The sequence below is a fragment of the Rhinolophus hipposideros genome (genome assembly GCF_964194185.1).
Source record: "Rhinolophus hipposideros genome assembly, chromosome: 3".
In the NCBI taxonomy this organism is placed as follows: Eukaryota; Metazoa; Chordata; class Mammalia; order Chiroptera; family Rhinolophidae; genus Rhinolophus; species Rhinolophus hipposideros.
In genome coordinates this window covers 21268955-21341043 of record NC_138049.1, presented here as the reverse complement: position 1 = coordinate 21341043, position 72089 = coordinate 21268955, and the positions used below count along the sequence as shown (strand labels likewise).

At 34.8% G+C, this 72089-nt stretch overlaps 1 protein-coding gene across 1 annotated transcript; it reads right to left on the bottom strand.

Annotated features, from left to right (window-relative positions):
- Positions 1-61032: 61032 nt before the first annotated feature.
- Positions 61033-70795, bottom strand: NMBR (neuromedin B receptor; the record flags this gene model as incomplete). Its single annotated transcript, XM_081039282.1, has 3 exons — positions 61033-61498; positions 61851-62199; positions 70374-70795. 3 exons carry the CDS (start codon positions 70793-70795, stop codon positions 61097-61099), a joined length of 1173 nt encoding a protein of 390 aa, XP_080895408.1. The 3' UTR covers positions 61033-61096.
- Between the last annotated feature and the right edge of the window lie 1294 nt (positions 70796-72089).

Sequence of the window (72089 nt, the reverse complement as noted above, 5' to 3'; positions counted from 1 at the left end):
TAAAAATTTCATTGGTAAACCAATTAGAATTATATTACAGTGCAAATGATTCCCATAAAATCTGATATAATTTAATATGAGATTTCAGTTTTCTATTTTCCCAAGTAAATGACAGGACTCAGCCAAGTATACTTAAAATTCCTGCCATTTATCAAGTGTCTGATAACCTAAAATAAATCAATCTCTGAAATGGTGATGTGATATAGTTATTTAATAAGATTCTGTTAATTTGAGTAAATCTCTGTGCCCTTTATTCATTTTTTATCTAGTAACTAAAATTAACAGAAAGCTATCTTTTGTACTTATAATGCTAATCCTCATTTGTTCTGTCATTGCAACTCTTTGATAATCACTTGAGCTCTGTAAAATGGAAGCAGAAGCCAAATGAAGCTTCTATTGCTTATCTGACTGATATCAACTATAAAATATTCTAAGAAACGAGAGCTGTCTATAAAATCTGCCCTTAGGTAGGCTACCAACCAAGAAAATGCCTTCTCTTCAGTATCAGCAGCTTTCTGTCATTTACCTGCGATTAGAGGGGCAATTGTTTCTTTTAAGTACTTGACTATAGTGTTATTGTATGCCTTACCACACATTGATATTTTTGCAAGCAACCCGATAACAGTGCTCTTTCTATAATTAATTAATTTACTTCATCAAAGTAAAGCTATTCAATATAACAATGAGAAAACAATGATGAGCTTTTAAAAAATCAATTGACTTCATTTTTAGGGCAGTTTTATATTTACGAAAACACTGAACAAAGTACAGTTACCGTATATTCCCTTTTCTCTCCCCCTCCACAGACTCCCCTATTATTGATATCTTGCATTAGTGTGGCACATTGTTACCACTGATGAACCAATATTTATACATTGTTACTTCCTAAGTCCATAGCTTATGTTAGGTTTCACTCTGGGTTGTAAAGCTCTAGGGTTTTTAACACATGCACAATGTCATCTATTCATCATTAAAAGTATTATACAGAATAGTTTTACTGCCCTGAAAATCACCGGGACGTCACCTATTTATTCATCTCCCGAACCTTTGGCCACCAGTGATCTTTTCATTCTCGCTATAATTTTGCTTTTTCCATAAAGTCATATCGTTGGAATGTATTATATTGATTTTTCTGACTGACTTCTTTCACTCAGAAATATGCATTTGAAGTTCATCCATGTTTCACAGCTCATTTTTTTATCACTGAAAAATATTCCATTATATTCATGTATCACAGTTTATCCATTCACCTACTGAAGGATATCTTGTTTGCTTCCAAGTTTTGGTAATGATGACTTAAGCACCACAAACTTTGTATGCAAGTTTCTGTGTGGACATACGTTTTCAACTCATTTGCATAAATACCAAGGAGCATAATTACTGAATCGTACAGTGAGATTACGTTCGGTTTTGTAAGAAACTTCCAAACTGTCTTCCAAAGTGGTTGTACCATTGTGTATTCCCACCAAAAACGATGAGAGTTCTTGTACTCGACATCTTCACAAGCATTTAGTACCATTATTGTTTTGAATTTTTGCCATTTTAATCAGTACAATGGTATCATATATATATATATATATATATATATATATATATATATGTACATATATATATATATTTTATGCAACTGTCTAATGACATAAGATGTTAAGCAGCTCTTCATATACTTATTTGCACCAGGCCCAGATGGGGTCACTGGTGAGCTCCAACAAACCTTTAAGGTAGAAATGCTACCAATTCTCCACAATTTGTTTCAGAAAATAGAAGCGGAGAGAATATTCCCTAATTCTTTCTATGAAGTCAGTCAGCGCTATCTTCAAACCAGAACAAACAAAAAAATGAGGAGAAACTTCTATACTGTAAAAGGTAATACCCATAAAGCTGAAAAATAAAGCTAACCAATGATCCTCATCTATAGCTACATATCAGAATCATCTTGGAAGCTTTGAAAAATTATCAATGCCCAGGTTCCACCCTCGGCCAATTAATCCAGCATGTTTAGGGATGAACTGACCTCTCCTGTATAAAAAGAAACACATAAAAAATTCAATGAGTAAACAAGCCCAATGTAACAACATAATAATGAGGATAATATACAAACTAGCAATTCACGGAAAAAGAAATAAAAGTATTTTTAATCTTACTAAAAATCAAAGAACTGGAAATTAAACAAGGTATAATTTTTATTCATCACATGGAGGAGATTAACAAGATTGATGATATCTAGTAGTATTTATAAATCTGTGGGAAATGGAAAACTCACATACTTTTGCAGGAGTCACAAATAGTTTGGAGAAAAAAATAGTGATATCTATAAATATCTGAATTCAATTTTTTGTCATACAGAAGAAGCATGTGAAAAGGTACAGTGGAAGCTCTCCTAACTGACCTCTATCTACTTAGCTACTATTCCTGGCACTCTTTTTCATTTGTAAACCACTGGAACAGATGCCCATGGCTTGTCACATTCTGACAGCCGGCTAGCTACTTTGTAGTACACTCAGACACTGCTGCTCACACCGAAGCATTTAATGCTCACCAAGTCAATTGTGTTTATGCCATTGAATTTGTAATTGTAATTATATAATTTTGTTAACTATTATGCACACCAGAAATAACATACACCAGAAAAAAAGAGAGACAGTTATTATTCCTGTTAAAAACAATTTTTGAAAATTTGGGGAAGACCTGCAGAAAAAATGAAGGCACTAAGACATGCTCATCAATTACATGCAAAAGATAATAAGAATGAAACATACAAAATTATTCTGAAGTTAAATATTTTTAATTCTGTTTAAATTCTCACAGAACATTTTACAAAACTAAAGCTGGATACAATAACAGTGGATGGAAAAAAAAAGATGGCATGGGAATATAATTAGTGTTGCCCTCATATAGAGAGTGGAAAAAAGTTGTACATTCATATGTATTGACATTTAAAAGTTAATATTTCTATATACCATTTCTTATTCTTCTTTAATTATCTTTCCAACCATAAGTTCCTATTTTACTGAATGAGTACTTCAATTATGTGCACTAGTATTTATTGTACCCTTGTTATAACAAGAAGCTAGAACCAAAATTAATGAAACAAATTGTAACATTATAAAGAATCAGAGTGATATGAAGTACCAAGAAATGATAGAAAAAATCAATTGCTAATTAGAATCCCCCCAAAAATTGTAGAATATTAGACAGAATATGTCCCCCATTTTTTGTTTTGAGGTATTGATTTCACAATACAGATAGAATAATTCCAAGGTAACTAAACAGAATAAAAGGCTGAAAAAAATTTTATCTAACGATTATACAAGTAATGGTTTCTGTTGCTCTTAATTTTCTTTTTTTTTTTGATGCACTTTATTATTTAAATATACAATTTGTGAAAAAAATCAGTATTTTCAAATAATTGACAACAGTTTAAAATCAAAGTGCCCATTTTTGTTTTTCTAAAAATGCTTTATCAACAGATATTGTATTTGTGTAAAATTGATAAAATGTATTTTACATAAGTGACATTTACTTTCTCTACCACCTTTTGCTTTTGAAGACTAATGCTTGAATATACAAAGTTGTGTGGTAGAGCTTTAGACTTTAAGCAAAATGTCAATCACTTAAATTGCTGATTAATTTTGGCTTGGCACCACTTACCATTTTAGATTAAGTGCTTGATGAAATAATCAGTCATCTGTGCCTGCTTTGAAAAATTAGCATGCGTGTTTATTTGTCAAAATGTCAGAGTGAGCCTTTAATCCATAACTACTGTCCTGGGTAGCATATGTCAACATTTCTGAACATTAAGAGAGTAATACTCTCAAAGCAAGAACAACCAAGACTCTTCTAGCAAGATCTTCTTTGTAAAACTTCCTCTTGTACTTCTCATTAGAAATTAGGCAGAGCTAGAGCTTCAGATTGAGGTGATGAGTTCCACAAACCTGTCATCAGAAACTATAGTAAAAGTTAAACCTGTGTTTTTATTTTTTTAAAAAAGTGCATTGACATTATTTTATTTAATATAGTTATTAAATGTAAAACAAAGTGCTATTCTAGGTGTTGGGGGAACGAGCCATGAATTATCCCTATCACTGGGGGGTAAGGAGCGCTGAACATAGGATGAGAACTTTGAACTCAAGCCAAATCAGTAAATATGTTATTATTTATGGAGATCATTATATGTGTGAAACTATATCTCTAAAATTACAAAGAAAGTCAATGATACAAGTATACAGAATTGGCAGGCAGAAATTACAATCAATCAATGTCGAATTTCAAGATACTGTGACTTGAAAAAGGAATGATGTCACTAACTCACAAATAGTAGGATCTAGGGTTTTAAATACTCTTCCAATAGTAGATTGCATTTATGCTGATACAAGGTACTCTTCTTTGCAAGAATAATTCTATCATTAAAACTGACATCTTTATTTAGTAGTCTGTTTGTGGTAAACTAGTGAAAATTTCACCCTTCTCTAAATTACAATACCTGTGTCTTGAATATCCTTCTCATGCAATGTATATAGGTAAAATGAAAATGAAGCTAAACAGGAATTTGTATTAATAATTATTTGAAAGTAGATTAATATACTTGCATAGAGAAAAAAAGTAAATATACTTGAAAAGAAATCACTCCTTTCATCACTGGAAAATATAATGTAAATCCCAGCTGTGTTGCAGTTGCCAACTTGTACACATTTTATAAATGAGATAAACAAGATAAATGAATAGGAGAGAGTATAGAGTTAGAAAATGTGGGAAAGAAGTTATACATAAGAACGTTGATTCCATAAATAAATATTTATTAAGTATTTATTACGTTCCACAGACCTGGATGTTCAGTAAACAATAGTTACTTTCAGAGGGTTTACTAATGTAAGTATTAAAAATTACAAATATACTTCTATGTGCTGCTTTAGCTTACCCCACAATTAGTTGTATCTTCTTTTACATGTAGTTCAAATAATTTTTAATTTTCCATGTAACTTATTCTTTTACCCATAGGTTATTCAGAAATTTTCTGTTTAATTTCCAAATATTTGGAATTTCTCTAAATACCTTACTGTAATTTGATTATCAATCAAATGTAATTGATTTCTAATTTCGTTTCATAATGGTCAGAAAAGATACCTTGCATGACCTCAGTCCTTTTAAATTTGTGGAGATTTATTTTATGGCTCATCATGTAGTCTATATATATTTATAAATGAACACATGCCTTTGAACTGCAGCTGTGGATAACAGGATTTGGTCGTTAACTGGTTGATGAGTATGAGAATAAAATAAAGTGGAAAAAATGATACCACATTTCTTTCTCTGACTGGTAGTGTCTCTCACTGAAATAAAAGAGAAACAGAAGTTAATAGGTATTAGAGGTGTGGGGTGTGAGTATTAGTGAATTTGTATGGCGCATGCACAGGTGTGCTGCAGAAAAAAAATGGTGGACACAGAACATGCATATCTTGGACGTGCTGAATTTTAGCCAGTGAGAAACCCAAGTACAGATTTCCAGTGACAGTTGCTATACAGATGTATAACTCAGATGAGAGGTTTAGGACAGAGCTATTACGAAAAGAAAAGTGAAGCAGATCCAAGTGAGACTATGTATGTTGAAAAATCAGAAAAAATAAAGCAAAGGACAAGGTTTCCTGGCTCAAATATTGAACTTTCATTTTAATAAATTTATTATTATTTAATAACTAATATGCATGATACTGAGCCATTCTGGCCTTTTTTTTTTTTTTTTGTATATAGTAGTAAACAATTCAGGGAAAAGAGTTGATAGGCCAAGAGAACTCTAAAAAAATCACTATTGGGACAATCCCTGACTTTTAAAATGTCTGCATACATACACACAGACACACAGACACACAAAAGGATAGTTAAATATCTCTTGTAGAATTTTGTCATTATTTTGATCAGAATGTAGAGCTTCTTGTCTCCTGATAAGAAAAATTGTTAGCCAGTTACAACTTTGACAATGCTTTTTTAATTATTTCATGTAAAAAAATATATAATGGCATTTTCAAGGCATAGTGTAAGAAAAAAATAGCAAATCTGTTTAGACAGAGTGCCATATTTCCAAAGACTTCCCTTCCTAGAGGTATCAAAAAGCTGGAGCCCTCTACTAGGGAAGGTCTTCCTTTCTAGGAGAAACAAATATGGGACTCAGTAAAGAAATGACAGCTTAGCCATCCAGATCAGTCAATCAACACAGTGATGATTGAAGCTTGGAGGCCACACAGGCACCGCTTCAGGTCTTTTAAACATAGGTTACAGAAACTTTATCTTTTTATTTAAATCATGACTATGAATAGTTTTTCCAGGAAAATAAAAAGCATTAGTCATAGACTCCTTAGGCAAATGTGCTTAAAGTCCTTGAAATCACAAGGCAATTACTCTAAGTTTGGAAGTAGTGACATCTAATTAGAATGTTAAATTAAGTTCAGTAGTGATACTGCACTTGTTTACACATTCAAACTAATTTCAGTAAAGTAAATTTAGCCAACAGAGATTATTTACTCTGTCACCACCCATTATAGTGAAATAATGAAGGAGATGTAGAGCTTAGATAATGACTAGCCAACTCTTCTAACTTCTCATTGATAGATTCATTGAGAAGAAGGAGTAGGAGGGACAGAAGAAGAGAAAGAAAGAAGAGAGGAAGGAGAAGAGAAAGAAAAATATACCAGAAAATCAAATGTTTTGACTTCCTTGGAAACCAGCAATATTAATCAATGCTTTGTCAAGTCTCAAAAAATTTCCACTACTCAAAGCATAATTGAATTTCTGAAAACAAACTGGCCTAGCCTTACACGTATTCCTACTACAGCAACAGAGTACATTCACAGGCCAGTAAGTCCCAGTAGGCAACCTTCATGCAGTTCACACCCTTTTTCAAAGATTTCCTTTGTTTCTCACCTTTATAGTGAGAAATCCATGTATGCACCATCTCGAATGTATTAATTAGCAGTTACTTTGCGCTTTTACAAAATGAATCAGGCCTCTCACTTTGATCTTTTAGAAGGAAATGACCCATATGAGAATCAAAGAAAAAAGAAATTAAAAACAAAACAGAACGAAGTAGATTTTAATCTGGAGATTAAGTGATTTAGTAGGAGTATGAAATGTAATAGACATCTGGGAGCTTTGAGCTTGACATATTACATAGGCAGAAGTCAGGAGAGTCAACTTGGGTGTCTCCAGCATAGAAACAACCAAACCCAGGGAGGGACTTTGTACCAAATTCTCCTTAGCCAGTAGCTATCAGTTCAGGCAAATATCACTGCTGATCCTTAAAGAAAATCAGAGAGCCCTAAGACCGTAGTTGTAAAATCAATTCCATTCAGAGAATTTAGATGAGGATTCTAAGACTCTGATGCAAAAGAGAAAATATGTAGCCAGTTGTCTGCAATGAACTGCTGTGTTGAGTGGAATCATATACTTTCAAGGTTGTAGACTTCCTGAGATTTCTCCATCCATTGCTCTAGAGTCTTTACTTCTAGGAACACTACTAACCCAGAATGCCTTTTACCACTATGCATCTTACCACACTATCCCTTCCTACAAGTATGGTTTCCTAGATGTAACAGGTGGACTCAGAGCAATTTTAGTCTTCTTCAATACTGAAATTTGGAATAATCCCCTTTTCCCTCTAAGCAAAAGAAAAATAATTTAAGACATTTGGTCAAGACAGTTTTACTTTGCCTGCTATATTTCATTATGATTCTCTAATTGGATGGTGGAAAAAAGGTAGCTCTGTATTCCTAGTTGAATATTCTGAATATTCCTAGTTCTTCAAACATAAATGCATACTCAGTGAAAGATGACTTCTGCATCTCTAGATATCACTGCCCTACATAATCAGCATTACTCTGTCCCAGGACTGGGGAACTTGTTTAAGTTCACAAAGTTTGTGAGCAGCAGAGCTGGTATACAAACTCTGAATCAAAAGCCCAGATCTTCAACTACAACTTCAATCTCCCCTACCATAAGATGTGGAATTAGAAATAATTTCAATATATTTGTGCATTTCAAATACTTCTAGAGGTATTACAAATTTTGCAACTTTTCTTATTAATGTTTTCCTTAAGAAAAAGAATGATAAGATCTCTTTTGATATGTCCACGTTCTCTACTGTCATCTTAAAAATCCCCACATAGAATATTAAGACTGAGAGGGCTTTTGACTGATTCCGTTTGCAATTATATCTAAAAAATAAAAATATGTTCTATTTTCAAAGAGATTCAGATACATACTGAATCTTTTCCTGTTCAACAGACAGTCCTATTTTCATTGTGAAAGTAATATATATTTGTATATTCCATTTTATGCCAATATCAATGCAAAATACTCGGTCAATGTCATCTAAACAATATTATAATCTTAAGGAGGGGTAACCTTAAAAATTTGTGAAGTTTGGTTTAGGGTACCAATTTCCTTAATTTTACCCAGCTGTCATAAATTTTGCTCACAAATTTCAGCATTTCCCTCTCATCCCCCTGAAATCTACTTTCTCAGGCCATCCTGAACTTCTAGTTTTAGAACAGTCAATTGCCAAGCCTGAAATGACTTCACGATAAAGTAATAAATATATACCATGCCTTGTTATATGTAATTTTACAGACTCATCCTAAGGGATGATATTAGGTGGACACAATGGGTGTTACCACCATGGGACACAGGGAATGTTTAGGAGGCACAGTGAAATGTAGAGTGAGTAAATGTCAACAGATGGACAATGAAGGCAATCCAAAAAGTAAATTACTATCTAGAAGTGTAAGCCTTAGTGGGGAAAGGGGCACAGGTCTTAAAGACAGAGCTTGGGAAAATCCAAAGAAGCAGCAAAGAAAGCAATATATCATGGGAAAGAAGTTCAGGAAGGTAAATACTTCTATTATAAATATGCTCAAATTGTGATACAGGGTAAACACGTGGGCCACCAGTCTTTAGATGTCTTACTGTTACTTGGCAAAGCAACTCATTCTCATTTTCCTACTTTGCTGAGTCTGTTCCCACCCTCACTAACTATCCTGTTCTGAAATGCACCCATTGCATGTGATCATTTCTGACCACTGGTTTGATTGCAGAAAAAGTGTTATAGTTTTACTTTCTTCTTTCTCCTAAATAGTTATCAATTTCATTGTTGTCTGGCAACCATTTATGTACCCCAAGGTACAATTATGTCCCCCAAGGTCTGACAATTAAGTTCACGAGCTCATCCTAGAAAAAGTGCTCCATACCTCATTGCTAAATATCACTATGGTCAACTTCGAAGTACTCCCCTAGGGAAGTTATGCAACAACACCAGCGCCTAGTCCACCCTTCAAAGCAATTTTGGAACTCTTTTTCTGGAATGACCATCAGAGCTGTCCTCATATTACCCTTGATATCCTGAATGTCATCAAAATGTCTTCCTTCCAATATTTCCTTTATCTTTGGGTAACGAAAGAATTCATTGGGGGCCAGATCAGGTGAGTAGGGAGTGTGTTCCAATAGAGTTATTTGTTTCCTGGCTAAAAATCCCCTCACAGACTGCGCCGTGTGAGCTGGTGCATTGTCGTGATTCAAGAGCCATGAATTATTAGCAAAACATTCAGGTCATCTAACTTTTCACGCAGCCTTTTCAGCGCTTCCAAATGGTAAACTTGGTTAACTGTCCAGTTGATACAAATTCATAATGAATCAAAAAAGGTTAGTAACATTGTTGCAACAAGTTCACAAATGTAATATCAAAAAAGGTTAGTAACATTGTTGCAACAAGTTCACAAATGTAATTATCAGTCCTCAGTATATTCTAAGCTCCCTGAGCGTCAGCAGAGTATAGGAGCCTCCTGCTTCTGGGTTTGTTTGTCTGTGTTTTCTTTTGTTTTGTTTTTTCCTCAATCTGTTTTGACCTTCTGTTCTCCTGGTATAAATCAGTTCATTCTGTCTGTCTCTGTTCTGTCCTTCCATATCCAAACCTTAAATAGTTTTCCCAGCACAAAGATTATGTTCCAAGTAAGTGATATGCCTGCACATTTTGAAAGATTATAAAATCTCAGCTATTAAATTGAAATTGTACTTTAAACCGAAGGAAAGGTTAAAAAAAGATATAGATATGAAACACCTGTGGAAAAGAAAGAAAAATTTGGTGAATTAAAAGAAAAAAAAAAGAGTGGGGAGTTCTATAGAAGCCATCCACACACCTCCCTAATTGATTTGGGGAGGACAATGTGACAAAACATAATTATCCCTTTAGGTTTAAGAATGTAGCAGTAACCTGTTTCTTGCCTATGATTTTAGAATCATTTTATCAATTCCTGTTGTAATTTTTATTAGAATCTCCATGGAATGTATTCCATTGCTCTAAGCCACTTGAGTGAAATCTTTAGTTCTCAACGTAAAGTAATGCATTTCATTGTTTTAGGCCACTTGAGAGAAATCTTTAGTTCACTGCAGCTCAATGAACAAACCAAAACACTCCATTTTAAAATATATATCAGGTTTTTCTCTCACCATTACTTAGCAGAAGCAAAACCTACACACAAGAGTCAGTGGGTCTCTAGCTAAATCATTAGAACTTCATCCTTTCCTGCTTTCTCCCTCATGCTGAAGACAGGAAGGACTGCTGATGTGTCTCTTTACTGATGTCTGCCTTAGTTTTAATCATTCTTCTGACTCCAAGGCCTCCATAGAGAGAGACAGAAATTGACCTACTCTGTGCCCAAACATGAGCTATTGTGAAATGTTCCTCTGTCATCTCCTTGGCACATGATGCTCACTTTTATGCTGTTGACAATTTCTCTTAAGCATTTGCATGATAAAATATCCTCCAGTAAACTAGTTCTAGTAACCTTCCTATGCCCATACTCAACTGTCTTTAATCCCTTAAATGCAGCACTTTGCAGTCTCCAAACTCTCTCCATTCTGGGGGTCCTCCTGACTCATATTTGGGGATAATTTGTTCTTTGTACTTTCACGTGAATTTTGTTTTTTCATCCCAAACCTCTTGAATCACTTCTCTAAATGGGTCAAAGTCAATCCCAAACCAGTGCTAGGAACAAAGTCCTTTCATTTTCCCTTCAGGAGTGTTGGCTTCCTTTGTTCTTTTTACTTGATTACTTTTCCTATTGCTCCTATCCATCCACTTTATCTTATTAAGTTTTTGCTCTTATCATCACCATTATTGCTATTTCCATCCCCACAGCAGTTTGAAAGTTTAAATATATACCATCCCCATTCTTTACTTTAAGGCATGTAATCTTCTGTGGTAACTTTATTAATGACCATCTAGAACAGGGATGTCCAAACTGTGGCCCGCAGGCCAACTGCAGCCCATGATCCACTGTTAATTGGCCCGCAGAAAATTCCAAAAATATATTTAGTTTACTTAAATAAACCAGGTGAGGCAATATGTACTTCACCTCGCGTGAGTGGCCCGGCTGTTTGTGTATTTTACTGCATATGGCCTGTGGTGAAAAACATTGAAAAAAGTTGGGACACCCCTGATCTAGAATGTTAAAATGAGAAGCCAGCTTAATCTCTCAGCCAGTCTCTGTGTTAGACACTGTGCTAAAAAGCACAAAATGTTGAAAATACCATTGTCTTTATTTATGCAAAAATTATCTACTTTCATGTTAATTTTGTGGGATGATGGAGCTTTAAGTATGTGTTATTACCTACATAAGATTTGTCAAAAATGGTTAAAATGTGCAGGTATATCACTTGCTTGGGACAGTCATATATCACTTTCTCCAATTTGAGATATTTTAGTCAATAATTGATATATTGTTCACATTCACAGATCATTTAGAGCAGGGGTGTCCAAACTTTTTTCAACGTTTTTCACCAAGGGCCATATGCGGAAAAATACACAAACAGCCAGGCCACTCACTCGAGGTGAAGTATGTATTGCATCTCCTGGTTTATTTAAGTAAACTAAATATATTTTTGGAATTTGCTGTGGGCCAATAAAAAATGGATTGCGGGCCGCAGTTGGCTCGCGGGCCGCAGTTTGGACACCCCTGATTTAGAGTCAATATGTTCTTTTTCTAGGAAAATAGAAGACTTTATCAGTTAATTTAAATATATATGTGTGTATATATATGTATATGTACATATATATATATATATACACACATACACACACATATATATCTTAAAAGGAAGCAAATACTAATTCTAAAGTAAGCTAAGCTATAGTTTCAAATATACTCACAAGGATTATATTACCATCGCCATTATTGGAAATTTTTTCCCTTTAAAATTACAGATTAGATATTTGCTCTCTGGTCTTTGAAATTTCTGGTATCATAGAAAATAACAAAGCATCATTTTATCTCTGAAAATTAGTATCCCTTACTTTTCTGTGCAGAGATGAGGGGAAGATAAACCATGACAGTGATCAACATTTAAAAGTGAAAAAGAAAATGTCCTATAGCATTGTCCCTTCCTTTCCAACCAATCTTTTAATCTGAATTCCTATGTTCCAGTTTTGAAAAACATTTTCTTGTTCTCTTTTAAAGGTCAGTCACAGAAGCCACCCTACACCATCTCTCACTCTTTCATTAAACTACATTGTAAGCCATACATACATTTAAAGTAAAATTCAAAGAATTAAAAGAGAATAGTTTTTATTTTTGATTATCCACCACTAACCATTTAATAGCTCCTAGTTGAAAGGCATTGCATATGATTTTGTAGATAGATAATTACAAAAATTATCACTCTGCCTCTTCTTAGAGCTGCCTGATACTTGCATACACAGTGAAGTGTAAATTTTGTAATTGTCACTATTTTATAAGGTGATAATTTAAGTAGTTACCCAGAGGGATTATGTGGCCCCATCAATTGTCAAGATGTGATGCCAGTGCACACCTGAGAATGAATACAGAGGTTGTCATGGCAACGCTGAAATTTGGCAAAACGGCTCACAAATGCAGAAGTGTTCCTGGGTATCTCAGGAATGCGTGACTAATGGTTTCTCCTTGCAGGAATTACTGATCACTTGGTCGGAGTATTGCAACAAAGATGCACTAAACTTCTTGGCTGTACACACGTCTATAGGCTTATGATTCTCAGAGAAGCTCTGCTCCTTTTGACCTTTGCTTCATTCACTTCATCACTATCACTGAGTATTTGGAGAATACATAGTATCCAGCTGATAACAAGATGGATTTTTTACTTAGTTTATAGCAGTGGGTTTATATATATTTGAAATATATATATAACTTAACGTTAACTAAAAGTGACATCGGGGAATATATTGGAAACAGGAAGTTATTCCAAAGGTTATTGTAATTGAAAATAGTTTGTTGGGATTCGTTTGTTTATTTGTTTTTTGGGGAATGGAGAAATACAAATGAGACAAATTATCTGTAGACTCAAAACATTTTAGAGATGTGACCAAAAAGATATTAGTTGTTGATCTTACATCTAAGTGAATGCATACTTATAAATGAATGTGAAAGGCCTTGAAAAGCAAAAAATCTAAATTTCTTTCCTCTAAAACAGAAGAATAAAATGTTTTGTAAAAATTCAATTAGCATACCAACACAGTTTATGCACTTTATTCAATAATTTCTAGCTTTTTCTAGAGTAAAATTTAGAGTACTTTTTAGAACTTTTGAGATGTAGATCATATTGTACTTTCTCATCAAATTATTTTTCAGTATATCTCTAAGTCGCCAAGACCTGAGTGTTTACTATAAACTTGGTACCACTTGATCTGTCTTCTTTGAAGACATAAAAATCAAACAGGATAGTCAGAAACATTCACTCCAACAACTCTTACAGTGTACAAGGTACTATACTAAACTAAACTATAAAGCATTTTACTGCACTGTAGTTGATGAATCTTCAGAAAACGAAGGAGACAAGATGCAAGCAAAGAGAAAAATGTGAACATAGAAGCAAAACTGAGGAAGTACAGGGGCAATGGTCACAATACAGTCTTTAAGTTGTAAAGAGCAGTTGAAGGTTAAGACCTGAAAGGGTCTGGAAGGGTAGTTTTAGGAAATGAGTTTAGTGAAATAGATTTGAACCATGTTCTGAAAAGCATTAAATGTTTCAAGAAGCAGTGTGATATAACTATATTTGTAACTCTAGTATTAGTGTGGAAGTGGATTGAAATAGAGAAGACCAGAGCTGGGAGACCAAGCCAAGAAAAGTGAATAAGGACAGAACCAACAGGAATAAAGAGAAGGGACTTTGACTATAACAATGGCAACAAACACTAATATTTTCCAAAGGTTTACCAAACACATTTTCAAGAAAACTGCTTTTCAAAACAGTCTCATTTCATCTGCCCCAGACTCTCCTCAAGTACTATTATAATCCCTTATTCATTGGTGGTAAACTGAGGCACTGAAAGGTTAAAGAACTTCTTCTAAGGTCACACAACAGATAAAGACACTTGGAATCAAATCTGTCTGATTCCATTGAGTAACTACAAAAAAGGAAAAGACGAAAATGGGTTAATGTTGTTTTTTTTTTAACATTTTAACATTTTAACATTCCTCTCCATCTCTGCTTTCTATAAACAATACTCCTTTCATTAAACATCTTTATTATGTAGAAAAAGTAATAAATCCTGGGCAATGTTTTTAATTAATGTCAGTGGATAATACAGAAATTGTGGTGCAGTTTAATAGAGATTCATTAGCAAATATTATGATATTATACCATTTTGAGGCTGAAAAAGATTCATACAGTATAATGGTGTCCTTTTTTCCCCTAATTTTATCTTCTCCTCTCCAGTATCCATCTAGCACAGTAGATGAGGCAGACACATAATATATTATTCAACAGAGAGAGGTTTGGATGTCAACTTGACCAATCTCCTTGCTTTACAAATGAAGAAACTGAGATTCAGCTCCATCCCGTGACTTGACAAAGCAAGGCATAAAACTCACATCTTCTAACTTCAGTGAGTCCAGGATAATTTTTATAAAGAGTTAATTTATTTTAATAGAATACTTAGAGGAATAACACAGAGAACCAACATCACAAATATGTGCTTGCATGTGTAAGAACCCAACTAGAAAAGCATAGTCAATAGATGGAATCTACTACATAATAAAAGTCTACAACCATTTAGTTTTTACCAACAAGAAATTTCTTGGTTTTAAAAAGCTGGCATTGGCAGAACAATTTAACGAGTTTATTTATACTTGTTATAATGTGGAATTTCTGAAACTTGTTTACTTAAACATTTTGACTTGTCTTAGTTCTTTATGTCCATATATTTATATTAAAATTCACACACAAGTGAAATGTGAAAAATAAAATCAGTTGCCAATATCTGATTCTGCTGCCTGTGCTTTCATGATCATATACTAAGGTAATTTCTGGCCCCATTGGGCCACATTGGAAACTGCTAATAAGAGGAAGAAGAACTTTGTGGTTTAGTTAAAAATAAAACGTTTCCTCTCATAGAGGATTTCAGCATGTTGTTCACATACGCAGTAAGCCAGAAAGACACATTTTGGCATAATTGCTGTACATTTGCTATAGGTACCATAGGTTGGTGTCTTTAAATGGACCACCAGATAAGCCTCGCTTTGCTCCTGTGAAACTCCCACAGCAGTAAGTGAAGATCTAATCCCCAACCAAGGTTTTTGCATCAGGACCCAAAAGTGAAGTCTATCAATCAGTAGACTTGTGATATTATCAGATTTCACAGAGGTCAAATTACCCAAGTAATAATGACGTTTATTCTTCCAGCAGAGGGCGCGCTCTTGTAAGCAGCTTTTGTAGCTAGCTGCTTTCAGGATGTTTTACCACCAGCTGCTTTATGGGCAAAAAAATCATTGTAGCAATGCTATCAAAGTGAGGACCCCCAACTGGCTGCTGACTACAAACTATTAACAAATTGATATTAGATAAGTTGCAGGACACAGAATATAAATCAACTATGTCACTAAGTGCACTGTTTAGGTCAGCCCGCAATGTATGTGTTAGGAAGGAGCAAGACTTGATCACTGAGGGAAGCACTGCTTTCATTTTCATTATGGAGCAAGCCATTTCACCTTGACCAGATTTTGGAGAACTCTTTACGTCGCTCCTCCTCTCCTTCTGTTGGATGTCTGCAAGCTAGAGGCGGTCCTAATGCTAGAGAGCAAAATACAAACCCTAGGAGAATGAAATGATTCATTTTCTTGGCTAAATTGTACATGATATTATAGTTAGACTAGCATAAGAAAGCCTTGCATATTATAATCTTGGGAATAATAAATACATAATTTCAGTTTTGAGTTTTTCTTTTTGACGATGACATTTGACGCTTTAAAATCTAAGTTGCTTTCTATTAGCGTTTTAGGATTTATTATTTCATCAATATTCATATTAAGAATTGAAAATTAAAGATATTTCACAGCTCCTAGAAGTTGCTATTAGGTGTGCATACTAAGATGTTTGGAGGGGTTGATTATTATTGACTGCATATTCATGATTTCTGAGCTTAGAATCAACCTTTGTGTAAGGGAAAGGACATTTTGTTTTCAGATTTTCCATGAATTTTTCCCTTGATGCAAACCATGTTTTTCTTTCTTAATCTGGCGGGGGGAAGGGGTATTGTATTTATTAAGTATTCAAAATGTTCCACAATGTTCTAGATTGTCACCCTACTGCTAGCTAGTTAAAATACAACAGAGATGTAAGGCTTTAATGATCCTTTTACAAAATAAATTAGATGTACTTGGCCACTTCTTGAATTTGAAACATATTTGTTTCTATTTTCATTTGTCTTTCAAAAAGCAATTTAAAAAGTGGAGTCAACGTAGTATAAATATTTTGCTTTCACATCAATTTCTAAGATAAAAGGGATAGCTTAATGGAGCGTGAGAAACAGCATCAGTTTTATAGACTTATTTTCAGTGTGGAAGCTTTTAAGGACATACCCTTTTAAAAAGAAAGCACTATAAGAAAAAAATTTGGACTATAGCTTTTCTTTTGTTTCAAGATTATTGCGCTGTCGTGTTTTGCACACTATTCTAGATTAATTAGCCATCTTATAGGGTTATAAAGCTGAATCAGAACACCACCACCATTTCAAAATGAAGCCAAAGCATTATGGAATACTAACATAATACACTTTGTGGTTATATAGGTAAAACTAGATTCACCTAAAAGACATGGAATTACAAATTTATAAGAGGGTTTTTTTGTAGGCTTTCTCATTCTTTTAATCAAATATCAAATGGCTGGAAAGTCTAAGTACTGTAAATTGGAGAGTTATGTTTTATAGGCCAATTCCTAAAAATACAACCTTACTTGAAATAGTAGTTCTTATGGTTGGTTGCAGACTTTTCCGAAAATGAATCACAGAGTCTAGCAGATTCTTAAAATCAGCTAAAATAATCAAATACACATTTGAGCACATTTTATACAAAGACTAGTCATACCGCTGTAGACATCATTAGCTAGAGCATCTGTTAATGATGGAAAATTAGCAATCTTATCTGTCTACAGACAATAAAGTTTGTGAAAAATTCCACCAATTAACAGCTGTTGCACATTATTTTATCTTTTACATGTGGAACTGTTTTGAAATATTTTTTAAAAATCTTTAAGATGAGCTTTTAATTGGGCAAAATAATAGTTTTAATAACTTCACATAATTTTATTCCTACTTACAAAAAAAAGGAATGATCAGCATTCCAAGAGGCAAGATTTTCACTATTTTATTTTGATGAAATATTATTTATCTTTTTTCCCCTTTTATGTCCTGTGCTTTTATTTTATTTTATTTTATTTTATTTTATTTTATTTTATTTTATTTTATTTTATTTTATTTTATTTTTACTCAAGGCTAAGAATACTGCCTAGCCCTGTTCTGGCTATTTTGATTTTTTTTTCCTAAAAATTGTATAGTCTTACATTTTACATGTAAGTATAGAATGCATTCTGACTTACTTTTTGTATAAGGTGTGAGATTTTAAGGCAATGTTTGCCTTTTTTTTAGTCTATGGATATCCAATTGCTCCAGCACTATTTCTTCAACAGGCTGTCTTTCTGCCATTGAATTGCTTTTGCACCTTTATCAAAACTTAATATTTGTGTGGGCCTATTTCTGTATTTCATTCTGTTCCATCGATCCATATGCTATTTCTTCATCGACATCACACTGTCTTGATTACTGTAGCTACACAGTAAGCCTTAATATGGGTAAAGTGATTCCTTGACTATTATTCTTTTTTGTCAAGATTGTTTTAGCTATTCTAGAACCGAAGTCTTTCCATATAAATTTCAGAATAAGCTTATCTATGTCTACAGAAAACCTCAGAGAGATTTTGATAGAAATTACATTAAACCTATAAACAATTTTGTGGAGAACAGACATATTTACTATGTTGTCTTCCAATTCATGAAGATAATGTGTCACTCCATTGATTTGTCTTTAATTTTTTTCAACAATATTGGTAATTTTCAGCCTATTGACCCTGTACAATGTTTTCTTAAACATATCTGAGTGGAAACAGTTTAAAGATAGGTATTCACTTTGAGCTTTCTAAATGACATCTACGTGAAAATATTCAGTAGATCATGCATTTTCTCAAGTAGCTTTCAGCAACTGAGTATAGGGTAAAAAGGAAAAGAAAAAAGTGGAAATAGTTGAGAGCATTTTGTCAGTCAGGTAGTACAAAAAGGTAGTACAAAGTAGCACTTATAAGGCCTTTGTACCTCTGGTCACTATACTGAGGAAAAGAATAATTAAACCAGGTCAGGTTGTAAAGATAGGAGGGAAAAAATACATGAAGTTGACTTCAGTTTGGCAGAAATGAAGATATATGAGAAGTGTGATAGAAATCTGTATGAATAAGATAAAAGTTAAATGAGTAGACATCAGGAAGCACCCAGAAATAAAACAATGAGAATAATGTCCACAAGGCCAAGAGAGACATGATGATGGTGAGAAGGAAGTTTGAGTCAGCAGTTTAATCAAGAAACATCTATTGTAATTTACCATTTGCTGGGTATCATATTATGGTGCTATAGAGCTTAGTGTGAGGAAAGGACAAATATAAAGATGAAGAAAGCAAAGTTCCGCTCTCAAGTAGCCCACAACTCAACAAAGGCATGAGACAAGTACATCAACTATTGTATTTAAACCTAATAACCAGAATCCTGATTAAGGCACACAATTATAAGAGACCAGAGTGAGGTACAAAATGAGACATCAGAGCCAGTTGGGAAATCAGGACAGATTTCACAGAGCAAGGGTGAAATAACAGTTGAAAGATAAATTAGACTCATATACGTGTAGATTAGGAGACAGGAAAGTAAAGAGAGAAGTCTTAGAAATGACGGAGGATGAAAAGCTGGAGCTGCCCAGATGGTAGCAAGGACACAGGTGAGGGAACTGAAGCAGACAATTAAAATAAAGATGTTTTGAAATTTTGAATCAATAGAAGTGCTATTTCCTTTGCAGGTCTTTTGCAGTTCAGTGTGTCTATTGTGGAAAAAAAGGGTAAGGGGGATCAAATATATGGTGATGGAAGGAGAACTGACTCTGGGTGGTGAACACACAATGGGATTTATAGATGATGTAATACAGAATTGTACACCTGAAATCTATGTAACTTCACTAACAATTGTCACCCCAATAAATTAAAAAAAAGAAAAAGAAACATATATATATATATAAATATAAGAAACATATAAAAAAAGAAAATACATATAAATATAATGCATATAAATACATTTATATATACATATAAATATGATACACATATACATATGTATATATGTATTATATTATATTATATTATATTATATATGTATATATAATACATATACATATGTATTATATGTATTATATCATACACATATGCATATATGTATTATATACATTTATATATGTATATATAACATGCACATATATACATATATGTATATATGTGTAAATGTATATACATATATGTGATGTACGTATGTATGTATATGTATATACATATATGTAATATGTGTATATATTGTGTATATGTATATATGTATATATACATTTATATATTTATAATACATTATATACACATATGTATTATATGTATTATATCATACATATATGTATATGTGTATATACACATATGTATATGTGTATTATATTATATTATATGTATATTATTTACATATACATATAAATATAATACATATAAAAATAATACAAATAGATACATACACATATAAAAAAAGAAAATACATATAAAAAAGAAACATATATACACATATATGTATACATGTATATACATATATGTATATACATATATACATAAATATATATACTTATATGTATATATATTTATACATATATATATATACATATATATATATATATATATGTATATATATATACTTCCTATCTGCTAAGCTTCCATGGCACTAAAATGTTTTCGTCACTGATATGAAGAAAATGTTACTCACACACACAAATAAATCAGCCATTATGGCATTTCGTGCTCAAACATAGCTGATTATTTACCAAAAAAAAAAAAAGCATATTGCTTACCACATTTGGCAACAATCCACAAAACTAATATTATTTTATGCTTCAGGGTTTTTTACAAATATAAATACATTTTTCATGGTAGAAACAATTTGAGGAACCACACTGTTCTGTAGCTCATCATTGGAAATGATAATTAGCACATCAGTAAATTACCTGTAGAATTTTATTTCCATGAACAAGAAAATAATGTTATCTCACTCAGTGCAGCAGGCTGATGCGAATTATTACTTTCAGAAAAATGAAGCCTTATGATTATCCACCAAAGGTGCAAATTCATGATGATGATATTGCTGTTCCAGCAACTCATTATTCTGAAGTACAGAGGAATGCTCATGGAATATTCTAAAGCAGCCCCTAGGATAGTTTGAACACAAGTACGTCCTGCTTTATTTCCTTCCCTCTGAAATTAGGGTGCCAAATCTTTTACTATTTCCCTTTGCTTAATTTGGTGTACTTAAATAATCCAAGAAAGCCTCTTCAAATGTATCTATAGCAAATTGCTATTATACCACAAGTTAGGTTTGCTAATTAAAATTTCAAAAAGAAAGCTGGTTTAAAAGCTGATTGAATGATATGGGCAATTCTATATATACTTGCCATCTGCACAGTATTTACACATCACTTTAAATCTCAGAATAGCTTCTAACACTTTTTAAATGTTACCTGTTCCTTCATTTTTCAGTGATTAAGTTTCATTTTGTATTATTAAACAGTTTACAAAAGAGATGTGTATGTTTTTTCAAATTACTAAAGACAAAATACCCCTAATCTGGCCACTTTACATTACTCATTTAAAAATGTAAAAATCACTGTGACTAATTGCTTTGCAAAAAAGAAATCATGAAAGAAAACTAAGATGGCAGAGTAGGCAAACATTGTGCTTGCATCCTTCCAGGAACACATTAAAATTACAACTATATTATAGAACAATCAACCTGAAGAACCATCTGAAGTCTAGCTGAACAGAAGTTTTATAACTAAGGATATAAAGAAGCCATGGCAAGACTGGCAGGAGGAGTGGAGATGCGGAACCTGCTGCAAACCTCCCTGTGGTGGTTGAGAATCAGGAGGGATAGCTCAGCTGTGGATGTTCCGCCGTAGAGGAGCAAGGGACTGCAGCCTCACACCAAGCTCCCCGGCCCAGAGTACTGATGCCGGGAAGAGGAGCCCCCACAAAATCTGGCTGTGAAAAACAGTGGGGATTTCAACCATCTGGGTAGGAAGGAAGAATGCGGGAAAGCCAGACATCCTCTTAAACAGCCCATGCACAGATCACACCCTCTCAGGCACTCACCTGGGGTACTGGTGGAGGGACGGTGACTCAGGGGATGGGGGACGCATACAGGAGACAGACTGAGGTGTGTGACTTCAGAGCCACAGACAAAGGACAGTTGCCATTTCCCTGTGCACAGGCGGGTGCCATCTTTTCTGTGTTAAGCCTTCCTCCCACAGGCTAAATCTGAATCTGATTGGCCTGCTGAGCTCCACTGACTCACTGGGATCCTGCCCCACCCAACTCCCCCAATGCTAGAGGCACTTTCTCTGCTGGCACCCAGCCCTGTCTGAATTTCACACTTCTTGGAAAACTATTGGAATATGGCAGGCCGCAGGTGTGTGGCGACTGGCTTTGGTGTGCTCTGAGACTTTTGCTGAGTAGCTCTAGGCTCAGCACTGGCACCAAAATAAAATTTACATTAACCTGGTGACCAACTAACTCTTCCCACTCTAGTGACTCCCTGAGACCCTGTCTTACCCAACTTGCTTAGCACACAAGGCTATATAAGTGGCTGAATCTTAAGGGAGCCAGCAGGTGGTAGCAGGCCTCACAGTACCCTGGCTTTTTGCAGAGCTACCCCAGGCCTGGTGCTGATGGCAGACGTTTTTGGTTCACAGCATGGCCTCTCCCACGTGCCTCCAGTTTTAACACAGGCAGAAAACAACTGTGGATCACTTTGTATCTTCTACCACATAGCCCCAAGCCTGTCACAGGCAGTGGGTGACCTAGGCCTGCACCAGAGACCCTTCCAAGAGGCCCCAGACAAATGTGCTTGGAGGTTATATTCAGACCACAGCAAAGCACCACCCAATTAGCCCCACAAGTTACACACACAAAGGGCAGTCTCAACAGGAACCAGAATCTGGTGGGATTGCAGCCCATAAGCTGTGGATGTGGCCAAACCCACAGCCAATCAGCCTGAGGGTCCATCCTACCCACTGATGTGCCAATAGCAATCAAGGTTCAACTATAACAGGAGGGCACATACAACCCAAACAAAGGACACTCTTAGAGCACCAGGAATACATGACCAGAGAGACTGTGCCAGGGCCAAACAGGTCACCTGCTATATAAAGCCACCCAACCAAGACTGGGTGATATAGTAGATCTACCTAAAACATAGAAACAAATACAGAGGCAGCCAAAATGAGGAAACCAAGAAATGTGTCCCAGATGAAAGAACAAGAGAAAAATCCATAAAAAGAACTAAACAAAATGAAGGCAAGCAACCTATCAGTTATAGAGTTTAAAACAATGGTTATAATGATGCTCAAGGATCTTAGTGAGAACTTCAATGAAGAGATAGTAAGCATTAAAAAAGACATAGAAACCATAAAAAAGAGCCAGCCAGAAGTGAAGAATACAATAACTAAAATGAAGTATGCACTAGAAGGAATCACCAGAAGACTAGATGAAGCAGAGTTTTGAATCAGCAATGTGGAAGACAAGGTAGCAGAAAACACAAAATCAGAACAGCAAAAAGAAAAAAAGAATAAAAAAAAATGAGGATAGTTTAAAAGATTTATGGAACAATATCAAGCATAACAAGATTTGCATCATAGTGGTACCAGAAGGAGAAGAGAGGGAGCAAGAGACTGAGAACCTGTTTGAAGAAATAATAACTGAAAACTTTTCTAACCTAGCAAAGCAAATAGATATACAAGTCCAAGAAGCTCAGAGTCCCAAACAAGATGAACACAAAAAGATCCACACCAAGACACATTGTAATTAAAATGGCAAAGGTTAAAGACAAAGAGAGAATCCTAAAATCAGCAAGAGAAAGGAAACTGGTAACTCATAAGAAAGATCCCATAAAACTGTCAGCTGATTTCTCAACAGAAACTGCAGGCCAGAAGGATTGGCATGAAATAGTCAATGTGATGAAAAGCAAGGACCTACGACCAAGCCTAGTCTACCCACTAAGGCTCTCATTTAAAATTATAGGAGAGATAACTTTCCAGACAAGTAAAAGCTAAAGGAGTTCATCATCACCAAACCACTATTACAAGAAATGTTAAAAGGACTTCCTTAAGATGGGAAAAAAATCATCAAAATTATGAATAATAATTTCTACCAACAATTATTTTCAATGGAAATGGATTAAATACTCTAATCAAAAGACATAGGAGGGCTAAATGGATAAGAAAACAAGACCCATACATATGCTGTCTACAAGAGACTCACTTCAGATTGAAAGACACACAGAGAGACAGAAAGTAAAGGGATGGAAAAATATATTTTATAAAAATGGAAACAAACAAAAATGCTGGGGTAGCAATACTTATACCAGACAAAACAGACTTTAAAACAAAGGCTATAAGAACATAAAAGGAAGTACCTAGTAATCCCACTTCTAGGTATTTATCTGGAGAAACCCAAAATGCTACTTTGAGGAGATGTGTGTATCTGTATGTTCATTGCAGCATTGTTTACAATGGCCAAGATGTGGAGGCACTCTGAGTGTCTGTCAATGGATGAATGGATAAAGAGGAGGTGGTACATATATACAATGGAATATTGCTCAGCCATGGAAGGGTGGCATGGGCAGATGTAATGTGATTTTGCTTATATGTGGAATCCAAAAAACAAATTAGCAAACAGAACAGAAACAAACTTATAGACACAGAAAATATTTTGATGGTTGCCAGACTGGAGGGAGGTTGGGGGTCTGGGTGAAAAAGGGGGAAGAGATTAAGAAATACAAATTGGTTGTTACACAGTCATCATAGGGGTGAAGGGTAGAGCATAAGGAATATAGTCAATAATATTGCAATAACTATGTGTGGTGTCAGATCGGTACTAGATTTGTTGGGGTAATAGGTGGGAGACGGTTGGGGGACAGGTTTAAAAAAGATAAAAAGATAAAGAAGTACAAACTGGTAGTTACAAGATTGTCGTGGAATGTAAAGTAAAGCATAGGGAATAATCAATGATATGGTAACTAATATGTATAGTGCTAGGTGGGTACTAGACGAGTCAGGGGGGGTCGCTTCTTAGATTACATAAATGTCTAACCACTATGCTATACACCTTAAATTAATATAAAAAATATTGAATGTCAACTGTAATTAAAGGGGAGGTAAAGGTCCAAATAAGTCACGGGGACGTAAGTACAGCATGGGGAATACAGTCAAAAATATTGTGATAGCATGGTACAGTGACAGACAGTTGCTGGACTTATCATGGTGATCACTTCTTTAGGTATATCAACGTTGAATAACTCTGGTATACCCATGAAACTAATATAATATTGTATGTTAGCTGTATTTTTTATAAAAATCTTAAAAAAGAAACCATGAAATAATAGAATTAAAGTACTGAAGTGAAACATTATAAGTAATTTAATTTTGAAAACTACCATGCTTAAATATGCTCTACCCAGTCTCAAAAAGTTTTTAGCCTGTGCTTCACTAACTCCATTTACAGAGAACTTATTACCTTCAACACATTATATTCTTTTTTATACACTTATGGTGGCCATTCTTTATATTCCCATAGGTTTTATCTACTGTTCTTGATCCCACCTGTGTAAGATAAAATGAAATCTGCCTGTACATTATATTGCTTTACATATTTTCAGTTAAAGATATTAGAGTAAAACTTATTTTATCCTAGCTCCTCTCAGACTAACTAAAAACAATGTGTAAAGAATAAAAACAAAATTGCAAGACAGAACTCCATCTTTAATGAAATTAGGAAATAGCTACCACCTCATAACATAAACTATGATGGTATATGCCAAATATGGGGAATTTTGGGCAAATTATGAAAGGATAAAAAATGTAAATATGGATTTCAGGCAGCAGACTGAAGTCTTTAAAATTTTCTTGAAGAATCCAACAAAAGGTAGAAAAGCAAAGTCTAAAGGATGGTTTGTGAGAGCAACCTGTGCCCATTTCATCCTAGAAAGGACAGGAGATGTGGGGCATATGCAGAAGAACCAGAAGTTAAACAGATGAGGTATGTAATCAAAAACCAAAGAATACCTAAGCAAATTCTTTAAAAATTATATGAAAAAAATATTGCATATAGGAGTTTCTTAGAAGAACATGTTGGAAATAAGTGAATATTTGCTGATGAAAGTGTGAGTTTTAATAACATCTCTATATCTCTAACTTTTCAGTTTAATACAAATGTCTTTGAAATATTGGATTATAAGCAGAATTTCTGACTGGTTATATGTTAAGGTATTACTGTTTCAAATCTAGTTTATTTGTTTCAAAACAATCTCTATTAATCAAAAAAACTAACAGGGACATAGATTCTGCTTGTGAATTGATGAAGTACCGAAAAGACATACTTAAAGTAAATGTAATGATGTATATGGTGATAAATGTTTTTAAAGATAACTAATAAAATTCTTTAGGAATTCATGTAGTAAGATTAAATTCCTATGTTTAAAACGCCAGAGTAAAGACAGGAGTTTTCTTCCTAGTCTCCTCAAGAAATCAACATTAAGTGAGAAGAATAAAAATCAGAAGCTTTTACAGTCACAAAAAAAGGAATGAATTCATTAAACAAATATTTATCATGTGCGCAACATTTTCCAGAGATTGTGTCAAGTACCCTGAGTACAAAGACAGATAAAAGAAATATGTTTTTTTGTCAATATGAAATATACAATCTATTGAGAGATTAAAATCTACCAATATGCTCTATTACTATATCTTTGAATAATGAATGAGTTTAATATTTTGCAGAAACTATAATAAATAAAGAAAAGAAATAACATAATAACAATAAGCAGAAATTATTTTAAGTCACTTCTAGCTTAGCTGTGACAAAATTATCTAAATAAACGTGACAATGCTGATTTAAAGATGACTAAATTAACAAACTAGCATTTTTTCCCATTTATTGTCACTTTCTTTTTAAGTGCAATGAATATTTTAGAAAGTCTCACATTGGAACATACTGTGTGTCGTACACAAAATTTAAAAAATGTATTGTTATGATGCCAGTTCCTTTCAACGAAAAGACCAAAAATCAGAAACACAACTCCATCCTTTAGATCTCAGACAAAGCTCACATACCATCTTTCTCCAAAGTAACTGGGACCTTCAAAGGAAAAAACAATAATTTCTCATTGGAACAAGAGGGACAAGTACAAAGAATGGCTAAGAAAGAGAACTTCTCTAAGTCCAGTTTGGCATGAGGTTTTGAGAAGTAGAACTAAGTGGGGCTGTATTCAATATTAAGTGGGATGGTGGGGGCGGGGAAGCATATCTTCATGGAGCAGTCTGTTGGTGAAGATGAAAGAGGAGAAAGGCTGCATTGAGAGACATAACTCTCTGTTATTTCGGTTAGCCTGACTTACAGCTTTGGATCCACTATATCCCCATGAAATATTTATACATTGCTGTCATAAGGAGAACGCATCATAAATGAGTAAAAATTTAAAATAACCATCATAGGATGTATCCAAAGATATTACAAGCAAAAAGTCAATGGGGAACATGGAAAAACAAATAACAAATTAAGAGTACTTGCTAGAAAAATATTGCCACAAAACACATAAAAACATTGATGAAATATATTGCCATTATTAATAATACATGATGAAGAATTGTATATAAATCAAGAGTGCAAGATATCAATACAACAGTTCAAAACTGATGTGTCAAGACCTAAAATATGGTCAGTTTTTTTACTATCCTATGCTGCTGGAGAAGGAAGCACAGTATTTATATTGAGGTGTAAATTGCATTATATATATGTAAGATCTACCATATTGATTACATTGTACATGTCTTCTAGATCTTTATTGTCTTATCTACTTGACTTGGACTGAGGATGTACGTTAAATGTCTTAACATTACAGTATATTTGTACATTTTGTATCTTCTATACTATCTTCTTTATGGTGGACAATTGCTGTGATATTTGGGGTATTCAGAGCTTTTATATCTTCATTGTAATGTGTAAACTTGAGCATCATTAGTGTTTTACCTATCTGCTTTTCTAGTCATATTTTTTTTTAACTTTAGCATTCCTCTAACCCTATGTACCTGTTATACCAAATACTTTACAGTTTAATTAATGTGCCATGTTCTGCATGCCCCCCTCCCTTGTGTCCCTGGAACACTCTGCCCTAATTAGTTCACCTGGCACTTCAACTTGTCTATCAGGACTTTGCTCAAGGTCACTCTCTTCCTTTTTCTCTCACTAGAGCTTATAAACATCTCGGTTGCATTATGAGAAAAATAAGGTCAACTATTATTTGCCATGTATGTCCTCTTCTGCACTGTGAACTTTTTTAAGGACAATGGCTGTATCTATTATTTATCTCTATATCCTCGTGACCTGGCAGATAGCAAAGGCTCAATGGATGTCCATGATTTAAGGTGGTGTTATGCAGTTTAAGATAATGTCTTAAAGCTATACTCCAGGTATTAGCGAAGGGCGAAGGAAAGGAGGTGTTCGTTCTTACTAAGACCAACAAGGAAAGGAGTTACTTAAGAACAGCCAGGGAAAGTCAGATCCACAGCCGGATAGGTTGGGATTAGGGGCAGAAAAAGAAAAACATATTATCTAGCATAATTCTTATGTAAATAAAACAGTTTAAGAAGATGACAGCTTCCAGGAGTGTGGCCTATAATACACAGAAGACCATCTCAGACACTGGAATCTGGACAATCATAGTAAACCGATTTGGATGACCACTAGACCTCCTTCCCTGTTATATACACCTATGAGCTACTCAAGCATTAATCTAGTACTTCTGAGAAAGGATTTTGCAGATATAATTAGATCCCAAATCAGTTGACTTTAAGCAAATTGACTTGGTGAGACTGACCTAATTATCTGAGCCCTTAAAGGGGACTGGGATTTCCTTGGCAAAATAAATTTGAAGTGGGAGAGGGATTCAACCCAATAAAGATTCTCCATTTCTGGCTTTGAATATGGAGAGGAACATGTTAGCAAGAGACTAAGAGTGGCCTTTCCCAGCTGAGACAGGCTCTAGCTGACAGCCAGGGGCCGTAGTCCTACAATCATAAGGAACTGAATTTTCAAACACCTGTATGAGTTTGGAAGAGGACTCTTGAGTTTCAGATGTAAACATTTCCTGCAGGCACTTTAGTCTTAGCCTTGTGCGACCCTTAGAGGGGAGTCCAGTTATTCTGTGTGCATAATTCTGAACATCAGAACTGTGAGCTAATAAATATGTATAGTTTTAAGCTGGTAAATTTGTGGTAATACACTGTATAATAACAGAAGACAAAGAAAACAGGTAGCTAATTTTATACTCCAATCCGTTCCAAATGTGCACAGCCAGGATTGTGTCAAGGGTTATGGATGGGCCTTAGCTTCTAGCTTGCAGATCTTTACTATTTACATCTGAATAAGGTTTCGGAAGGCAGGGCTGATTTAATCAAATCTTCTGGAGACTAAGTCTTGACCCTGAGACCCAGTCCCAAGGAGGAGAACCCACCTCCTTCTGTAGAAGGAGATGTCTGCTACCTCCTGTGGCCTGCAACCAATCTTCTGATATTTTTGAAGGTACACAGATTTCTTTCAAATCCCATTCTATCTTTTAGTTGATGAATGATTGGGGCAAGATATTTAACTAAGCTTCTATTTTCTCATAGGTAAAACGGGGATTAAAATAACTATTTCATAAGGTTATTATGAAGATTAAAGGAGATAATGTCTTCAAGCTTTTAGTACATTTCCTAGAATACAGTAAACATTCAGAAACTAATATTAATATTAATTCACTATCCCAGACGAATTTCTTTCCTTAGATAATACTATTTCCTGGTTTGAAAATCACAAATATGTGTATGTTAGCCAAGAATAAATACTCATGTGTTCAGAATACAATAGAGGAAATTTTGTAAATAATTTCTGCTTGTAAATGTTAGCATATAAATGCCAATAAACACTTATCTGGCTTCAACAGCAGGTAGATTTATATAAGCAGAACACAGTTAAATAACTGGGATTGTGTCCATTTTACGAATACATTTTGTAATATGTTGTCTATATTTTATTTGCAATACCTGTTACTGATTTCTGAATAGAAAATTTTTGTTTATTTATGCTTCAATTAAGTTAGGCAGATAAATATTGCCATGTTGCTTTCCATCATACCATCATTCTACAGTTATTTAGTACCTCTAGCAATATTTTTTTTTCATTTTAAGAAGTTCAATAGTAATATTTAACTCAATAATTCTATCAAACATCCTACTAGATACATAGTTAATTAGTCCATGTGAAGATATTAAGACAAAAGTCATTTCTCTGTCCTAAAATTCAGAAGATTTGGAGGTAAAGGAGACTAATTAGAAAGATTTTGCAATAATTACTAAAAGGAGCAATATGGATTAACTAAGGAGAGGCAAATTTAAGAAAAAAGGTAGATACTGATGAAAAAATGTTGTTAAGGTAAATCAAGAGCATTTGGAAACCAACCAGGTGTGGAGAATGAGGACGAATAAGGAATGAAAATGCCTTCCTTTTTTTCTTATCCAGGACCAATGAGTTAGCAAACCCTGTCAAGTCAATTCCTACAACTCTGAAATCAGAGGGAAAAAAAGCACAATCCTTTTCAGTTAGACAAACCTGTGTTTGAGTCTCAATTCTATCATTTATGATCAACATGGCTATGGGAACACTTAATTTCCTTGAGATTTGATTTTGTTGATGATAAAATAGTGATGATAAGTGTATTCGGTCATTCAACTTGTTTGAAGCTCAAGTGATAATAGGCAAAAAGACCACTTAGGTTTTCTTAGGAAGATGGTGATGTCACTGACTGCATTTGTTATCAGACAGAGAAAAGCAGATTTCTGGCCAGCTTTGAGGAAGGTAGGGAGTTCAGGTCATGGGGTGTTATATTTAAGAACGAAGCAGAATGTTCAGGTGTAAATATCAAAAAAGCCATTTGGAGACAGTCCTGGGATTCAAGGAAACAGTCACGGCTAAACAAAGAAACAAAAATACAAAACCAAACAAAAAAAAAGAGTTAAGAATCATTTATTAGCACTGATGGTTGAAACTATGAGATATATAAGATGGTCGAAGAAGTTTAAAGGATCTGTCACAGACTTAAAAAGGAAAATAATGCAATGGCTATTTCTTCACCCATTAACTCTTTCATTTACGTATTAAGTGAAAACATATTGAATATTTGCTGTATGCTAAATACAGAGTTAAGCCCTATTTATACAAAGATGATTAGGAAAAGAAGCTCATCTTTTAAAAGGAAAACCAAATGAAGCTCATCTGTTAAAAGGAAAACCTTGAGCACAAATGAATTTAATTTAATTAGAGATAATACGGCATAGAGGCTCTGCATGTGCAACTTCCTTACAGGCAAGAGAGGTCATCAGGGAGCTTTATAGAGTTAAGCTAATATTTGGGGAACTGAGGAATAAGTAAGCAAGTAAGAGGCCTTCACAGAAAGTGGATTAATTCCTGCACACACGTGCCTACACAAAGACATAAAAACCCAAAGGGTGCTAAAGAAACAGCAAATTTAGAAACATGACTAAAGTCCAGGGGTGGTGAGAGAGGAAACTAGAGGTATGATGGGAGAAGATGATAAACGGCAGATTCTTAAGGAATTCAGTTGCTTTTTTTTCTGTAAATGATGAGCAGTCATTAAAGAACAAGAGTATCTAGAGAAAGACGGATGCAGTTAAATTAAATTTTACATTTTTAATCAAACATTAACTTCAACAGAATTCACTATGGCAACAAATATTCCATGTCATGAGAGAGAAAAAAATAGGTGAATTGCTTTTGACAGCTAATTTAATAGTTTATGTTAAAACAAATCCTATGAGTCTATAGCAGATTGCAAAAATGGCAACATAGTATCTCCCATCAAAAAGTGAAGTCTGTTCTCTACCCTTGAATCTGGAATAGGCTTGTTACTGTTGTGCTTCCCATTAGAATGTAGAGCAAACAATTTTATGTGAATGCCAAACATGTCCCCTTTGCACACTTTCATCATGTCTTGGAATCCTGCTACTGCTGTGTGAACAAGTCCAAGCTGGTTTGCTGTGGGGTAAGAGACGTGGGGCCCACATGAGCTGAAGCCATCTTAGACCATCTAGCCTCCAGCTCTGGCTATGGACCAAGTCATACGAATGAGCCCAGGAAATACTAGTCTGTCCAACTATAGCTAGCCCAAATTGTCGATCCACAGAATCATGAGCAGTATAAAGGATATTATTTTCAGCCACTAAATTTTGGAGTAATCTGTTACACAGTAAAGAAAGCTGAAACAGTCTGCCAATTTTATGTATCAGCAAATGCAACTTTTTCATAAACAAATTTCCTCATTTATTGGTCTTTCCATCACAAACTTGAACCACACCATGTGGTAGTCAATCATTCATGCTCAGTTAGTTATTCATATTCTCAATGCAGTAAAATTAATTTAGATTCCAATCATTTGAAATGGTCTCTTTCAAACATGGGCTGTGGTTACTTTGAATTAGTTTAAGAAGGTTTTTCCACAACCAATGAATAACATAAATAGGATTTGAGAAGAAAAATTTATCCTCCTCACTAAAATAAATTGTTTTCAAGTACTTGGAACTTTCATTAACATAGAAATAACAGAAAAACTAATGAGCTAAATCAAATCATTCGTATCTTTAGTAGTTTATTAGCATAGAATATTATAATTTGTACAATAAAGCAGAATTGCCACTGAAAAGAATATTCTGTTTCTTACTTTGTTTATTCAAATGGATTTTTCTCTCACCTGGTATTAAATTAGTGAGACGTTTCTGATACTTCCCAATCAATAATGTTCCCACTGATCGGTAGCCACGTACATATTTCACACTTATGATAACCTATCTTTCTCTGTATCTAAAATCTAAGGCTGTCTCCTGAGTTATGTCTTACCCCCTCGTGGTTTTTTTTTTTAATAAATTATCTAATGATTGTCTCCCAACACCAAGCCCATGATATCAGTTCACTATTCTGTGAACAAATTCTTTCATCTAACCTGTTAAAAAGGAAAACACTGTGGTACTAATTACGGACTTTGAAATCTTGATAAAGAAGAAAATAAATATGGGAAGAAGCTATTTTGACTACATGACCTTCTAACTTGAGAGTGATATTTATTGATTTTTAAACATTCATTCCTTCTTATAGCATACTTTCCATCAGCAACATCTGAGAATTCCTATTTTGCTGCACCTTCTAGTACACCAGAAATCATCATGGTTGAAAATATTGCCAGTTTCTTAAGTAAAACCTGTTATTTTAGCATTTCTTTAATTTCCATTCATTTTATTAATAAGATTGAATATATTTTATCAGTTTATTTGAATTTTTATCAGTTTCTTAGTCATTTCCTCTGATAATAACTCAAATAATTAGGCATATTTTCCTTCCAACTCTCCCACCTCTCCTCTCTCTCTTCCCTCTTTCTCCTTTGTCATTTTATTCCTCACTTACATTTCCTTTAAACATTGGCTTTATAAAACAGCATAAGTGCAGAACAAGTAGTCGTGGAGAGAAAATCTATACCAGGAATAAGAAAATGGAAACTTTCTTCCCCTAAGCTTTACCTTCAGAAGACACTCATAGTTTTGCCAAGCCCCAAGAATGGATCACCCTTGTTAAGAAGGACTTTTCAAGAATCATTCTGGGAGACTTCAGAGAACAATGAGGAATGACTATAATTCTATCTGGGCAGATGATTCACTTGGCTTGTTGAAATGTTCTTACTTCCTGAATTCTAGAGCTGAGTGCTTTAGAATCTCAGACTGCACTAGTACATATGCAGAAAAGAACAAAGGAAGCAGTTATTCAATTTTTCAATAAAAATTCACAGAAAGAGGCATGGCAAAGCAATGGTTCTCAAAGTATGGATGCCTGGACCAGCAGCAGCAGCATGACCTGAGAACTTATTAGAAATGCAAATCCTCTGGCCCTGCCTCAGAGCTAGGGAATCAGAAGCTCTGTAGTAGGGTCTGAAATCTGTATTTAACTAATCCTCCAGATGATTCTGAAGCACATTCCACTTTCAGGACTATTCATCTTGGGAACCATGTGCCCACCTACATAAACAAATAAATGACATCTCATTTCCAGGTTGTTCCCATTTGTCTTGTTTCTCTTGGTATGAAGTTCTTTCATGTTCTCCATCACTATATGACACTTAATGTAAAGCTTCCCAGAATGTAAGTAATCTAAATTTACCATTTAAAAGAGAAATACTTATGCTCCTGCTTGGAAGCTCAATTAATTTTTAAGATTCTTACTGGGCTTCCTGAGCCTGCCCAGAGATTGGTATTTTAAAAGAAGGGCATTTTTTTTTAAACTTACAGATCATTATCTGGGGTCTCTCACAGGGAGAGTCTCAAAGACCATTCATTCATTCATTCATTCATTCACTCATTCATTGTTTTCATGCTTGTGCTATGTGCCAAGGCATGAGTCAGCTTTTGGGATATGGAAAGTAGCCAACAGATATGGACCATTCCCTCATAGCAATTAGCCTAGATAGGATGATTGGTGTGCATTATAAAATCATACATTCTAAACTATGATAAGTGTCATGATGAAGAGTATGAGAAGCTATGCAAGAAAGGGAATATAATCTCTAAATTTAGGGAAACTTTCCACAAGCGAGTAACAAGCATAGGAGAACACCCAGACTGTCCTCTGGATGTTTGTCCATCTCCTCAAAGAATAACAGAACTCTTATTGAGTGAGGGGTGGTGAGGAAAAAAGAAATATTTCCTATCTTTTATTTTGGGATAAAGTAACCATACAAAAAAAAAGTGCCTATCACAATACTTATTTCTTTTACCTATCCTGATTATTTTCAGGATTATTATTATGTAAAAGGTGCCACCGTATATGTTTTGAATTAAAAGGTGAGTATGTGTGATATCAACCTCCATTTGATGGGATTGCAAATTGATGCAGCCACTATGGAAAACAGTATGGGGGCTCCTCAAAAAATTAAAAATAGGACTACCTTGGGACCCAGCAATTCCACTCCTGGATACTCATCCAAAGAAATCCAAAACACTAATTTGAAAAGATATATGCACCCCTATGTTTACTGCAGTGTTATTCACAATAGCCAAGATATAAAAACAACTGAAAATGCCCATCAATAGACAATTGGATAAAGAAATAGTGGTACACATATATACAATGGAGTGTTACTCGGCCATCAAAAAAAATGCAATCTTACCATTTTCAATGATATGGATGTACCTAGAGGGTCAGCAGAAAGGTGTTCTGGAGCTCGACAACAGCAGAGGTTCAAGGGGCAGCTCTCTGTCTTTTGGCTGCATGGGACGTGCTTCGGAGCTCTGAGCATGCCCACTATGCCCATCGCCCAAAATCTTAGAGAAGGAGGGTTGAGGGTCGGGAACATACGCAGACATAGGTTTATTTTTCACACACACACACAAAAAGATGAAAGTGTAAACTGGGTTTTTAACTAAGGAGATGTGGGGTACCTCTTATCTAAAAATATGATATGCACCTTGTTTTCACCTAGTAAGAAGTGGGTCTTCCCATCAAAGCTAAGTTCAAATGATTGAGCACATTCCAGAATCCAAGTAGTCAAGACCAAACTTTGTCACTACATCCATAGAACTGGAGAAAAAAAGAAGGAACCCTGGGTTAAGAGCCAGAGACAGCAGCAAGCAGCAAAGGTGGTTGGCACTGATGAAGTCCAACAGGGCAGTTAAAAGAAAAGAAGCCCAAAATCATTCCATAGCAAGAAAATAGAACAAAATCACATTTGGTACTCAGTTCCCACAGTCATTTGAGGTGGAAAAACGAGGCATGCCTAGAGTGGTTAGAAATATCAAAATATTTATACAGAAAGCTCAGCATGAAGATAAAAAGTCTTCTCATCAAAATAACAGCATTATTATGTCTACAAAGAAGAGGCTCTTCTGTGACCAGAGCTAAAAGAGTAGCCTCCCTCTTCTGCAAAAAAATGTAGACATAAAGTAAGGATAATCGGAAGAGCAAGCAAAATAGAGTGCAACCTCTGCAGAAGATATATGTTTTGATCTATTCTATGACCACAATTTTATTACATTTTCTTACTTCTTATGTTTGCATTTAATCTTTAAATAACTAGTGCATTTTATATGGCCCCCCAAATATAAAGAAATTTATGGTAGGGAAATGTCTCCCTCTCACCGCTGTCCTCCGTTTACCTAGCACTCCTTCCCCTACTGTCTTCGCCAGGTATCAAAATTATTACTTTGTTGTGCATCCTTCCAAAATTCCTTCAAGCATATAAAATGTATATATATATATATATATATATTTTTTGTTGTTGTTGTTTGTTTGTTTGTTTGTTTGTTTTTCTACCATTTTTACTTCAACTCGACATGCTATAGCACACTCTTCTGTGTCTTGGACTTTTCCCTCAACAATGTATCTAAATAATCTTTCCATGACACTAAAGACAGCTTCTTCTATTTTGCAGTTGCACGTCATTGTCATTGTATTATATTGCAAACTATAATTTATATCTAGTATCCTATTATTGCACATGTAGGTTGCTTCTTATCTTTTCCAACTACAAGTAATTATCCAATTAATAGCCTTGTTCATGAATCATATTTTAGGTGTACAACTATATCAGAGCAATATATTCCCAGAAGTCAAATGGGTGAGTCAAATTGTATTTGTCTTTGTAATTTTGGTAGGTATTAGCATATTGCCACCCATAGCAATTATACCAATTTATACTCCCACCCAGAGATGTATAAAAGAGCCTGTGCCCAATTTTCAGTTGTTGCTTGTTTGACAAGTGAAAAATAGACATTCAACAAGCTTCTATGATCAGTGAGACTAAGAATCTTCTCATATGTTAAAAAGCAAATTTGCATTATTTTGTGAACTGTTTATATTATTTGTCCTTTTCTCTGTCAAGTTATTAGAAAGTTTGATGTTAAAAACTTTAACAATCAATATGGCATAGTCACCAGCCAATAGTAAATGGTGCCGCCAACTTGAATGTATGCCAGGTATGCATACCTGGAATGCCTGTGGCATCACGTTCCAGTGAAAATTGGCTCTGACCCTTGGTCTTTTTCTAGGTGCTTTCAATAACTTTTTCTATATCATTTATCTTCTGCATTTTTTATGTTATTTTTTGGAGGGTAATCCAAATGTTTTTTGTTTGTTTTTTCATTTTAGATCATTCAATTTTCAAACCCTTGTTCTATGCCATCTACTTTTTCAAGTAGAGTTTTCTAGTCCAAAAACTTGAGAAAATTATTTTATTTTTTGAATACATGTGACTTCAAGTTTTCACACTTAAACTTTTAAAAGATTTGATTGATATCCTAGTACATATAGTGAGATGTAAACATAAATATTTCCTTATTTTTTCTGGATAGTCACTTGTTGTCTAACTCAACTTATTGATTAGTCCATCTTTTATCCCCACTAACATAAAAGCAGCCTTACCCGTATACTAAATTACCATATGACTCTGGGCTTATTTGCATACTTTCTATTCTACTTCATTGATCTGTATAAATCTTCACATGCTACCTCATTTCCCCAAAAATAAGACCTAACCAAAAAATAAGCCTTAGCATGATTTTTCAGGATGACATCCACTGAACATAAGCCCAAATGCATCATTTGGAGCAAAAATTAATATAAGACCTGGTCTTATTTTGGGGGAAACACGGTACTACCACATTGGTTTAATTAGTAAATCTTTATAATATACTTTAAACCATTTTAAGTCTTTTTTACCCACATCGCTCTTCTTTTTCAAAGGTTTTTGTTTATTTCTGTGTATTTTCCCACATTAGATATAGATTTGGTTCCCCTCTGCTTCAAAAAAGATGTTGATGCCACATTTATACATCACTGGCGGGGACAAAAAGTATGGAAGGGAAGTCGGTAATACACTAAAATCTCATGTGCATTTTCCCTTTAAAAAGCAATCCTAATTCTAGTGATCTAGCCCAAAGAATCATTAGCAAAAAAAAAGAAAAAAGATATAGGCACAAAAGAATTCATCAAAACACTATTTGTAATAGCAAAAAAAAAGAAAAAAAAGAAAAAAAAAAGAAAAAACATTCGGGAATCCTAAATTATTATCAACAAGAAGCTAGTTGAATTAAATATGTATATCTATACAATGGAGTAATGTGCAGCTATAACAAGGAATAAGGGCCATCAATATCTACTCCTAAAGAGTAAGCTGAGTAAAGGAATGTCTAGTGAGTTTTTTAAACTTCCTTTCTTTGCTGGGTTTTACCTCTTATCATCACTTTGTGGTGCATTTTCTCTTTCTTCAGTAGGATAGATAGTAATTTATCTAATTGTTTTTCAAAGAGCTGGCTTTGGTATTTACAAATGCCATACTTTTTGTATTTTCTAACACATTTTGTTGTTCCTTTTATAACCTCTAGATTCAGATAGTTGATTACTTATTTTCAATTTTCTCTTTTGTTTATACCACTGATTTTTGCATTCAGAAAATTCCTTTCTGTGTTGTGAAATACTTCCATATGTGAACATGTTTTACCACATGTAAACTGAAATTATCTTAGGAAAATGAAATGTCCTTAAAAATCCTGCAGGCACATAGTTGTCCACACTGTTCAAAGAAGGTAGACCTCATTAAAAATTTGTTTATGGTTATTAACTCCTAAGTGTAAATTGCCTTTTCAGTTAACTGGTTTTAGTACCTTGAGGAAATGAACAAGAATTAGAGGAAGAGCAATTTTGAAAGAAACCTTAATGGAGAGATTTAGGGTGAGCAGAAAGCTCATTGAGTATCTGTAAGTTGAGAGGAGGCAGAAAGAGAAACAGAGAAGCAAAAATTTAATTAAGAAATTTCATAGATAAAAAAGAATGGTAGAAAAGGGATGACGATCTACTTTGTTTAAATCACGTTTTTACTGAGGTAATCCTCTTCTCCAAAGTCTAAACTATAGCATGCCTGATCAAATGAACTTAAGACATTTTTTCCCTAACATCTTATGAAAATCTTCAAATATGCAGCAAAGTTGAAAGAATTTTAATATAAAACTAGTATATTCACTCGCTAGATTCTTCCATTAACGTTTACTTGTGTTTTGTAAACCACATGTCTATTCATTTACTTGTCCATCAATGTCTCAGTTTTTGATGCATTTTAAAGTAAATTGCAGAATCTGTACATGTCCACTTAAGTGCTCTAGAATGCATATTTTATATTAGAGTTTGATATTTTTATAGTTTGTTTTCTTTAAATGCAAAATTTATGGTGTAAGATACCATTAACTGACAGCTAACTGGGGCAGCTCTGATCTTATTTCCAGAAATGCCTAGAGGTCTGGTACCAAGGTCTGGTACTAATCCTGTGAAATTGTTGCATTAATATAAAATGAAATACATACAATTTAAGTGATATTTACTGGGTTTTAACAAATGGATACAGCTGTTTAACCCAAACCCCTGTCAGGATACAGAATATTATTATTTATCCCAGAATGTTTCCTCATGCCCTTAGGCAGTCAATCCCTAGCCCATCCACAGGGATACCTGTTATTCTGTTTGCTTTTTCCCACTATAGACTAGATTTGCCTATTGCAAAATTTTGTATATATGGAACCATACAATATGTGCTTTTATATTTGCCTTCTTTACTTAGCATTATTAGCTTAGTTAATATTCCATTGTATGAATGAATGTACCACAGATTGTTTACCTATTCTTATATTGATGTTCACCCAGTTTTTGTTTGTTTGTTTGTTTTTCTAGTTTGGAGAAATTTGAAATAGAGTAGAATGAGTACAATTGTAAGTCTTTTTTTTTTCCATAACTTTTGGGTAAATATCAAAGGGATCACAGGATACATGTATGTTTAGTTTTATAGGAAAGTGCCAGTACTTTCCCAAAGTGGCTGCTGCATTTTACATTCCCATCTGTAATGTATGGGAGTTTTACTTACTCCACATCCTTGCCAACATTTGATATTATTGGTCTTTTTAATTTTAGTCACTTGAGTGGAGGTATAATGCTATCTTATTATAGTTTGAATATGTATGTTCCTGGTGACTAATGATATTGAGTAGTTTTACATATACTTAATGAACATTTGTATGTTTTCGTTTGTGAAGTGTCTGTTAAAATATTTTGCCCATTTTTGAACTGGATTGTTTGTCTTTTCATTGTTGAATTGTGGGATTTTTTTATTATACATTCTGGGTACTAGTCTTTTTGCAGTTTTATGTCCTGCAAATATCATCAAGGCTGTGATTTGCTTATTCATTTCTCTTTTTAATGATGTCTTTTGATGAACGAACAGAGGAGAGCACTAAACTATGCATGTCTTGTGCACCCCATAAAAATTACTGGACAGGTATAAAACTGAACACATTTACTAGAACAAATATGGATCAAGACTTTCTGATATATTCCCCCATCCATGCACTAATACTAAAGAATAGAAATCCTTCATGCATTATTCAAAGATTACACGGAAGCTCTTACAATCTTCCAAGAATGGAGCTCCATTTTAAAATGTTGATTAGTACTTTTTTCAAATTCTGGCTCTTAGCAATTTGCCTGACATAACCAACAACACCTTTTCAACGTGAAAAATCAGTTGACTAAAATTATGTGAGCCACAAAAAAAAATTGAGACTAGAGTTATATAATTATGGTTGTACTAGCTATACTGTAAAGCAATCGATTATAAATATTATAAGAGTGTCTTTTCTCATACACACCAGGGGATAATACTTAATGATATGATAGACTCTTATGGAAGGTACTAACTAATGTCAATGAGGACTGTGATTTTTTTTCCTGAAAAGACAATTACAAACTATAAAGCTGTCTTTGACTCATTTTTATTTTAATACGAAGAGATTAACATAAAAAACATTCTATATATGAATGATATTTTTTTTAAAGTTCCATGCCTTCTAGAAAAAAAGAAATAAAAAATCTTAAGAACAGAATGACAATATGAATTTTGGGAACAGAAGGAAAAGGTTTAATAATGTTTTTGCAAAATTCAAAATCACGAAAAACTATACAGTCTAATTGTGAAATGATCGTATTATGATGAGGATAAGTTTTTAAACAGTATTCCTTTATTTAGGCTCTATTGGGTCCTTTGAGACTTGTCTTTTTATCTTGAAAAAGTAAGCTAGGATCCATGTCCATCCATTAATTCCACAAGTATTCAGTAGGTAGCAACTATATGCCATGTATTGTTGTAAGCTCTGAAAATACAACAATAACCATAATGAAAAATGCGCTACCCCCAAGGAGCACACCTTATAATAGGAATGAATAATGAATAAATAAATAAATGATATATCTAGAGTTGATAGGGATCAAGAGAAAAATAAAACAGATTAAGGGGTTAATAAGTGCTTGGAGAAAGGAGCCCTATTTTCCTTAGGACGGCCTGGGAAAGATCTATGTAATAGATGATGCTTAAAGAGATAAAGGGTGTGAGAAAGCAACCCATTTAGCTTGCTTGAGGGAACATGGTCTAAGAAAAGGAACAGAAAAGGCAAAGATCTTGGTGGGACAATGCATCCATCTTCCAGGAATTCAATGAGGCTGGAGCAGAGTGACAATAGGGAGCTGTAGCTGGGGTCAAATCAGCTAATGTCGTTTAGGCTACAGTAGATGTGTGCTTTTCCTCTGACTGAAGAGAAACGCCTTTAGATGATTTTGAGCAGATGAATCTGACTTGAAACAGGAGGGGTAACATCAGAAATGACCCGTAGGTGGCTAGATAAGCAAGTCAGGAGTTCCACAGGGACTCCTGGGGAAGACTGGATTGGAGACATACATGTGAAGGACTGTACCATAGAAATGATATTTCAAGCCTCAAAGTGGATGAGATCATTTTGTAAGTGGATGTGAACAGAAAAGAGCTGAGGAAGACAGAGAAAGAACAAGAAATAAAGAAGTCAAGCCAGGTTGTAGGTGAGCCACAAAAGTGTGGTGTCCCACCAAGCAAGCGAAGAAAATGAATCTGGAAGGAAGGAGAAAGAGTCCATTTCATGAAATGTTAGATTAAGTAAGGTGAGAACTGAGAAATGTCTGTGGATTTGTCAACATGAAGGTCCATGGTAACAGGAACAATTCTGTGGTGTGGTAGGGGCAAACACCTACCAGGGTTGAGTCAGCAAATGTAGACCATTCTTTCTTGACAAGAAAAGAAAATGTATTTCCTGAAATATGTTGGACCATCTTTGAGAATATACACTAGCTTTCCCACATTTCCTAGATACCATTTCTCCAACAGAAAGAATCATCTCCACGAGGACCAGCACCAACTTCTCTCCATAGTATCACTATTCCAGCCCTTCTTTCCCTACATAGTTCTCCTCCTCTCATGTCTTTTCTGAAAACACACAAAAAAGAAAGCTGCTCTGAGTGTCAAAGGAATATTTCTTCGCCATGAAAAGAGATACTAGAGAACTCTAGGAGGACGATAAAGAAATCATTACTCAAATTTGTATCACTCAATATTTTGGGTTGATTTCTCTATTACTATGCAAACTATTTAGCACACCAGAAATAACACATAAAAGTTGTAGTTAAAATGATGCAGCCACTATTTTCCAATGATAGTAAAATGCTAAAACTGTTTTATAAGTTATGCATTTTTCCATTGTATAGATATACCATAGTTGAGTTTGAAATATTCAGGTATTGGCTGATGTTTTCGCCATTATAAAAAAGACATTTTAAATTCGTATTCTATACATCTATTTGCTCTAAGAAATACTCCTTGGAGTATTTGTTCAGAAATAGAATTTCTGAGTCAAAGCATATGAACATAGGCCCTGGGTCATAGAAGTTGGAAAAAAAAACACCTTATTTTCCAATTTATACTTCCCCTAGCACTAAGTAGTAGGGTAATTGTTAATGTTTTGTATTTTTTACAATTTGCTCAAAATGAAATATTATACCTACTCATTATTAGTATGAGTGATCTCTTTAAAATGTTAATTAACCATATGCCTTTCTATTCTTTTGAACAGTTCATGGTTTTGCTAATTCTCCATTGTTTACTTTTGGGCAATTTCCCCTCTGTGAATTAGGTTAATGTCTTTATAATTGAAGAATACTAACACTCTGTCACATTTCATTTCAAATATTTCCATATCAAAAATATTTCCATATTTTTAAATTTAATTTAGTTTTTTTTTCTTTTTACTTTATTTACTTGTCAAAATTTACATACAGTAAGATAAATTGGTGATTTATAGGTGTTTGATTTCATTCAGATTCATAAAGCTTATCTCCACTCACAAATTAGATTAATATTCACCAATATCTTCTGGGTGTGTTTTTTTTTTTTTTGGTTTCAATTTCTATATGTAGCTCTTTTATCCTTTTACAATTTGTTTTGATGAAATAGAGTGAAGTATAATCAAAATAGATTTTTTTAACTAGCTCGTCAATACTCGCAGCAATACATTTGAACGATTCATTTCTTTCACCTGATATATCAGAATTTATTTATTATGCATTACATTATAGGAGCTGGTTCCATGATAGTACTCTAATCCATTGATCTGTCAGTCTAGCTTTCACCCGCTAATCATATAGTTTAATTATTTAAGTTACATATTTAATTATTCTAGTCTTATAGTAAGTTTTATTATCTTGTAAAACTAGTTCCTACATTCTTTCTTTTCAAAAGTTTTGAAATGTCTCACATTTGCTTGTTTTTTAAGATAAGAATGAAGTACCTGTTTTTGTTGCAGTTTTGAACAGTGACTTAAGAGCACTGATTCTAAATCCAGTCTGCCTAGTTTCAAAACCCCAGCCCAATCACATATTAGCTCTGTAACCGTGAATATGAACATTCTATGAACATTTTATGCCTCAATTTTACATCTGTAACATGGGTGTAATTGAAGAGCTCATAGAATTGTTATGATGATAAAGCGAATGATTAAGTTATATGTAAAATGCTTAGAATAATATGTGGCAACATAATATAGAATATTATACAGAAGTATTTCCTATTATTATTTAGTGACAATCTCTTTGCTAAGCTTTATGTGCATTTTATCATTGAATCCCTGCTTGGGCCTACCTCTCAGGAGTCTCCGTCTGACTTAATGACCTTGTGAAAACTAATCAAGTTGAAATAATTCCATGTTTGATTGCGAGCAAACAGTCTCACAGGGGAAAAAAGAAAATCCAAGACTTATATTTCCATTTCTTTTGAAATTATTTTCATAGGTATTATCTCACTTGAGGTTACTGATTTTTTTTTTACTTTCCAAACCACAGGATTGAAAGAAAAAAGTCAAATGCTAGTGTACATATGTTTGTTGAAAATAATTCTTAATTCATTTTTATTGAAACATTGCATTATTGTGTGCTTTCTGTTATGATTTTATTCAATCTATATAGCTTATAGTTTGTCCTAACTACATACCTATATGTACATAATATGATCTTAGTTGGTTCTTTATGATGCAGGCCCAATAGCTTGGGCTTTCAGTTGGAGAGAGAGAGAGAGAGAGAGAGAGAGAGAGAGATTTACCAATAGCATATATTAAAATTGAAGATTCCAGAGATTCTGACTTAATAAATTTGCAAATTTAACAAGCCCCCCCCCCACTCCCCATCCCCCCAACCGCCCATCCCCAGTGATTCCAAAGAGCAGATTTTGAGAAGTATTGACCAGAAGAGGAACACAAGAGGAAGCATCTGGCAATATAATATTGCCTATAATTGTGGTTGGTTCCTTATGAAAAAGGAAAGAAGACAAACTTCTCAGATTAAAAGAGATGTTATCAGATTACAGTGAAGTGGAATGAGTCCAAAGTGGAAAAAAAAAAAAAAGATATGGACACACCTACATATGCTGCTGGTGTTGCAACAACAGCTGCTGAAAATCAACAGCTACATTGATTGTCAAGCAGGGTCTGGAGACCACTTTTCTTTCCCCCAAATATAGAATCCCTTCCTCACTGCAACTTCTCTGGTTTTAAAAGAAAAGAAAGAAAAAAAGAGAAAAAAGAACAAGACAGTGGCCTGGCAAGAAAAGTTAAGAAAGGGTCTCAACACATCCCCTGTTTGAATTGTGTCTTTCCATAATGACTTCAAAATTCAGGATGTAGCTTCTCTTGTTTCCACCTCTGATGGCTGACTCCTCATTTAAATATGGTCAGTTAGGAGTACTGAGCGCTAGAAATCTTATCATTTGCAACAATATGGATGGATCTAGAGAACATTATGTTAAGTAAAATAAGTCAGAAAGAGAAAGACAAGTACCATATGATCTCACTTATATGCGGAATCTAAAGAAAAGAATATGTGTATCAACTAATCAGAAACAGTTTTGGGGACACAAAAAACCGAGAGTTGTTAGATGGGCGGGGGGAGGGGGTTGGGGATGGGGGAAGGGTGAAGGGATTGGGGGGCAGCTGGTGACCACAGGATGGCCTCAGGGTTTTTTGAGAATTACTTTGGGGAACTTATTCAATAGTGTTTGGGGATTTTGTTGGGTGTCCGATGGACATGTGTCCTGTTTGGGAGACCACCTCAGGGATGCTGTGGATGCCTGGTCATGGCATTGTACACCAGAGGCTGGACATTAATGAATGCCAACTATAATTTTATGTGTATAATGTGATGGCTCGGTGTGAGGTCGGGGTGGTGGTGGATGGGGGGAGGGGGGTTCACGGTGTGAGAGATGAAAAATAAAATAAAATAAAATAAAATAAAACTAAAAAAAAAAAAAAAGAATTGCCTTCATTTTTAAGTGTAGTTAGCTGTAGCTATGTAGTAAAAAAAGGAAAATAACTACAGTGCACTTGATTTCTCCTAGACAGGTTTTAAATTTTTATAACTCATAAGACAAAGTCAAATATGGTCAAAATTATGCTTGAAAGTCTCTTAGGGGACCCACATTGAAGAATAATATACCATCTTGTAATAAATCTATCACAGTGTAAAAATAAATAAATAAATAAATAAATAAATAAATAAATAAATAAATATGGTCAGTTAGAAGAAGGAGGGGAAATTGCTAAATCTTTCTATATTTTAACATAAATATGTGACATAGAATGTCTCTTTCAAAATGCCTCCAATGCATATCTAGGATCACATTCAATGATTCTATATTAATTGAGATTGTAACTCTATAAGTATCCTCACCGATACATTATCAACGTAAATTAAACTGTCCACTTTTCCAGCAGAGATGTCTTCTCTTACATATGTTACCTCCCTCTCTCCGGTCACTTCTCCTACCATCAGCACTTAATTGTAATGAATTCCACATGTCAGTGAGATCCATGGTATTTTGAGAACCATTCTAGGGATTAATGTTTCAGAAAGTTCAAAAAAAGTGCAAAATTTCATAAGAACTATGAAAGAAATGGGTTCCCAGAGAAGTATTAGTCATGTATAACTTGTAACAAGCTAATATTTCCATGGTCTAATATGCTTCAAGTGTATGATAAACTTTTATAGACAGAAAATTAAGCCAGGTTTCTTTTTCCAAAAATTGGTTATTAGTCACTGAGTTTCTTTTATGGTTTAATATTTGCTTAGATTTGTACAGACCATTCATTGGGTTCTGTTAGAAATATTCATCTTTAAATGATGCTTAAGGATGGTAGTTTGTAATGCAGTCAGTTATCTGGGCAGTGATAAAATAGTCGTAGGTAATAACATCCATCATTTTCAACTCACTGCAGGCAGGTGGTTTTAGTGAATAAGCTGTACATTTCACTGACCAATTTTCTTTACTTAGGAAACAACGTCGGTAGTAATATAAAAGCCATGAAGCAAAACTTCAAAAAAATACTGAATGGGCAAAAAGAATGACATTAAAAGACAAGGCATCAATATCTAAGAACCAAAAAAAAGTGGGATTCAATGAACATTAACAATCTGAGGTGTGAGAATAATTGACTCCCAATAAGAATGAAACAGAAACAGACTGTCTTTTGCTTAGGCAATTTTAAAGACAGTAAGATATTTACTATACCTGAGAATAACTTCCACCATATCTAGTAAACAATTAGGAACCAACGATAGAGAACATTTTAAGGTTACTGGAGTACCACCATGGGAGTATAATGTGACATTTGATTTCCCTGAAAACTGTTTTGATAAGCAGGAACCTTCCTTCTAACACTTGTAGCTGAATCAGTCAGATATATAATAATCTTTTGGTCTCTGTGATGATGACATTCCTCACCCCCAACCTCATGTCACAGACTGGTTTAATGCCAATGGGACACCATGAAACTGCAGGGCCAATCTTAGAATTCCAGTGGAACTTTAGAGCTGAAACAGAAAGCCGTTAGCCCAGGGACACCACTTTGTGACATGCCATCTTCCAGGTGGCTAAGGCACAATGAAAATGACTCCAGACATGCCGTCAGGGACCCAGGTTTAAACTCAGGTTCCCCTGCTTCCTATCTGTGTAATCTTCAGCAAATCACACCACCCTCTCAGGCTGTTTCCTCACTGTGAAGCAGTTACATCTAAATCATAGGATAAAATGTGGCAACGTATGCAAAATTGTCTTGCCCAGCCCTTGATTATAAGCAAGTATTCAGAATTATAGTTGAACCTAAATCTAAGTGTTAAGGTGATTCCAGAACCCCTCATTTAATTTCTGCTCTCTCAAACCTGAGAGTTTTCTGTCACACCAACATGGAGGGCACTTCTTCTTCAGTGCACACACAGTGTCAGTAATTGTCCTCTTTGTTACACATCAGGTTTCTGCAGGACCCTGGCACATATTTCATGTATAGTCCACTTAGTGGCAGGAGAAGTAATTTAATAAATGTTACTGACTTGAATAAAAATAATAGCAAACATAATGTGTCAGGCTCTATCCTAAGCGCATTACCTGTATTAACTTATTTAACCTATACAATAAGCTAACGAAGATAAGAGTTCATTTATTTTTGTGAGCCTAAAGAGTATAGGCAACAAAGAGAACAGAATCCCTTGTGTCTTAGAAATGCTGCTACATAATGAGAAGCCTGATTTTGTCCAGCTGTTCTCCTTTGCATCCCCTTAGCTCCAGTGTGTTTTAAAAAGACAGGGAGTCGCTCCAAATCCAAGATGCAGAATTCCATAGAAATGGTCCAGGTGGCTGGCTGGTTAAGAGAGGTGCATAAAAGCTAGGACTATAAGCTGTTGGAGCTAAAGACAAGGAAAGGTCAACCTAATTCAATAAACAATACCATTAATCAAAACAATTTTTTTATAAATCACTAAGGATTATAAAGGATAAAAGGAAATTTTCTTCCTTTCACTTTTTACTCTTTCTTGATTTTTTTTTGTATGCTCCAAATCAAGAACATTTTATTTTTTCACATTGATGGCTAGTATAGTCTTTTCTCAGATGCTATCAGATGGTGGGAAGTATTAAAAAGATCCCATTTTAAGATGTCAAAGAAAGAGACACAATAAAGACAAGCTCATGTTGACAGCATATAGTGGCATTTGGTCACATTGTCACCTTTTACATAGTTGTGCTTCTTATTGTTCTTTTTCCCCACTAAACTTGAAGCTGTTCTATAAATGTTTGCTGGGATTCAAAAAATTTTGCTTTAAAGTACATATTTTAGAAATTATTGAATCATCTTCTAGCAATAATCAAGATTGTGTTTGTACATTTTGAAACATAATGAAGTGCTTTAAAACAGACATAAGACATTCAAAGACATTCACCAGAATATACAGTGATTTTTAGAAATCAACGAATTTTGAAAGGCTGCATATATTAAATTTTCCAATATAATAAGGAGACAATGTTTCTTTCTCCCTTATATCTCTTTCTCTCCATATCAAATTCTTCCATATATGATTATTCTATTTTCAAAAAGTACAGTGCTCATTTTTAATGTTTTCTTTTTCATTGCCGTGCCTTAATGTAATGTCAAGAACTATGTTACTATGTTGCCAAGCCTGCGTTTCCACATAAATTGGATTCTCTTTCATTATATAATTATTTTTTTAAAAGGGAAATCATGTTCATGCAACTCTATCTATTATTACTAAGGGTACTTGGCAGCCATATAGTTTTAAAACTTTTTTAGTGAAATATTATTTTGATGTTAAGAATAAAGTGATTTTCAATTGCCTAAATTATTCTATATCGACATGATATATAAGGCTATAGTTACAATTTGAAATGTACAATTAAGAATTTCAGGATTATGGTAAATGAAATAAAACTGTGGTCATATTCCACCTTACTACCTTTGGACATGCAATTGTCTTCAAAATCCTGAATTATAAAAATAATTAAGCATTTCTCTGATAACGAACATCGAAGATTGAAAGAAAAATGTTCAGACAGGAAAAGACAAAGCAGAGGGAGAAAAACCCAACCATTGGCATGTGCAAAGGACCAATTACTAAAGAGAGCTTGATGGAAGAAAATGACTCCAAATAGAGGAACTCCAAGTATTTTTATATTGCTGAAGCAAAGAATTCAAGTTGCAGAGAGATGAAAGAAAGGTTAGGGGAGAGGTAAATCAGAACAGGCTTTTAGAAACTCTATAACCGGTTAAGGACTTTGAATGTCATCCTAAGTCAGTGGTTCCAGGGTGAACTGGGATCATCTGGAGACCGTGTTCAAAAAGATCCTGGATCCCAAATCCAGAGTTTCTATTACAGTAGGTCTGGGATGGAGCCTGAGAATTTGCATTTTTAGCAAATCCCTGGAATGTTTGATGCCTGTGATCTACAATCACAGTTTGAGAACCTCTGTTTTGAGTAAAATCTTTGAAAGCCTTTCAATAGGGGAGAGACCTGCTCTTTAGAAAATTCACTTTTACTATGGAGTGAAAATGGATTCGAGAGGAGGAAGTGTGGAGGATATCAAGAAGCGGTTACTATGGTACAGGCCAGGCAGCAGAGAAGGAAAATAGTAATCAAGAGATATGCAGAGGTAGATGTCATAGAATTCTTCTCAAGATTCTGGATTGAACACCTGGGTGAATGGCTGTAATATACTCTTCAATAACACTGATAAAAGGATCACTTTTAGGGAGAGGGCAGCGCTGGGCATGTGAAGGATGAGGGACCGTGTTGTTCCGGTAATTGTTTAACATCTGCTCTTCTGGGATGTGTGTCAGGGGGAAGCCTGGTTTTCAGGGCTCCATAGTTCACACTGGGTAAATACTCCCACCATGACGTCACAGAATGAGGAAGAGATATACTGTAGCACCCATTATGTATCATTTCCATGTATAGATACAAAGCCAAATTCTGGAGCCAGGGGTGCTGCATAGGAATTGTGGATAAAATTTGGGGGCATATTAAGTTGCAACTACAACCGGAAGTTTCCATGAGACAAATAAAACACAGGCAAGGATTTATCTGTGACACTGGATCACGGTCTGGCTGAGCCCATGGGTGACCAAGGCAGTAAGGGCATGGGTCCCAAGAAATGTGGGAGGAGAGATTTGGAAGGGAGGAGAGTAGTCCTGGAAGAACAGGCAGAGTCACAATGGGGACGGGTATAGTACGTTAATATTAGGGGTTAACCAGCAGACAGCAGGCCGGTAACAATAACCCAGGTGTGGCTCAAGACTAGGGTTCTCATCTCCCCAGAAGAGCAGTACCTAGAGTAAGGCAGTGACTTAGTATTAAGGAGCAGGGATATTAGGTTACCTAAACAAGGGCTGTGGTATGATTCAGGAAGGAGTCCAAGTTATACATGAGGGGCACTCAATGGGAATAGATTTCGAAGAATGTAAAAAACAAACAAACAAACAAAAACCTGATTATCCAGACTGCTGTCCAAAGTCAGAGGCAAACCACGAATCAGGCACAAAAATGCTGAGCTGTACAATGGTGGGGTCAATCCTGTCCTTGGGTCATGATAGACTATCAAATCTAAGACATTTAGGGGAGGTTTAGCCCATGTGAGGTTAAAGGAGGGTTTTAGAGGCTGGGAATCAATCAGAGTGTAATAGTTATACAATTTATTTGCACTAATTCCTCTTGATTATCCTGTAGAGCATATATTCCTTATGAAGTGTCACTGTCCATGGGTAACAGGTGACAATTGTTAGGATTGCCGTGATCGATATGATACAATCACACCATTTACTCCCAAGATACACAAGAAAGACACTTTCTTAAAATGTAGCTTTTATATGGTTTGCTTATGGTCACTTGTTAGTAGATTCCGTGTGGAATGAAAATGTAATAAAACATGAGCCCCATCAAAACCTAAATACAAAGAGACAGCTTGAGTGCTCTAATAATGAATGTGTTAATTGGAGTAGTCAGAAATTATCATTGCACTTTGTAGATCATATAGTAAATAAATGCAATAAAAGCAATTGCAAAATTATCTGAGTTAATAACATCTTGAGGAGGAGGAGGAAACAGGAAAATTTTGTTTTCTAAAGCTAGCACTGTTTTCGACTATTTCTGTATTGAGATTCCTTATACTCACCTGAAAAGCATGAAAAGTACCCTGATCTATTTCTTGCAGTGAAATGAATCATTTCAGCTTCCTACCCATATATTTATTGCACTTATAACAACAGAAATTAATTTTTTTGCAGCAGTAGACGATTTCAAAAGACAACTTGAACATATTTCTATTAAAAGAAGAAGAAGAAGAAGAAGAAAATATGTCTCCAAAAGAACTTTTAAGGGCCTAAGAATTTTCGTAATGTTATAAGGGGAAATATTTAAGTGTTTTTTTCTTTCCTAGCACTTTTTTTTTCTAGTGCTATACTCTGTTATTTTTACCAGATTTTTGAGATTGTTTCTTTAAAAAATTGGTCATTCCACTTGGTTTCTATAGTAACAAAAACTAATTTCTGGGTTTCTTCATGAGCTATGATCGTGTTGAAACCAAAGAGGACTCACGGGTCTTACAAACTTCGTAAAGCTCTGAACAAACAGAACTGCCATCTTCTGTCATTTGTCTGAAATGACAGTTAATTGTATCAGTTCAGCATTTTAACCATAAGCCCCTTCCGTCCATATATCCTCCTGTTATTTCTAACACAGCATAATGATGGGACCCACGATCAGACATTTCTTGGGCGACCACATCAAGTTGCAGATAAGCCTTTTGTCCTAAAGTGAACATGAAGTGAGGATATCTTAATGCAAACATTTGTTCCAGAAACTTAAAAGATGAATATACTGGGGACTAAAAGAATCAGAATCTTCCCGCTTTTTTCAAGAGATTATTTAATTGTTTCAGATTCAAAAAATCTTCAAGCATAAGCCATGCAGCTCAAGGGGAATTTCTACCAGTGATTACTATGACAGATTTTTTTCTCTCCAAGGAAAGAGTGGAAGGAGGATGAATGAGAGGGCACTTCCTCCCGCCCTTTATAGCTGACAGCAGTGAGTTATGAGGTGTTACAGAGTAAAACAGAGTTACCGTAAGAGCTGTCCAAATAACTTATGGCAATGAATCACAACACCATCTTTGGAAGATAATTCATGTCACCAGTGAACACTCAGTAATATGGATTTTCTCCAAAACACCATATTTAACAGGCAACACCATTGAGAGGTGAATTTAATGGCAAAGTGAATTATTTAATAGAATTGAACTATACTCCAACATGGAACAAGAGCTGATTAAAATGTATGCATAGTTGATAAAACCATTTAAACTAAACACTGGTTGTTGGTATCAAATAATAATCAGTCCAAAATGTTAAGATGCCAGCCAAATCAAAGATTAAAGAGAGTAAAGAGTAATCTGATTAGGATTTATATATATTTCAACACAGACTTTTTGTTATTACAGATAAAACAGTAGATAAATTTTAAATGCATATTCTGCCAGAATAGATTATTGTTGCAATATCTGTTCTTTACAACATTAGGCACAACAAGCAACTACTTGAATAAATGATTTACTTATTCTAATATTGATATTACCATTACTAAAAGAAAATATTCCTCCACCATTAAGTCCAGTGCAGTTGTGGAATTTTATATTTACAATGTAAAAATAGTTCCATAAAACCTTTAATTTATGAATTGAAAGATTATGTGTTAGCTGTCCCAAATGTGAGCTAGAGTCTGCTCATCAATAATAGATTAATTGAGATAACTATGGAATATTATAATATGCAATGGAAGTAATAAAATGTTATTGATTCCATTTGAACAATATCACTACTACTTGCCTCAAGTAAAACTGGCTCAAAAAGACCGAAATGGAACTTTAAACTTTATCACTAAAGATCACACCATGAAAAGAATTGAAATATTATAGTTAGTCATTGGTTTTGGCTCCATGATCAGTGTGACATATTGTTCCAGTATGAATTCCCAACTCTGATCCACTTCTAATTGTATCTGGTTAGTTTACCCAGCATGGCTACAGACATTTCTCTGCACTGTGTAGACTTTAAAATGGAATCTCAGAGGGCCCTTGCTCTCTTTCCAGATCAAGAAATTTTCCACTTCACAGGTTCCCTCAATAATAGAGCTAGTTGGGGAGATCCAAGATCGTAAAGTAGGTAAATACTGGGCTTGCATCCTTCTGTGAACACATTAAAATTACGACTAAATTATAGAACAATCAAACTAGAGCACCATCTGAAGTCTAGCTGAACAGAAGTCCTATAACTGAAAATATAAAGAAGAAGCCACATCGAAAATGGTAGGAGGGGATAGGATGCAAAACGGGTCCCAAATCTCTGTGTGACGGTTGAAAATCAGGAGAGATATCTCAGCCACAAAGGTTCCCCCCGGAGGAGTGAGGGACCCCAGCACCACATCAAGCTCCTGAGCTCAGAGTACTAGTCCTGGGAAGAGGAACCCCACAATATCTGGCTGTGAGATTCAGTAGGGATTCTGACCCTCCAGGTGGGATGAAAAGCTCTGGGAAACCCAGGCGTCCATCCTCTTAAACGGCCCACACACAGACTCACTCACTGGAAAGCACTCACCCTGGGCTCTGGTGAAGAGATGGTGACTTGGGATGTCGAAGACACATGAGGGGCAGACTGAGGTGTGTGGCTACAAAGCAAGGGCTGGAGAACAGTTGCCATTTTCTCTGTGAGAGGTTTATTTTGCCCCATGCAATCGGCAGGCTGGCGCCATCTTCCCTGTGTTGAGCCCTCCCCCACAGGCCAAATCTGAATCTGATTGGTCTGGTGAGCTCCGCTGGGACCCTGCCCCACTCAACACCAGAAGCACTTCCTCCAGGAGCAGCCAGCCCCGCCCACACTGCATTCTTTTTTGGAAGCTATCAGAGTTTGGCTAGCCCCAGACATGGACGGCAACTGGCTTCAGTGTGCTTTGAGACTTTATTGAGTCCCTCCAGGCTCAGCACTGACACCAAACCAGAATTTACACTAACCTAGTGACCACAATTCTTCCCACTCTCGTGACCCCCCCTGAGACCCTGTCTCATCCAACTTGTATATGGCAGTAGGCTCTATCAGTGGCTGAACCTTAAGGGAGCCCATAGGTGGCAGCATTCCTCAGGGTGTCCTGGCTTCTGTGCAGCTACCCCAGGCTGTACTGGTGGCGGATGTCCTCAGTTCACAGCATGACCTCTCCCATGCACCTCCGGTTTTAGCACAGGCAGCAAACAACTGTGGATTTCTTTGTAGCTCCTACCAGGTAGCCCTTAGATGGTCACAAGCATCTGGTGCCTGCACTGGAGATCCCCTCAGGAAGCTTCAGAATCAACATAGTTGAAGGTTGTATTCAGACCATAGCAGAGTACTTCCCATTTAGCCCCACAAGCTACACACACAAAGGGCAGTCTCAACAGGCACCAGAGTCCACTGGGGAAAATCCCACTCAGGTATAAAACAGATAAGGCATGGGGATGTAAGGTACAGCTTAGGGAATATAGTCAATAATATTGTGATAGTGTGGTACAGTGTCAGATGGTTGCTGGACTTACCATGGTGATCACTTCTTTAGTTATATAAATGTTGAGTAACTATAAATGTTGAGTAACACCTGAAACTAATATAATATTGTATGTTAGCTCTATATTTGATAAAGATCTTTTAAAAAAATTAAAAAAAAGAGTTGGTTGTACCAGTCAGAACTTTTATAAACAGGCAATTATTAAAGTAAAGAATAAGTACCTACCACACTCTATATACCCCATTGAATGCCCTGTGGGCTTAATTTATCTTTAAATTATCTTTGGCACTCACCATCTTCTTTCTATTCTCACTTCCAACACCTTAAGTCAGGTCTTCACAGTTTTTTTTTTTTTTTTTTTTATGTGCACTACTCTGAGCAATAATCTCTACCTTGTTTCCTAACAGTCTCTACCCACTGAAAACCATTCATTCTACTTTCATATTAGTCACCTGAAGACACAACTCTGATTAAGACAGCCCTTTGCTCAAAATCAGCTATTGCCCTTAACTTGCAACACAGAATCCTGTTGCGGCATGTCTTTCAAACCATTCACAGCCTGACACCAATTTACCTTCTTAACTCTTGCTTCTACAGTTCCATCTGTGAAGGTTATCCTCACAAGTACTTATTAGCAGGATTTTAGTTTTAACTAAAAAATTATATAATTACCTTAATCTAAAATTATACTTACAGTGATGTTTATATTTTAAATGATTTAAGGAAATGCTAATAAAGGAAAGAGTATAATTATGAGATAATCTAAGTAGAAATTTCTCTGCTTCACACCAAAATAGTGTTCTAAGAAAACCGTAGAACTTGACTCTAGAGCTTTGTGATTTTTGTCTTCACATATGTAACTGTTCTACTCTGATTTTATTAATTAACAAGAAGCCAATGTGGTGTTCTAAAACTGTGGTCAATATAAAATAAAGAACTAAAAAGCATTAAAAGTATTCAAACATTTATCTTTATTTTCTATTTTTTTTAAATTTCATTCACTAATAATACATACTCCTAGAGAAATGTATCCTCCTGTCCTTTACAGTGAGATATGCCAGATCATTTTATTCAAACAGTGATATACTTCACTAATATGTTCCTTGGCAAAATGCCTAAAGAGGAGAAACAAGTTCTAATTTTTAAATACTCAGCTTATTGTACCTTAGGCTGAAATGCAAAATTAATGCAGGCATCAAGCACACCTGAAATTCAACATGCATTTTTATATGGTCCACATTGATTCCAAGAGATTGATTTGATTAAACACATAAGCAGAAATAACACTACTCTTGTTAATTTGCTATTTGGATAAATTTGTGATTTTAAAATAACTTAGGAATGTACACTAAACTCAATTTCCCATTGAGTTTTATTAAGTATTTGCAAGATACCATATAGTCATTTGATCAAAATCTTCCTGCTTTTCGATGAAAAAACTTTATTCATTGGAAACCAGAAACAGGATTAGCAAGTCCAATGGAAACAACAGGGTCATATTAAAATAATTTGTGGATTTTTCTTTTCTCCTACTTCTGTGCTCTCATAGGACAATCTTTACATACTTTTTCTTTTAGGCATGCACATATATAAACATACAAAATGGTAAAAGATAGATCACACTACTGAGGGCTTACACTTTTTGGTTTGTAGAATGCAGCAGAATACCACACATTAAAAGTAAATAGACACATCTCTAACATTCAGCAGGAAATTAGAAGTTTTAAGCACATACTCATGCTTCTCAATAAATTTTTGCAACATATGCAACAATTTCAACATTCAAGTATTTGATTTTCAGATTTCATTAACTACAATGCTAAAACACCTCAAATGATTACAGGTTTCCATTTCAAATAATTCTGTTAAGTACCATAAAATATCTTAAAAATAAATTTTAGGTCCCTGAGTGGATTAAATTTATATTATTCTTCTGCTATGAGGAATAATGCGTAATTATTATGTTTATCGCCCAAGAGGAGAGTTAGTTCCTAGAAATAACATGTTGGTTAAATTTTGCTGTATGCTATTACCCTATTTTCTATGCTAAAATGGGGTAAACACAAATTACCCACCATACATTAAGACTTGGGTCTGTATGTAAGAAAATTTCTTGTTTGAGATTTTGGTAAGACACAATGTATGGAAAAGATAGAGCTCTTGGAATAATTTTGTGAAGTAACTTAGAAAATAAAATGATGTAAAATGCTGTAACCACAATACACAAGTAACTTTTCCTCCAATAATCATTAAAGATGCAGTTATACCAGACTTTCTTTAGCCCTCTTTTTTTCATTCTTTTATAACTTAAAAAAAAAATGGATTCCTCACCAAAACTGGCCATATTTACTTACACTTTGCCCCCTTGTTATGAAAAAATCTAAGGAAAATATGCACACATGTTAATTTATTTGAAGTTGAAATACACATGCTTGTTCTATTTTAAGAGAAGCCTGATGGTTGAAACATTTCATTTCTCAGAAACTTAATGGAAATATTTCCTAAATGTACAGTGAAGCCAGTAATAAAATATTAGTAAATGGAAAAGTTATACTTGTTCAAAATCCATTAACTATTTTACAGCTCTATAGAATCGTATAAAAATTTAAGTCATCTTCTAACAAGCAAATAGTCAAATAAAATATGTGTTTTGGTATCAAAAAATGTTCCATTAATTTTTATTATTCTCTCTAACCTTTTTTTATATAATATGCACAAAATGGAGGAACAAACTCAGGGGCAGAAATTATGGTTATAAAAGTATTCACATGGGTGACTCAGAATTTAAGCTAGTATTCTTACCCTAAGAATGATAAAAGTAAACTCAGAGAAATATTCTTTTTTGTCCTCCATCATCAGATAACTTCTACCTTCAGGGAGGAAAATGTTGACATGTTTATTTCCATCTTCCAATGAATTATGTGAATTCCAGATTCCTGGAAGTATTGACTATAGATAGAATATATGAATTTAAATTCAGATAGACAAGAGTTCAACAATAAGCTCTTCCATCCTTACACTGTCTGCTTATTGCCTCCAGTTTCCTCATTCATAGAATGTGAATCAGAATAATGCTGGTCTTGTAAACTGACATGAAGCCTTCCTGTAAAGGATATAATACAACATCTGACAAATCTTATAGTATGTATTTAATAAACTTCATTACTATTTTACTACATGTAGAAAGATAACTTTAAAACACAATGATAAAAGCTACTTTTACTGGAAGCTTACTAACATGCCAGGCACCACATGAGTACTTTACATACATTATCTAATTTAACCCTTATGATGCTTTTTAACCCATTTTACAGACAAGATAACTAAATGGGAGTATTCTCTGGTCCAAGCATTCCAAGGACCCTAACATTTTGTAGTTCTTTTGAACTGCTCCTGGCTTAAAGAGAAGACTGACATAAAAGGACATGTCTTATACTTACCCTAAAAATAATGATCTGGTGATATTTCCCTCCACTTAGGCAGATGTTACCATAGTAGAACAGTTTTCTCCTAACATTTCTTGAATTAAGATACTATTAGATGAAATTATGTAAATCAGGAAATTGATTACCTTTTTAAAGGTCTGTTTCACTCTACGTTTATTTTACCAGTTTGGAGTTTGGCATTTTGTTCTACTCTGCCTAATATGAATAATCAGTTTGATTTGCTTGTGTAGATTGACGTTATAGATAAATTTGGGGTTTATTTCTTTTAACTTTATTCTTTAATGATAAGAACAATAAAATCTTCAAATGAAATGCCCAGAAATAAATATAAATATTTCAAAAATAAATACATAAAACATGTATATATAAACATAAATATCAATCAATGCCAAAGTTTAAGCTCTAATTGTGATATGAACCCATTCTCATACGTGAGTGAGTGTATGTTTATATGTGTATGGTATGAAGTTTTGTTTGACTTGGAAGTATACAATAAAAGCAAATATTAAATATTTGCCTTCATCATACTAAATATAGAATATGTGCTAATATATTAACTCTCAGGTCTCTATTTCTAATAAAGGAAATAGTTGAGAAAATGGTGCAATTCACAAGACCTTTGAAAATGAGAAATCATAACAGTGAGTGAATTGGGATTATATCCCAGCAGTGAAGTGCAACAGCCAGATTCAAAAATGTTTACACAATCCTCAACCTGCTTAATTTGTGAACAAAGCAATAAGGATTGACTGAGTCTCCCAAACCAGGGCTCAACCTCAAGAGAAAAATCTGACTTTCAATATTAATATTGACCAGAAGGAAAAATTTTTAAATGCAGCCATAAGTTTGACAATATCGGTAATATTATATAATCATATAGGTGGCTATTGTTAAATTATTTTTTAAAAGAAAAACTGAAAATTTTGGTGTCATTTTTAATGCATTAGTGTCATTTAAAAAAAGATTTTTAACAAGATATATGTAAACAAAATGTTTCTAAAATATTTAATCAATAAATGTTTTTCATTCCTGAAAAATACATCCGATAACAGATTATATAACAGTATTTTTCTCTTACACTTTAAATTATCAAGACATTATACTTAAGATGTACATATATATATATGCCCCTCAGCTTCATGTATATATATATATATATATATATATGTATATACATATATATATACATATATATTTAAAAATTTATATGGATATAAAGCAATATGTCTGTATATATATGAAATTAAAAGGATCTTTCAAAATGTATATATCTTGCAATCTTTCTCATGTGTATTTCTTCCATCATCTTAATATCAGCAAGGAGAAAATTTTGCATTGACCAAGGATTATCCTTGGTTCCTTAGATTTTAATGAATAAGTCTTAAAAGATTTATAAAATACCCAGTGTCGGTATAAAATTTGTGTGTAATATTTTGCACCTTCCTAATGAATGGAACTAAACTTTTCCAAAGGCTTAAAACAATTATCCAAGACAAAAAAAAAAAAAGAAAAAAAAGAAAAGAAAAGCCACAACTCACAACTGAGTGGTGGGAGAATAGTGAGTGCAACACCGTGGTGTGGTATCTATCCAGCTTTAAATCCCACCTTTCCCATGTCTGTGTAATCCTCTTTAGGTCTCTTAATATCTCTGAGACTCAGTTTCCCAATTTATAAAATAAAGATAATAACGAGACATATTTTAGAGCTGGAATTACCATGAAGTGAACAAAGCCTAAGTTCAGGGCCCTGGCAATGTGTTCACATAATCAGGTATTTTTGTAAAATTTGCAGCATTGTGTATTTTTTTAATAGAGACAACCCCAATTGTAACTTCATATTCTACTTTTCTTTTTCAACTCATGGTTTATATATTGAGGATTAAGTTAGATAGTACATGTAATGCTTTAGGTTTATACCTAGAACATGGAAAATATTTGATTAATGTTCATTATCATTATTATTATCAACTATCATAGCCAATTTTCTTGTGTTTATTCTTCCCACTACTACATACAATTGAGAATTTCATATCTTCAGTAGTATAGGTTAGGGATATTTAAGAAAGAGCTTAGTATACTAACAGAGTTTTCTTTCCACTCAGCAAATATGGAAAGAGAAAATAGTATGAAATATATTAATCCAAATGTTAGACGTATAGATACATACTTAAGAAGGGGTAGCTTTTAGAATTTAATCAATACCATCTTTATATTTTGGTGAAAAAAATCCAAGACATTTATTCAGAGAGAATTGTGATAGCACGCAGAGTAAACTTACCTTGTCAGCTGGCTGTTGCAAGAAATGATGATTTCATGGTTGAACTCACCAGAATTACACAAATCTTATCAGAGCTATAACAGAATCATCCAAATATTTAGGGATTTAGGAAAGTACAGAAAGGTGACCATGCCAATTTCTGAGTCACAGTTTTATCATTTGGAACACATGATATCTATTTTATATTCATCATGGAAATCATATTCAGATGATATCTTTTACCATTTATAATAGTAATGCCCTCAGACCTTCTAATCACATACCTAGAAGCTACAGGTATAGTTCTATAAATTATGATTACTCACACAAAGAATTACAATAAATGTTATTGACTGGTGATTAAGTTTTACCTTTTGAATTTTTAATTATTTTATTAAAACAAAGGAGATATACACATGCCCTAGGAAGGATTAAAATTCACTCGGAAAATATGACTTGTATTTCAAACATTAGGAGTTTCAGTATTATCCTCATTGAATCATTGAATCAATACAGGAATTTATTTCCTGCTTCAAGATAAAACAAATTTAAGACAAATACACTAAAGTTGACTCCAGCAATAGCTTAAATCCTGAAGCATTATTGATTTATACACATATAGAATTGCTTTTTGAATCACTTTTAATGTAATACATATTTTTTAATGTAATTTGCCTTGCCTTTTCTAAGTCAATCATGAAATTATCTAATGAATTAGCTGAGAACTAGCAAGAGAGAGAAAATTGCTTCCTTTTGCTCTACTCAATAGAAACAGAAAAGTAAGTTCTTTCCAGGTAGTGAGTTGAATGGTGAAACTCACAGTGCCATTTCCTGCTTCATGCTATGCCCATTTAGTAAAACAGAATTGGTCACTGCCTTCTTAGCGTTGTTTTTCAGCGATGTCATACGCACTGCAGAAGAGCTGACTAAGTAGCTGGTTGATCTCTCCTCGTAGGACTTCCTTCCACAACAGAGCTGGCTATTGAAATGCCTCCTGAAGCTTTCACTGAGTAGATAAAGAGCAAATGGATTGACACAAGAATTGCAAAAACTCAGAACCCGAGCAACTAAAGTGACAATCATATGGCCTAGAGATGGGTCAATCTGGTTGTAGTTGAAAGACCTATACATGTAGAGGATGTGATTTGGAAACCAACAGAAGACAAAGCAGCCCACAAAAACCAGCACAATTTTTGCCAGGCGTTTCCGTGTTTCCATCTGCAAATACAAAGAAATATTCTCATTGGTTAAAATGCATGTTAAAAAAAAAAAAAGAAAAAGAAAGAAAAAGAAAAAGAAAAGCCTTCCGAGACGTTCTAATGGTCCCAGGCCCAAATGGCAGAGAAGCTGGACCTCAGTGAGCCATAACAGAGCTAGGACATGGCTCATATTAGATCTCATATTAGAGATCTCCCAATGCCCCTTCTAGTTCAGGCCAGGGCAAGTCCCTCTGACTCTTACAATCCTTCCTAGTAGTGAGAGCCCATGAAATAGAACACAAAATAGCAGTTACTGCAGCTGACCAGCGCCTCCCCAACACGCTCACGCACACAAGCATGCACGGGCTTACCTGCTTCTTGGTATGTTCATTGTATTCTCCAGGAAGATCATGTACACTTTTAATTAATGTCTTTGCAATATGATAATAATAAACACTAATAATAGCAAGGGGTATGAGGAAATAGACCAAGAAGACGAGCACTGAATGAATCTTTGGATGTAATTCATCAGTCTGAGGGTATGGTACGCAGGCTGTGAAGCTGCCGTTATCCAAGCTATCAATGCGCACCACTTCTGAAAACACTGCTTCAGGAACAGCCAGCAGCACAGAAACTACCCAGATGCCAAGGGCCTTCACACAGGTCCACAGCACCGCCCCTGACATCTGGATGTCCATGGGATTTACAATGGCTCTGTACCTGAGAAGACAATATATCACAAATTACTCCTAAGAAAGAAGAAAAGAAAGGGGAGGGGAGAGGAGGGGACAGGAGGAGAGAAAAGGGGAGGAGAGGGGAGGGGAGACAAGGGGACAGGAAAGACAGGAAAGAGAAATCTTTCTAAGAGAGAGGTGCCAACTCTCCATTATTCCCTAGCTGTTCTGTAGTGTATGGAATATCTAAGATCCCTGATGCCTCAGTCTGAAAGTCATTCCACTGCTTATTAGCACAGAAGACAGGAAGACAGAGGAAAATATCTGAAGTTGTCATTTCCCAAATTGCAGTAATTTGTTTCGTGCTTACACAGTTTTGTGTTGTTGTTTTTTTCAAAATCCACACATACTACAAGTATCCTCATTTATTAAATGTTATTCTTTAAATACTTGTATTTTCAAAAAAACTCTCACTACTATAATTGCTAGTATAAATTGCTAGTATAAATGCATTAACCACAAAATATAAAACGTCCACAAAGTAATATCATCAAATTCTACCTTGATACTCTTCTTGAGCTTCTGAGCCTGAGTTCCACACATTTTTTTCTAAGGACATAAGTAAATCTGACAGACTAATTCAAACTGGGCGTTTCTCCATAATTCAATCATAAGAACTGAAAGCAATGGAATAATATTCTATCTTTATAGTTCAAATTTATTTAAAGTCCAGACCTCATGACATCCTCTCTTCTCCCACCTGACACCATCATAGCGGTAAAGAAACCACACTTCAGAACCCAATGGCCTAAACTATCCAAACCTTCTACAATTAACTCAATCAATAATAATGCAAACAAAGCAAAAAATTGTATGTAAACCTCAAATTATTTATATTTGTCTTTGAAAATATTTCAGGTTAAGGTATACCTAGGACGTTAACAATATACAGTAAACCGTGAATTTAGTCAAACAAATATGAGGTGTTTTCTCTGGTATCTGTTGAAAAATCACTGAAGGTCTTTTTCTTTCTCTGTAAACTGGGGATAAAAACACTTCCCTCAAACTTTTGTGATTAGAAAAAAAACGTATAGAGCACCTACAGTGAGGTGCCTGGCAATGAGCAAATACATACTATACCATAACCCTGTATTTACACTTGATTTAGCCTAATGTTCTAAAAATTCAAAATATCTCAAGCTACGTAACAAGCGGTTAAGGTCTCTTTCTGAGGTTCTGTAGAGATGCTACCCATTCTCCATATGATATAAGAGCTTCCAGCCTCAAACCAGCTCTCTGGATCCTCTCTCTCTGTCCTGACTTTCTTCAAAGTGTCGTCCCCAGACCTTCAGTAAGAGAAAAGCCATTTGCATTTTGATCTAAAGGATCTTCCCACGTGAAACAGAAAATGTATAGAAATTAAAGTGGAGGAATAGCAAGGGGCTTCAATACCAAATTAAATAGCACGCCATCATGCATTTTACCCAGACTTCACACATGGCAGAACTCACTCAGCTTATGTTCCCTTCTCCTATTGTTTCATTTCATATTCTTAAGAAATTTAAAGGAGAGTTACAATCAGTAACTAGAAGGAGCTATTTTTTTTCTGCTTTATTTCTTAATCAGATTAATACATTCACAGAGGTTTGTTTGTTTGTTTGTTTTGGAATCAGAGAGCATTAAGAGTCCTATGAGGAAAAAATAGATGTCCCTTGTTATATCTCAAGGCCCGCTCCTGAGTTAAAACAAATTTCACATCATTTCCTCCATATATCTAAAAAATACTACTGTCAGTGACTCTTGAATCAAATATTATAACCCTTAGTTCTTGACATCCTGTTATGGTAGTTGAAGATTTTCTCTCTACTACATCTATTTCCCTCATTCCCAATTTCCTGATTTAGTAAGGTATATTAAGTGTTTATAATATAGTCAATACATAACTATTATGACTAAAAAATAGCACTCACTGCAGAGTTAAGTAGTATATTATGAGTACGTTCTCTTTCTTACACATGGCTCTGATTTTCCTAGAGTTACTACGTGGTAATTTTTTTCATTTACATAATTTTCCATTTACTTAAATTTGATCCTTTTCTAAAGGATTAAACCAGCTCTCTGAATAATTGAAGCCCCAGTGCTTGAATCTCAGTTCTTCTTTCTTAATTTTTAACTTTATCAAACTCATTTCTATCTTCTTTTTGGTTTTATTTTCTAAGATAATTTATTAACTTTAGTTTACATCCTTTCTTCTGAATTATCATTATTTTTAAATTCTAGAAGATCTTTCAAGTTATCATATATCTATGGATCTAATAGAAAAAAATGCTTAGTTTTTTTCTCCTTCTAGAATAGCTCCCAGTTTTGTTTGTTTGTTTGGTCTGTTTATGCTGGGACCATATTCCCCTTAAATATCCACAAATAACAAAAGAAAAAAGAAGATCTACATTGGAAATTGGAAAAATATTCTTATTGAAAAGCTGATTAAGAAAGAAATTAAAATTGATAACAAATAGATGAATCAAAGGAGGTGTTAGGAAAAAGTGAAGGTTTAGAGTTTATTCTTGCTCCCCATGAAGACCTTTGAATAACTGAAAATAGAAGATATTGCCAAAAAAACTCAATTAATTAGCAGTATTCACGAGGGATAGGCTGTGGACTTAATAACATTTAATGTTTTGCATCAATAATTAAAACAATAAGTTAAGAGATAGCTCGTTAAGTTTGAAGCTACCAAAATTAGGCTGGATCATCACTTTGGAGCATGAAAATGAAAATAACCTTGGTCATGTGGAAACGAATGAGACTAAAAGAACAAAAACAGAAAACACAGTATAAAAAATAAATGGAAGTTTGATGAAGACATGTGTTCTATATAGAAAAGCCAATGAACATTCAAAATACCAGGTTCTCAGTATATTTAGGGTATGTCTGAGGTTCTCCAACGAGCTGAAGAAAATCTATGAACAATAATAAATAATCTAATAAACAATAACAAAATATCGTCCAAAACCTATATAAGACCTAGGAAATTGGTCAACCCCCCTGGGCAATCTGCAATTGGAAGGACCAAAGTAAATTGTTGTTTTGGGGGTTAAAACACACAAATAGGAACTGTACTACTGGTGACAACTAACAATAAGTAAGTGTTGAACTTCACTCTCTGATCTTATGGCTCAGTCAGAATGGATGGCTTCCTATTTATTGTATCACTAGGGACAAAAGTCTGACCAGTACGTCTTAGAAGGTCTTTATTTCCATCTAGAAGTGGACAAAGAGAAGCAGCATAAATAATTAAGTGAGAGACTTGTCTGAGATGTGGTAACATGGGATAGCGCAATAGGCAACGCGCTGGAACTAAGCATCTAGTTGCCTCCGTAATTACCAAGTGTACCTTCTCTTTGAGTCACTCTTTGCTCAATACTCAGAGAGGAAGGTGGTAGTATCCCATTTTAGGACCCTCAACTGTACAGTTGAAAATATCACTTATTTTTAAAATGAGGAAAATAGTGCCTTATGGGCATGCTGTTTGTGCTGTTTTATCATTTTGTCCAACTTGAACCTTTGAACGTAACAGGTCCAGGACTGGTAGCTAGATTCCATAAGCCCCAGCCTGGTTTATTCTCTTCTAATTTATAGTGTGTCCCAAAGGTTTCAGGTCAAGGTGGATGAATAATCTTCAAAGCCTATAAAGTAACATATAAATTATGGCAATAGTGTGAATAGTGTAAGGGTTGTATAGCACCTAATTCAATCTGAGAATTAGAAGGGAAAAGGAAGTAAGCTAAAATTATTTGAGACTAACAAATAAAAGATATCTGATTTATTGGAGTCAAATATAACAACCTTTATTTAAGGAAGAGCCATATAAATTCAAATTAAAAAGTAGTAAATTAAGTGCAGATTGCAATTCATCTTGTGTCTTCAGCTATGTAAAAATAACAACTGAACACTTGTTATGCAAAACAAATTGTCCTTTTGAATTGGCAGCTATAAAGCTCTCAAACAAATACAAGACTCACATTTCCTGAAAGTATGGGTCACTTTTATTTTCCCTATACCTGGTTTTCCTCCCTTTTTTATTCCCTGTATGTTATATGTATCTTTATCGTTAAGCTGCCTCAAATTCTTTTGGAAGAAGGTGAAAATGAATGTTATCACTTGGAAACATTTGGTTATCTGTAGGGTGAGTGTGGACTCTTTTTCTTAGGTATCTATAGCCAGCCTGAACTCTTCAGAAGAGCTTAGAAGCACGCTGAGTGCCGATCTCAGTACCTACTGAGAGAAGTAGGAGTTTCTCAGCATACTGCCCAGGGCTGTGGACCAAAGAAGAAAGCATTTCCAGTCAGGTCTAGCTGGTTAATCAGTACCAAGCTTCTGTCAAGAATTTTGGTGAGAAACCACCAAACAGATAATGGCCCTCCCGCTCGGCACTGGCAAAGACTAATGAAAAAGCTCCCTAAAGCCTTGGGAGTGTTAGACCTAAGGGTCACAGTTGATCTGTTTCAATATTTTAACAAACAGTTATCTTAAAGAAATTATCTGTTTGCTTTGGTATGATATGAATGATTCAAGGTTCATACCTAAGAGAACTTGCTCAGTTACAGCACGAAATCTGTTTATCATAAGTAGCGAACAAAAGCTTGTGATTATTAATACATAGGCACTTTAGTCAGATTAGGTGCAATATTTTTTTTCCCTTCAATCCAACATTGGATATTTTGTATCAGAAAAAAAACAACATAACCTGGAACATTCAATTGATATCAATTTCATTTTTATTGTTTATAGATTTTTAAATTTTAATTTGTAAATGCATTTTAGTTAACAGTTATATAAAAACGCAGAGTATGGAAATGATATCTAGTTTTACACTTGTAAGTACATAAAAGGATAACATTTATAGTTTAGCACTAGGAATCTGTGGGAATTTTTGCTATAAAGGAAAAAGGAGAACTCATTCTTAAAAGTTACTTTGCATTTTAATTATGGGTTTTTAGAGGCCAAAAGGTTTTCAAGAATGAAAGAAATAGTATTCTAAGTTTGGAAATGCAAACTCATAGTAGATAACAAAGAAGACATCTATAACGCAAACCACGATCTAAATGTGATCGATGGAATTCCGCCTACCCAGCCAGTATCACAGTACACATGTCCCAACACTGGCGGTGGGAAAGTGTTTGTGTAAAACTGGTAGTAAATAGAAAGAATACAACACAGAATATTCAAATACTTTTAATCAGCTATTTAATGTGAGCAAGCAAAAGAAGTACATTTTTAAAACAGTAACCAAAAAATCCAGCAAGATAAAAGTAAAACCATAAACTGAAAGCACTACAGTCACCACTGCAGACCATGGACTGTCTCTCCCCCACTTGTGGTTATGAAATGCTTTGAGGCACAGCCACAGTGGACACAAATGAACTTAATCTTAAGGATGAATCCGCTGAAGCTACTCAGAAGAATTTGGAAAGTCAAGGGTTAATAATCACAAGTAAGGAAAGTTTCACCCATACCACCCATATGACACTAGGTGATTTACACATGAAGGAAGGTAGATTCATAAATATTGTATTTCTTATTTCAGTTTCTGCTATCCAGTGATGCTGTCATCAATGACATATAACATCAACTTTCCATTTTACATTGCTACATGCTTTCCAAAATCTAATTATCTTCTTGTTTCTTTTTCTATACTGCTATGATCTCTATTTCTAAACTCCCTACCTTTATTTTCTTAGGGAGACAGTTCAGCCATTTCATGAAGGTAGAATATTTGGTTTGGTGTAACAAAGTATTGAATTTGTTGTTTAAAAACTATCATAACAACGCTTTTATTTTTCAATTATCCTCTTGGTATGATCATTACTACATTTTGAACTCAAGGTGTTTCTTTTATTTTGCAATTACGTTGATGACATTCTTTCATTCTATTGAATCTAATGAATCAGCTTTTGCCATCTTTTTTATTATTCTTGGGTGCTTTGTTTTAATTTTTTAGTCTGCCATTAAACAGGAAAAAAATAGTAATTTCTTTTTACTAAGTAATACTGTGGTTTAATGGTAAAGACTGCAAGCTTGGAACTGGTTTTAAATGCTGTCTCCTTCACTGAGAGATCATGAAAATGTTGCTTAATTTCAAGCCTTAGTTTTCTTCAGTTTAAAATGGTAAATTAGTGCCTACCTCATAGCATTTAAGGATAATAAATTCACGCAAAAAAAACTTAGCACAGTGCTAAGAGAAATTAGTCTTATACTTGTTTCCAAATCCACCAGAATCAAAATATTTGGTGAGATAAAGTACAAGGAGATCAAGTACAAATAAACACTTAGATTACTATGTTCTGGAAGAACAGCAGAAGTATAGACAATATATAACAAAACATTTTCAAACCATTTCAGTTAATGTTTGGGATGTATTGTGTAATTTCATCACCAGTTATTTCAGTTCCTTAATTTATATTTCCAAAATACATACTGATAGGCCAGAGTAGTTTCTGCACCACGTAGAAAAGGCAACCCACCTTTCTTTGTCGTTATTATTAAAGTATCCATGCTTTAATTTACAAAGTACATAATACACATAAGAAACTGGAAAAATCAGTAAATATGTGAGGAATAGCATTTTCTCTAACCTTTGTCAGAGCCAATTTACCTGTCTCCATGACAATAGAGAAAAGAAGTGTGAAATATACTCAAGTCCTAGGTCTTGCTATTAACATTGCCTTTGAAAATGAAAGCATAATGATAGTAATTTTAAATGTTATAGTGATAGCTATCCATTAAGTTTTATTCTAATAACTAAGTAGAATTTTTAAAAACTTTCTATTTAAAATAGGTCCCCTAAGGAAGGGCAGTTAAATTACAAAGTCACATTTTAATTATGAATTTAAAGAAAACTTGTTTAAAAGATAATTGATAAAGTAAGGTAAAAAGATAAAGATAAAGTAAGGTGTGCAATTTATCCAACGGCACCCATTTTTATAGGAATGTGGTTTGAGAAAAAATATTACACAAACAAGACACAATCAATAGTATTGGGTTTAAAAAGACAGTGGCTGTCCACTGCATATTGTCTTCTTTCAATGAAGATGAACTTTTCAATGCCAAAGTGATGTAAGGGTATTATTGTACATGTCAGGAAATTTAGATGGACTCACTTTTCATTACTAACAATATTTAAAATTAAAGAGGAGAGTGAACACCACCTTAATCATCCGACTTCAATTGTTTATACCCCTGAGGGAATTAAGAGTACAGCTCCATGCAATGATGCCCAACTGGACATTTTGCTCCTACCTCCATCCAGACATCCCTCCTGCTTAAATGTGTGAAACCATTTAGAATGTAGAGAGCCTGCAGTAGGGGCACTGGATTCTCTCAGCTCTGCCAGGGGAACTTACATTCCCTGGGCCACAATATCCTCACTTGGAAAATGACGCAGTTAAACTAGTTTATCTACAAGGTAGAATACTGGACACTTCCCACCTTTAAAAATATGTGAAAAGTAGATTTGATATCAAAGATGTATTTTTACAACACTGTTTTAAGATACAAAATTTTGGTACCTACCTATTTGTGGGAGAAAAAAAAATATGTATATATAATATATTTATAAATATATATATATAACTTGTCTTGAGTAATTAAAACAAAAAGTATGTGTAAAGTCATCTGTCATTTACTATTCTAGTTGTTTTTGCCTCAAATAAATAGCAGAAGTTAGTTAATAAGTGTAGATGATGTTTCCTCTTATTTGGAAAAAAATCAGCATCAAGCATTTCCCTAATATTAAGGCAGACATTCTTACCTATCAGGTTGTTGAACTACCGAATAAGGAAAGTGAACGTCTCAGATTTAAGGCACACACAGAAAGTTTACACAAGATAGAAGCTCTGTTGCCCATTTATTCTACAGCCTTTTAATGATATAGGTAATAAAGATTCTCAAGGTATGTGGAGGGGAGGAGGAAGACCATTACATGCAATTTTAAAACTAATTTCAAAATAATGCAATTTTAATTATCTGAAAAGTAATAATTTTTGTATGTTTTTCAAGCTTCACATCTCAGTCCATTTTAACTTTTTTTTTTTTTGAACTAATTCCCAGATGCTCCCTCTCTCCCACCTTCTCTTCCTCCTCCCAGCTACTCCTTTCTCCTCCTCTCCCAGGTGCACTTCCTACCACTTTTCTAGGCCATTCCACCACCTGTGCCCTTACCTGTCGGCGCTGAGAGCAGTGAGAGTAAATACGGACACCCCCACGGAGGTGAGCTGGATGACAGGGATCAGTTTGCAGCCCACCTTCCCGAACATCCACTCGTCGAAGAAGTAGCGCGAGGCATCCACGGGGACACAGGTGAGCAGCAGCAGCATGTCGCCGGCGGCCAAGTTGGAGATGAAGATGTTGGGGACGCTCCTCATGGCGCTGTTGGTGATGAAGATCTTCACCAGCATGATATTGCCCAGCAAGCCCACCGTGATGATGAGCAGGTAGAGGGACGGGATCACACAGCGGATCGCAAACTCGGCGGTGGTCCCGTCGGGGGCGGGCAGGAAACCCCTGTCCGACACCCCGGGATAGACACCGCTCTGATTCGCGCCGGTGCTCTGGGAGAGGTTGCAAAGCGACTGGGGGGGCATGGTCTCCTCTCCAGGAGAGTCCGCCGGAGTTTTCGTGCGCCCAGGTACCCTGCAAAGTGGACGCGCACGACTCAGGCTTAATGGGGTTCCCTCTCCCCGGACAAGTGTACTGCCTGCGGGGAGTGCGTCACCGCGCGCGTCCCAGAGACCACGGGGCCGGTGCGAGGGATGTCCACACGCTGCAGTGCTTCTCTTCTGGAGGGGGCACGTTGGCTCCTTGTGGCTCCGAATTTTAAAAAAATAAAAACAAAAATGGTAAAGCGGTTGCGTCTTCGTTCCAATCTTCACGGATTTGTTCTCGCTTATAGCTGGCAGAGAATAGCCCCTTTGTAAACAAAGATTTATCCCTCTGGGATTAATAATTGTACCTGCCCGACTGTTCTTTGGGAAGGGAGGAAGTCGTCCTGTCGCTGTCCAGCGAACCGCAGCTGAAACACTGGGAACTAGCCTGAGGCAGCTGGCACGTGGCTAGTCCTACAGCTTGGCTCTTGTTCCTGTTATACTGTGTGGGACTGGAGGGGATCTGAGACCTCTCTCTCACACTGAGTCCCTCCATCCCTCCCCGCCTCCGAGCGGGAGGAACCCCGGACAAGAAGTTCGTGAACCTCTGAAGATTGGGAGGCTGAACTGACAAGTCTCTGATGTGACACTAAATTTAGAAAAGAGAATGAGTGACAAAGGATGAAGTAAATGAGTGGAATTCCTTCCCCAGTATTCTTCCATGATCCACTTTTCTCACCCGAAATATGGAAACTCTTTCCTACAGCTGGCATATTATTTTAAAATTTATATTTTATTGAAATGCAACATGCAGAACATACACAATTCTTTAACGTACAGTTCAATCTAACCACCATTCAGAACCTACAATCTAACCATGATCCTTCAAGGTTAAGGTTACCACATTCATTCTGCCTTTTATCGTCTAAGAATAGTTGACCTGCTCTTGAGCATAATATAAATGGGATTATAAAGCATGTAATCTTGCATGCAGCTTCTTTCACTCAACAATACATTTGTGAGATCCACCCATGCTTTTGTATATAGAATTTGTCATTGCTATAAAGTATTCCAGTATAAATATATCAGTGTTTATTTATCCCTTTCTAGGTTGATTGGTATTTGGATTCTTTATAGTTTTAGCTAATTTGAATAATGTTTCTAGCCTGTCCTTTGATGCACTTTTGAATCCCAGATGTAGATTTGCAAGGTCACAATGATTATGTTCAACTTTAGCTGAAACTGACAATTTTTCAAAGTGAATTCCAACTTTTTATTTTCTTTTGGTGACTAG